This window comes from Agrilus planipennis, unplaced genomic scaffold, assembly GCF_000699045.2.
Source record: "Agrilus planipennis isolate EAB-ADULT unplaced genomic scaffold, Apla_2.0 scaffold5, whole genome shotgun sequence".
Classification (NCBI taxonomy): Eukaryota; Metazoa; Arthropoda; class Insecta; order Coleoptera; family Buprestidae; genus Agrilus; species Agrilus planipennis.
The window spans coordinates 3,006,444-3,075,805 of NW_020442468.1; the positions used below are offsets into that span (position 1 = coordinate 3,006,444).

Genomic DNA, 69,362 nt, shown 5'->3' on the forward strand with positions numbered 1-69,362 from the left:
TCAAAAAGGATTAGCAGATGTACCGAATTCTAAAAAAGCGCTAGTAAATTTTCGACCTGTTGTTGGACTCTACAAAAGTCGAAAAGTATGTAAAAATGTACGTAGAATCGAGTGGTACCAACATTATTTGAGTGCGTTATGAAATAATGACCGTTCAACTGCCATGAGGCAAACATCAGCGAAAATACTGAAAATGAAAAAGCGCTCGTAAATTTTCGACCTGTTAATCTATCATTTTGGACTCTACAAAAGTCGAAAAGTATGTAAAAATGTACCTAGAATCGAGTGGTACCAACATTATTTGAGTGAGTTATGAAATAATGACCGTTCAACTGCCATGAGGCAAACATCAGCGAAAATACTGAATATAAAAAAGCGCTCGTAAATTTTCGACCTGTTAATCTATCATTTTGGACTCTACAAAAGTCGAAAAGCATGTAAAAATGTACGTAGAATCGAGTGGTACCAACATTATTTGAGTGCGTTATGAAATAATGACCGTTCAACTGCCATGAGGCAAACATCAGCGAAAATACTGAAAATAAAAAACCGCTCGTAAAGTTTCGACCTGTTAATCTATCATTTTGGGCTCTACAAAAGTCGAAAAGTATGTAAAAATGTTCGTAGAATAGAGTGGTACAACATTATTTGAGTGCGTTATGAAATAATGACCGTTCAACTTCCATGAGGCAAACATCAGCGAAAATACTGAAAATAAAAAACCGCTCGTAAATTTTCGACCTGTTAATCTATCATTTTGGGCTCTACAAAAGTCGAAAAGTATGTAAAAATGTACGTAGAATAGAGTGGTACCAACATTATTTGAGTGCGTTATGAAATAATGACCGTTCAACTTCCATGAGGCAAACATCAGCGAAAATATTGAAAATAAAAAACCGCTCGTAAATTTTCGACCTGTTAATCTATCATTTTGGACTCTACAAAAGTCGAAAAGTATGTAAAAATGTACGTAGAATCGAGTGGTGTCAACAGTATTTGAGTGCGTTATGAAATAATAACCGTTCAACTGCCATGAGGCAAACATCAGCAAAAATACTAAAAATAAAAAAGCGCTCGTAAATTTTCGACCTTTTAATCTATTATTTTGGGTTCTACAAAAGTCGAAAAGTATGTAAAAATGTACGTAGACTCGAATGGTGCCTACAGTATTTGAGTGCTTTATGAAATAATGACCGTTCAACTGCCATGAGGCAAACATCAGCGAAAATACTGAAAATAAAAAAGCGCTCGTAAATTTTCGACCTTTTAATCTACTATTTTGGGCTCTACAAAAGACAAAAAGTGGATAAAGATGTACGTAGAATCGAGTGATTCTACGATAGCATATTTAGATATTAAAAATTATTAAAAAGAAGTTAGTACAATTAAGGGTCTTGTTAGTTTGTTACAGTACTGACAATATATTATTATATTTGCATAAATTGTACTGTTTGCATCACTTTTTATGACCAATGTTGCTCGTTACATAACACAGTTTTATTTTACATTGGTTTTAATCGCTATAACCTCGACCATTCATAATGTGGCCAATCACTCACTTCTATTGGTGGATAAAATGGTACTTGCAGTTTTTTTTTTATACATATGTAGGCACATACTAACACTCAAATGTAATTGTGTGCATAAGGGTAACAATTACTATTAATTATATCTACGAGATCAAAGTCTGCTTGACTTTGATAAATATACTACAACAGGTCTGTTCAATTGTAAGCGTAACCATTTGTTTGCAAATGCAGAAATTAATAATTAAAAAATCTGCAAGTTAATAAAGAGCAAGATCGCAGTGTGAGCAAAATTGCCTGCACATTAAGAGGAGGATATAAACATGAATTGTTTTCAACTGATAAATTATATAACTAGTCACCATTTTAATTGTAGCCTTGTCAAAACAAACCTATATTTACTTTAATTTGTTGCATTATAACTATTTTAAGTATATCCGAACGTAATTGTTCATTTTACGAATTGTATAGGACCCATAAATGTATCTAAAATATTTTCAATTTGAATTCAAGTCTCCAAAATCGATCATTGTACTACTTCGGCCATATCCGAAAGTTTTAGCTTCGTTAGGCTTAACGGACTGGAAAAAACTGGACTTGTGAATAAATGCAAAACATTTTGATGACTTAGGACTTTCATGTATAACTAATCGACACATTGGTGTTCTACATTCGTCATACATATGTAAGTGCAACAAGTTCCATGCAATGAACAATAAATTTACTCATTTCGCGATTTAACCATCAAAAACTTTACATTGTTCAGTGTGGGAAGCACGTTGGCATTGAGACAAAAACAATAATGCGATATAGTATGAGAAAATAATAACAAAGAAGACACTCACCTCATACCAGTCTCCTTTTGTCAGAATATTTTTCCAGGTGAACAAGTCTATTTGGTTTTCGTTGCTTCTGGAGCAATAATTCGACGACTGGATAAACACCAGGTACCCGAAACTGACTTAAGTCACTTGACTAGCTCGCGTCGCCGTACGGAACAACCGACTGCAACAAAACTGCTGCCTTGTTACTGCTGACTCTGTGACGATCAGTCTGCTGAGACACAAACGAAATGTAGTCCACAGATAATGTAGTTGTAGTCCATCCTTTATTTTATAAGTGATGCATAAACAACATTAAATCGCGTCGACAATGCCAAGTCGTAACCTTTTGCATGTCGTCCAATGATCGGCGAGTCACAAAAGTTGACTTAAGTCGAAGTAAAAGTATCTGCTGTTTTAAATTTCCTCATTGTACAAAAGATAATAATATTACGATATCATAAAAACACGCACGCAGATGGTGACGTAGAATTAATGATTTAGTCCGAGCGATAAAAGAATTGAAACCAGAAATGATTGTCTTGTTGGTTCATTGCTATTTGATGAAAGCTAAAATTGATAACGTTTGACAACACCGTTGTTAAACACAAGTAAAAGGGATTCCGCGCTAGTTTTAATGAGCCATTGACGTAATTATTGTTTTAATCATTCGGGTTCTTGGAACTGACGGACACACCGACGTTCTCGCAGTTTCGCAATAATTAATTTATATGTTTGTTGGCGACACTTTGATAGACGCGGTGGAACCGTTCAAGATCAACCATATGTTTGTACGCATTAGATACGCATTAGATAATAATAATGATACGAATAAGTTTTGTGTGTTTGTTTGATGGAAAAATCCATTGTGTACAACTTTGCGCTTATAAAGAAAATTAATGCGTTTGTTTTCCATTTGAAAATTGCGTCGCTATAATCGCAATGCATAAATTTGTTTTGCGCATGTAGCGTCCAATCCTTTCAAATTCAACAATCATTGTTATTGGTACTTATAATCAGTATAATGCGATTTTGATAGATACGTGAACTGAAGGTCCTTGTTGGATACTTTACCAAATAGTGGAGCACTTATGTATGGGCTAAATGGGCTATCGCCCACGCGGCGCAACTGTGGGTGCGTGAAGTACCTCTTTACTTTAAAGTAAAAAGGTAACGGTGAATATCACAAAGCGAAGCAAAATTTCTGAAGTCGAAAGTAAAGAGTAAACTAAAAAGATTTATATCTATATTTTTGGGGATTCCTAAGCAGTGTACAGAAAATTAACGAAAAAAATGTCAAAGACATGCATACATCCGCATGTCAATGTCACATTGCGAATATTATTACCTGTGCTTACATCTAACTGGACGAAGGGGAAGTTTCCGGTATGTCGGGCATTAAAAAACTACATCCCCAGTTGGTACTGTTACGCAAATGCTACTAAATCTGGTAGCTGTAGTTTAAAATTTTTGTTCTGAGTACCAGCTGTCCCAAAGAAAAGTTCTTTAATAAATTGATGTTTTTTTGCATGAATTATGCTGTTTTTTATAATTAATTAATAATTTATACGGCAAGGATGTATAGAAACGCTGGTAGTAGGGACGGTCAGATTTTTTAAATGAGATTACACAGTACTTATGGCTTAGTTTGTCATCTTTACGGCAGCTAGGGGTCTCATCCCTTGTCCCACCCATTCCACTCTGATCTACTTTTCAATTTCGATCTCCCAGTTAGGATTCCCTTAGCAATAATCAAAAAACTATTTACAAAATCTTTGTGAGTAACCATGGCAATTTAATAAGTCGCTAATAGCTGAGAAAGAAGATTAAAGTTGCCGAGATAATCCACTGTGACATACAGATAGACAGACAGACGTACAGCGAACCCTAAAAAGAATATGTACCCACTTTTAAATACCGTACATAATAAACACGAAGAAAGTAAATATGTTTATCCATTGTACATATTTATTTAGGTCATTCTCGTAACATGTTTGTGTTAGTTTCTTATTAAATTTACAATTAAAAACGATATTTTGTTTTTGTTTAATATTTAGAAATCCTATTTTCAATGTAATACTTTTCAATAATACTGAAATCAAATAACTACCTAGATAGTGAGGTGAAACGATAAATATTTTATCAGTAACAAATTATCCTCTGTTTTTGGTAATAGTAAACAAATTCAAGAGTATAAGTTACAAACAAGATTTCTACTGCTAAGCTTTTAATGCTACAGGTTTAGCATATTGAAGGTTTAGCCTTTTTCCTGTTTTTAAATAAATGTTGGAACTGTTAAAAAGGAACATACAGCGACATCTGAAGAAGTATAGAAACTAAAATATACAAAATGTACAAAATTGAAATTCATGCAACATCTAGTGGTAAATATCTTCACTTATGATATATCCATTTCGTTGTAGAAATCTGTTCTTTACAGAACGTATTTCTTTCTACAACCATCAGATAGCAGCAGCAAGCTCATAGATTTTTAAAATTACCATTTTGGATTTGCTTTTTTTATTGCTTTGTTTTTATAAATTCACTAGACTAACAAATTGACACAAAGAAGTTTTTTCTTGCTCATATTCAATATTTATTAACTTGTTTATAATAAAAAAAAAGAAATCCAATTCCAATCCGGTTTAATTTCATAGACTGGCAAAAAATAATTTTTATTACTAGATGGTAATATGAAAAACACGAAAAATCGGAAATTTTTGACTTTGAGAACTTACTGCAAAACAAGCCACACTCGTCTAAAGACGTGAAGAATCCTAAAATTTTTTATTTTATACAAAATACCTCAATAAAACCTTGCCTTTTCCAAAAGTTTCTCAAATATTTTTTCCCCGTTGTCTGGACTAATGTACTATACTGAGTTTTGCTTTTGAATAAAATGATTCTATAATTTAAAAGAGGCACTTTGTATCCCTCTAGCGATCAGTAGATGAAATAGGACAAGCCAATGTTACGAAATACTACGACAGACTGGCTAATTGAATAGAAACTGTAATAATTGCTGTCTTTTATCTGATTCATCGTAACAGTTTTAACAGTAAATAAAAATTAGCTTGAAGAATGATCAGTGTATTTTGATCATTGACGTACAGCGTGAGATACGTAATTTCAAACATTAATGATAGAATTAAATATTTTAAAAATTCGAAAAATGATTCTGTGTGGGATGCTTTAATAATAGAAATAATATAGAAACTTGAGGGAACCGATTTTACTTTTCTCGAGTTCTCCTATTCCCTTACAAAGGATCCCCCATGTTCGTAAAAAAACCCCTTTTCTCATCACGTTTATTAGTTTTCTGACACGAGCTCTTTGGATTTACTTTCAGTCTTTTGGTAAGACGAAATAAAAAAAAACAAATAAGCAGAGATTTTTGCTTAAAGACACAACTCGTGTGTCTGGATTCCCCGGAGGCGTTTTCTGGTCTGGTTTAATCGATACGGGATTCGTAAATCACAATTGCATGAGACGGGTGACGTCCTTGTTAAACTGAGGGGTAGGTAACTCTGGCGGAGTCGCGCTATCGCATTTCCCTTGCATTTTGAGAATTAATATTTCATCCATTCGCACAAAACGACACCACGCCAGGGAGTTCAGTGGTTAAAACCCGAACACGTCACAATTGCACTCTCGATCACTTAAGGACAAATTCGAAACGTTTGTCGTGAGTTGGTAAGGAAGGGAACGTACGGCAAGGTAGCATGGCGGAAGTTTGACCGGGTTAGGTTAGGTTAGGTTAGGTTAGGTTAGGTTATGTTATGTTAGGTTAGGTTAGGTTAGGTTAGCATAGATTGCGCTGGATTGGGGTCCAGGATTGGATTCTCCTCCTAAAAAGCCCACAATTGGAGTCATTTATCCATCGTTTCGCCAAGTACCAAGTTGGCATTTTCAGGGATAAGGCAGTTTCGGTACAAACCCAGCGAATGATTTTATGCCTTCGAAAAGTTCGCTGAGGATGCTAGCATCTGACGAAACGTCGTATAAATGACTGCATTGTGGGCTCGCCGTAGGGAAATAAGCAATCCTGATGGATCATGGCTATGACTATGATTATCAAACCCGAATACTCAACAGTTTTTCGCAGTTCTGGTTCATTTTGCAATAGAAAAATCTCTAGAGCCTTCATTTTGGAGAATTTGTTAAAAAAAAGCAGAACTTTTTGTAAATATTACAGTTTCGAGCACTACTTAATTTTATAGGGAAATTTCTAGAAGCGCAATCCTCTGATATTATTTAGAACGTTGTTCTAGACAGATTCCGATAATCGACTTCTTGACCTCAACGGTTTTGATAAGAGTAGCGGCAATAACCAATATTCTATTTTAGGAACTAATTTAAAATAAATCATATTCAGGATAAATTCGGGAATAAATATTAGATTTACTCACTAATGTGTTAATTAATTATTTCGAAATAACCTTTACCTCAATACAGAAAAAGAAGAACGTGGAAATCAAATAAATAAAAATAGGGAGACTCACCTTTAACTACCACAATTTGCAACACGTGTGAATGGAAAATGTCCAAATAAGGTTTGGATGAAACACGTGTTTATTGTGGTCAGAGTATCTCTCTTTTTTACATTTAATAACTAACTATGTGTACACATTTTTGGATTCCGACACTCTAAAATGTAGGTACTTCAACTTTTGGACCATTTGCTACCACCAAATTGGGGTCAGCTACTCTTTTTTTTTTACTTTAAGTTTTAACATCATTTAGTTTATCAATTAAGTAAAAGTTGCACCATTTTAAATCAAAAAAAGAAAAAGAGAAACAAAAGCAACGTCGAAATTTATGTGTCCTTTTTGTATCAAGAAAATAGTACCAAAAAATTCAGTTATCCCTATATCTTATTACCTCATTATCTAGCGCATGGAAAACAATTCTTTGATTTTTTACAAATATTTACCAACAGTTTTTTGTTTATTTAATTACCATTAATAGTTTTGAGGACCAAATAAATATTTACTGGATTCCATTAAAAGCATTTGTAAGTGATTTAGTTCAATCTGTCAATAACCCTGAAAGTTTGCTTACGTCAGTACCTACCAAACTTCTGAGTTTAGTGAGTATTTATTTCAAATTCTTTTGTCAACTTAAGCTTTTAATGGCATTGCTGTAGTTATTAGTTCTTTAGTAATTTAGATCATAGCTTTTTTTGGTTTCATTGGATCGTTTAGTGCTAAGGCAAATGTTGGGGCAGTAATATTCTTTAGACAATCTTTCATATCCCTTCTGTCTTCATTTCGCTGGTCTGTTTATCCCCAATCACCACCACCACCCCCACTCCCACGATTCCTCAGAGGAAACTGAAGAGGGCTATAATTATATCCGAAGGACTGCTCGTCCATCAGCATTACCAACTGGTAAAAATGAAACTACCAAAAGGCGCTTTTTGTATAAGAAGTTATAAAGAAAAACAATCTCTTTCCTGACAGAATTGGAATAAGGTAGAACAAATTGTTTTAGGGTCCATAAATAATGCCTAATAATATTCCCCATTTCGAAATATTTATAAATTATTTGTTACTAAAGAATGGTGTAATTTTACGTTACCTTTTTAAAAGAAATTTGACTTTATCGCTGGTGCATTCCGAACATCCATTTTACTCTAACAACGTAGGCTGTAGATCGGCCGTTTCCCTAAACGTAAGGGCGACCCGACGCGTCGCGGCGCAAGATTGCGTCCTGCGCCGTGCCATCCTCCCCCGCCGTCCAGTTTTATATAAAACAGACGCTTGGCGTCAAGCCACCTCGCAACCACCCCGGCACCTATTACGGTCAACAACAAAACAATAAAAAAACAACGTGTTGCTTCTGAAGCAACAGCGTCCAATTCAAAATTGAACGAAGTATCAACGTATCATTAAATAACACTTATCTGGTGATTCAATTAGATTTTAAGTGGCGTTAAAAAATTCATTTTCCATTTTTGACCATGTTTTCGTTGGGCTGCTTGGAATGCTGGTCAATTTTGGTGTTACTGCCTTCTTTGGTAAGTTTAAAAGACATCTATTAATTTTAAGTACAGTTACATTTATAGTTTGTATTTTCTAATGTCATTTTTGATTGAGTTATTATATCAGTAAACAATTGCTATCATCCCTAAATGTTTAAGATAAATTTTATTACGAATTGAAAACGGAACGAAAACGAAAAAGTAAGATCAGATATTAAAATCACCACCACTTTCAGGAACACTGTCGAGTTTGTGACAAATAACATTTAATACCACCCACCCACGCAATTTCCATTGACAATTAGTTTCATGCCAAAGTCAAATAAATGCTTTTGTTTACTTAAAGAACAAATGCCGGTCGGCACGGCTTTGATCTGGAAATAAATAAGAACAGGTGCGCAAAAGTTTCATTTAGAATTAACACTAGAGAATAATTTTCGTCACGCTTCATGTGCAGGTAATTCGCTGTCCGAACTGATAACTGATAACAATACCAAGTACTAAATTTTATTTTTGAAAACGGAATCAATCGATTACCAAACGGGAATTGTATATTATCTTATATTTTTTAAAAAACGAAACGCGTAAAATTGCTTGAAGAATTGGCTGAATGATTGTTATATTGCTGCAAGGCAGCGTTCGTAATGAATAAGTTTCCTCTTTCCAACTCGAATCAATCAACTACGGAAATACGATTGAAAGCTATACCTTTTTTAACAAAACAAACGACTGAAATTACCAAAAGAGGGTTTAGAAAGTGATTGGCTAAACCACCGTTGTAATAATACAACACAGCGCTCGCAACAAACGAAGTTTAAACATTCAAATAGTTAGAAAACAGGAAAAAGAAAAAATGATAGAGGCCAAGGAAGGATTACAAAGAAATTGGCTAAATGACACTTATATTACTGCAAGACAACGGGAATTGTGTATACTATGTTATTTTTTAACAACGAAACGAGTAATATTGCGTAAGGAATTGGCTGAATGAGTCTTACACTGCTGTAAGGTAGCCGTCGTAATGAACAAATTTTTTTTCAACAAAGCAAACGACTGAAATGACCAAAGGGGGGGTTTACTAAGTAATTGGTTGAACAACCGTTGAATTGCTTCAAGGGAAGGCAGCACTGGCTAAATGACCTTTATATTGCTGCAAGGCAATGTGTCTAACGTATTGTTCACGGTGAACGAATATGTTTTATATTAACTTTGTAACAAAAAGCATTTAGTGTTTTACAACTTGAATTTCATTTTCCTTTTATCGTTGTCTTCTTTTTGTTTTGGTCGCCACTTCAAAAACATTTAATTTGAGTAACGAGTTTGGTGGTTAATGTCCTACATTAACAATGTTCCATATTGTTTACCTTTTCAAGCGGGGCCTAATTTAAAAGCGAGGGCATCCTTAGAAACAATTAAGCAAAACAACGCTGTAATTTGTCCAAACGTTGTTCATCAAGTTTTTCAATTCCTTTAGTTTCGTCATCTCCTAAGCTTGTCTAATTGCGAAATTTCCATACTGGGAGAATAAGAGCAACTAAATTCTGGTTCTCTAATTAATTACTTAATTCAGTTTAAAGGAGTTTGTTATTTCGATAGTGAAAATGCCAATGCATAAATCAACTTTTGTTGAACATTTCTCCTTCGTATACAAAAGAAAAAACAATGAAATTGACTTACTATTATAGTAATCGTCAAAAGAAACGGTTTAGTCTTTAACTAAAGAAAGTCATCATTAATCATTTTTAGAATGCAGTAATAATAACGTAACGGGACGAAACATTAAGCGCTATTATGGTTTATAGTATAGTAGAGAGATCAATATAAACCATTAGATGGAATCTTATCACAGTTTTTGCTTCACGTAATTGACCTTAATGTGTATGGATAATAATATCTCTTAAAAACATTTTTGTTTGAAGAAAATGAATGCGAGCAACCCCCTGAGGTACCAATATACTTTATATGTGGACTATTAAATTGAAAATAGAAAGAAGGCAAAAACTGTTTGTTTAGGACAGTTTTCGGAGAAGCAGGAGATACTTTTCGATAGACATACGGTTAAAAAATACATATGTGTATACACTAGGCGTTCACTAAATTACACATTTTGTGTGAAACCTGTAATCTCTATGTTTGGTGAGCTTTTCCCTTATCTGTACTGTGAAAGAATGGGGCGCAGATGATCTAGACATCTAGAGTTAAAAACGAAAAGGTATATATTAGCTCAAATTGAATCTTTAAACCATTAAAAGATTACTCCATAATCATCTTCATTATAAGGTCGTCAGTTCTAAGACTGGTTGGACACGCGCCTCCACTCTTTCCTATCCTGAGCTAATCTTCGCTTTTCCCTAAAACTACGACATCCCACATCTCTAACTATTTCTACAGTGTAATCTAATCTTGGTCTACCTCTATTCCTCTTGCTTCTAATTGTCTCTAACCCTTCATGCTTGAAAAGGTGTCCTCATCATTTACCTATAACACCACATTTCAAACGCTTCTAACCTTTTCTTTTCCATCGCGCCCATTGTCCATGTTTCGAACCCATGCAGCACAGTGTTCCATCAGATGTTTGTTGTGTTGAAAACGCCTCGACCCTGCACTATCCTCTGTTTACTATCTCTACTGCTCCTTATTCCATCCTGAGTTATCTGACTTCCTGGATACCGAACATCGACCGCGTCTTCTAATTTTTCGTCTCCTGCATACTCATATTCATAAGATTTGAAAAAGTTCAGTTTATGAACATTACTGTTATTGAGTAAATTGGAATTTTTGCCCAACTTTCAAATAAACTTTAGTTACGTGTTTATTGTTCGTGTTTTCCGAATTAAATATTTTTAAGAAGCATCCTCTTTTACATTCTATCATTTTTTCTTTTCCTCTTTTACCATCCATAAAACTTGAAAGCGAGCAAAATAACGTACGCACCTGATTACAGATTTTCAATTTTGTTTCTAGAATCCGTCGCCTATTTAATGCTAAATTTGTACCTGATGTTGTTGCTGATGAAGCTTTTATCTATGTATGAATGTCTACTGTACCTGTACACGGTTAGCAAAATTGTCGTTGAAGCTTCCAGAATTCAATTATTCGCATATTCGAGCCAAGGCTTCAATTTAATTTCGTTAACAGCAGAACCTTCCGATCACTGAGCGTAAATTGACGCGGCGCGTCAACTAATAAGGTGTATTTCGCGGAAATGTACTTATACTCCATCTTATTGTTAGCATCGTCGTTTGTATTGCTTTATCTTCGTGTCAGAAAAGGTGGAAGATTGATTTAATTATTGCCAAAGGTATTGGGAATATTGAAGGCAGTTTCTAAAAGGTTTGTCAAATATTGAAAAGCAACGCTTAAATTAATGTCAGAAAATCTTCAGCAAAACTTGATCCATTTTTGCGATTGATTTATTAGAAATACCCGGCATTAGTCATACTACGTACCCGACTAGGTAATATCCGCCATCAGGGATAAAATTACTTCTTACAGTGATGTCACGATGTGCATAGTTTACCCCCTTCCCCTTGCTTGCTATCTAGTAATTGACTATCCGATCTCTTTGTTCTCATAACAATTCTGATTGCAAATTTTCGAAGTCAGATTATGTTTTTTCGAAAATGTATGATTTTGTTATACTTATTATTGGTACTTTATTTGATATGGTTATCCTTACAGTCAGGTACCCGGCTCTGCTATCTGTTACTCCGTTGGGTACCAGATCCAAATAGGGTGCCCGTCCTATCTGTAGTATTTTCATGTACATTCTGAGTTTAATGTAATTATAAAATACTACAAATGGCGCAGTAAACGCCATCTGTAGTATCATGCTACATTTTAGGATTACGTATGCTCCAATAAGGTCCATTTAAATATATGGATATCTACTTGCTGAAACGAATCCCGGCGTAGCTAACCTCAACGTGGTAGGCACGTTACCATAATCGAATAAAATAATTCGAAGTGGTCTGTATTCTGTCGAAACTGCCAGACGCGGATCGCGATTTCGATCTTTTTGGATCTCATTTGGATTAAGACAGCAGGTAAAAGTTGGTCTGTATTCTGTCGGAGCTGCCTGCGACGCGCTGATGAGATCCAAAAAGATCGAAATCGCGATCCGCGTCTGGCAGTTTCGACAGAATACAGACCACTTCGAATTATTTTATTTAATGTCATTATGTTCATCATCGTCATCATCATAAGGATTTCAGCCCAAACGCACAATCATCTTCACTCTAGTCCTATCTTGAGCTAATTTTTGCAAAATAGAACATCCCGCATTCCTAACTAAATGCGTGATCTAATCTAAGTCTTCCTCTGTCTCTCCCTACTCCTTTTTCTGCTTCTAATTATAAGTCTTTAACTGACTCTTCTTGTTTAAAATGGTGTACTACTATACCTATCTCTCCTTACCGCATTTGTTCTCCTACACGTATTGTTACCAGCCCATTTCTAACCTTTTCTTACCATGGTGTTTCCGTTTTCTGAAAAGTGACTACCCTGCGCTATGCTTTGTACTACGTCTCTGACAATTTTTTCATCTGGATTCTTAGATATCTAAAATCGGCGACTACTTCTAGTTTTTCGTCTCCAATGTTTATATTATCTCCTATCTCACGCCCATTTGTCAATTTAAGAATATTTCAAACTCTTGTCTAATTAGTGCATCATCAACATGCTAAGGTTTTTAATAAAATATTACGGCAGCATCTTCGACATAAACATAGATTAAAAAGTTACGGTAACTTTGTGTATCTCAACTCCCTGCAATTTTTTCATGATCGCTCGGGATTTTCCAATGATGGTTGTAATTAGACAATGGTTTCGTGCGATATCCGGTTGATCCATGCCATCTTCTCTGTTACGGACGCTGTAGCAGGTCTTTTATTCCGCGTAACACGGGCAGCATTACCGGTAACAACATGCTGCAAAGGCTTCCATTAAATTTACAAAATACACCGGCATTACTTGGTCATTATGCTAATAACAAGGGATCGCGACACGAAACAACATGCCCCGCGTTCTGTAGGTGCTTCTTCATCGGAATGGCGAAAATATAATTAGCTATATCGCCGCATCGTCCGCAGCGGATGAGATAACGCGGTAGTCGGCGATCGTTGAGTAGGCCATGGCGAAACGGGAGAACACCGCGGATTAGTTGCAGAAAAGGAACGAATTGGAATGGTACTTTTTTGTAGGCGACTGACATTTTCCCCTGGTGGGAATTGGGACCACAACAAACTTTCCAAATAAAAGAAAAGAAAAAGGAAAAGAAAGCGCTCGTCTTTCACTCGAAATAATTATAGAGCTCACTTTTGGATCAATTGGAATGGATTATAACGGAAACAATTGCACAGCAAATGATTGTAGACTGTATTAACGTCACCTTTTGGAGATTACGAGATTGTGACCTCTTCTTAAAACCGTTTTATGTCAATTTTTCCAAAACTTATTCAATTTCCATTATCCAACGATATCCAACTCAAAAAGGGGCGGAAACGCCTTTTTGGAATGGTATCATTAACCAAAAATGATATTTGATGGTTTTAAAGTTAGCCTCCTGACAGAAAAATACTCAGTCAGCTTATTGGACGTATAGGGATTATTTGTTAATGTATAAATCAAGTGATTCGCCGCAAATATTGCTCAATTAGTCAATAAAAGCAAAGGGACACTTGAATTATTCTAGTGTCTTCATATTTTTCTTTCAAATTCTGATTTAGTGACATTAAAACAATGTTAAATTTCGAACTGTATAATAAGGTTTATGTTTGAACGACTATTTTGACATTATATCGAAACATCAATTGTGAATTCAACTGGGTATTGTCTTGTGGTTTTCCAATCTGAATCTCGTTGTTAAAACAAGCATAAAACCAATTTGTTATTCTTTCCTGTCCAATTTCCAGAAGCAGCCAAGCGTTTGTAGGACAAGGATTTATTTTAGGCCAACAGCGAATTCGAAAACCCCTTCACTTCATTTAATCCCCATGTCAATCGAATACTGTATTCCACTTTCGTTTTGCTTATACGTTTTAGTCCACCCTCTAACCTAGCGCACCCCGCCAATATTGCTCACTCCGCGTGTTTGCTCTAGCAGCTTTATTGCTTTTTCCAAGTGCAACTCCGAAGAATTACAACTGACGGTCGTTCCAGTCGTCTCCTAAGCAATTGTTTTCTGTTACGTCAGCTCTGAACGTTTGAAAAAGCACTTTGCCATTCAAATCGAAACTAATAAAACAGTTGGATTGCTGAACAACAACCATTGAATCCAATAAGAGGAATTGATGAAATAGAAATTATGAAATTTCAACTTGTATATGGTCAAAAGCTGGAGGATGTGCAAAAGATGCCAAATCAAAAACAACCCTGTTAATAGTAGTAAAAATCATATTTATTTATTTGTACATTTGACACAAAGTATGGATATAATAAATTAATTTTGTAACTAAATCCTTTATGGTTGATAGTCTATAACAAAGCTCCAAATGTCCAAAACAATTGCAACTTTAGTTACAAAAATGTCCCAAAGCAGACAGACCATCTTTTATATGATGAACCCTTTATAATCCATTAAGCTTACGATTTCGCATAAGTTTAAGACTTCCATTTGCTGGTTTTAATACAGCCATTTTCTTTTAACGATGAGTGGAAGTGGATTAAATTTTTTCCCACTGAAAGTGTTCACTTCTATGGTTTTTAATGGAGTGGTTTTCGATAAAAGCTTTTACGGGGCACTACGTGATGGTATTAAAGAGCTTGATTTATTACTATTTTAGAATTCGCTTGAAACACTTAGAGTTTTCTTGATGGTTTTACCTGCAATGCATCATCGAATATATATTCCCATTTTGACAATTCGTTTAAACGTTTCTTCTGTATTGTTGCAGGTAAAATTAGAAGAAGTTCCTTCGAAACAACCCTTATCGTCGTGTGAACTTGAGAAGCTTCTACATCCTCTTGTATCTCCCACCGAAACTCAGTCTCTTCAAGTCCAGGCTCTTCGTCAACAGCTCGCGCGTCTTCTCGAGCAGCATCTTCACAACCAAGTGGATGATAATAGCAATGATAAGCGCAGTCTTGAGTCATTGGCCCGAGGAGGTTACATCAGAAACATCAAAGATATCAGTTACAATGATGAACCACAGGAGGCATTCAGGTCTGGCATGAGAAGCTTCATGGGTTCCGGTCAGTTTCCTTATTACTCTCAATTAGTCGATTCCTCGAAACGAAGTATCGAGTCACTGGCACGTAATGGGGAATTGATAGTGCCGAATAAAAGCGACGATCAGAACCCGGAAGTCCCAACAAAAAAGGGTATAGGGAGCCTGGAGCGTGATTTCAACTTTCCGACTTACGGAAAGAGATTCGCTCCAGAATTTTACGGAAAGAGAAACGTGGCATCGATTGCTAGAAGCGGGTTGCTTCCAGGTAAGCGAGCACATGTGCGCGATTATTTGTCTGGAATCGACACCGTTCCTGGTTACGACGAACTGGAAGAGAAACGTAACTTAGCGTCAGTTGTTAAAAGCCATTATCCCTATCGATTTAAGAGATCTGTAGAGGACGGATCTAACAACGTGGATAATGATGACAACGATGAGGTAGTACGATTCAAAAGAATGGCCGCTTATTTTGACGATAATGAGCAAAACACAAACCAGAACGAAGATGATAATGTTGTAGATTACGAGGAGTTGATACAGGAACTGAACGACATCTATCCGATTGAAGACAAACGATTTTTAGGTGAGTGTTTTTTAGTTAGTTAGACGTATCTTGTTGATAGCAAAATCAGTTTTTTAAATAAAATGGTCTGATGCTAAACGAAAATCGTTTTCCACGAAACAAACATATAAAAAAAGCTGTTCTCAAAGAGCCACAAATATACCACGAGCATAAAGCTTCTTTAGTAGCTGAAAGGAGCTTTTAAGAAATTTTCTCGGTGAATTCTTCAGAAATACTTATTACTTATTGTAAGTGCTTCGAATGAGACGAAACGATGTGGGCAAAAGAAATCGAAGGTTGTCATGCCAAGGATTAAGCTATTGATTTGACAATTTAATGCTTAACTTTTTTGCTGTGTATATTTGAAGGAAAATGGTTAAAAATAAGAACAACACGGTTGATAAATGACATAAAAGAAACAAAATCACTTATCTATATTAATTTTTCAACTGATTTTATTTATTAATATGAGGCACTTGATCTAAATTTACAATCGTTTCAAAGACAATTTACTAAATTGTAATTGTTTTATAAAAACTTTTAATATGAAGATTGGAAAAACTTTGGCGGTTGTTGTAAAACAAACAAAATAGCTCAAAACCCCAGCGCCAAAACACGACACTGTAGTTGTCTGAAGTACTTTACGGTAACAAGGTTACCTTCTTCAGGGACTGAAGTGAACTGAAGAAGGTAACCTTTGAGCTATTTTGTTTGTTCTATAAAAATTTTTATTTCAATTTTTGACGTCTTCATATTAATAGCACTGTTATAACGAAAATCGCAATATAACCTAGAATTTGGTTGATGGTTGACCCATTATAACCAAAAGGGTATTTATATGGGGGGATATTAGTGCCTATCATAATAAATTCTTTAAGGGATTCAATTTAAATAGGAATAAATATATTAATACCATCTCTATAACGAAAATCGCAATATAACCTAGAATTTGGTTGATGGTTGACCCATTATAACCAAAAGGGTATTTATATGGGGGGATATCAGTGCCTATCATAATAAACTCCTTAAGGGATTCAATATAAAAAAAAAACTTTTCTTAGTCTCTAGACCTTCGACCATATACAGTAAAAGTTCCTTATTCACGGTTTCCTTATTCGCCTTTTCATTATTCGCGGACGAAAAAATTGCAACCCAGTTCCTGTATTCGCGGTTAAAAATTTAATTTCAAACGGTAAACAGAAAAGGATTCGTCGTCATTTATTAAGGGGATTGACCGCAATAGACCGCTCGTTCCTAGTATGAATTTTTCCGAAAACATGAGTTTCTGTTCTAAACATTGTAATTTAATGCTGCGAGATAAATATCTAATTTTTTGTATAGTAACAGACTAAGGTTCACACTAACTCGATACGTTTTTGGTTTTCGATAATGTGGTCATTAAAAGCTTTTACAAGTGCTTAAAGTTGATGCTTCTTGTAGGACACGTATTTTCAATAGAGATTAAAAAATTAAAAAATGTCCTTCTACAAGATTTAGAACAAAGCTTTTTCTATCTTACTACAAAATTTCAAACCTCTGTTCTAAATATTAAACTCATGATATCTAGAAGCGATAAGCATGTTTTTACTCCATGGCGCGTGTACCACTGAATCTCCTTAATGTATCAGCATCTTTTGAGTACTATTGGCTCGTGCCGAGGCGACTTTTATAATAGATGTAACCGAGTGGATTAATTTCCAAATTCAAAACAAGATAAAATTTATCAATACAATACATTGATTTTATTTTGATACATATTTGTTGTTATTTTGGAACCTTAGAACGTATCCCCTATGATTCCATACTAATTACCATTCCATATCCATGGTTTCTAAAGAGCTTTTACTGTAATATACTAGACACGTTGTTTGTTTCGAATGGTGAAGCCAAAATGCGCTGGTACCAATGACGTCAGTGAAGGGCAAATTATAGTATGGTCGAAGCTCTATACTCATTAGGAGTTTGAGCTGTGCAGTCAATCAGTTTATCTTTATTATATAAATATATTTAAAAGAAAATACTCAACTATTTGAGTTGCGTTATAGACGGTTAGCTCAGTATATGCGTACATACAGAAGAATAAACACTACGCGCGAAATAGAAAGGGAAAGAAAGAGAGAGAGAGATTATTATGTAATTAATCATCAACCTACTGGCTTCCTGATGCAGTGTGTTGATTAGGTTCTATTGTGCGAAACAACTGGCCTTCCACATTGACGAGATATCGTTCGCCAGATAAAAGGCATATTGGATCGTTGGCGCGCTTAGGTTGGTTGCCGGCATTCAGAAACGTCCGAAGATTCAATAGATCCGGACGGTCGGCAACCGACGAATGCCCGCCGTGTCAAAGGTTTGATTCCCAACAGTAGTAGTACGTACTTACTACAGAGTAGTTGAATATCCCGTAGATTGATGTTTCATTGTCTATCGTAGTTACGCTTTTGTTTTAAACGAAGTAAAAATCTGAATAGAAGTTGTTCTAGAAACTATTTGTAGTAGTTTAAGTGTATTTAAATGATCGGTCATCTCATTCATAGGCTCATAGTTTTCATTTAATCGATTAACAGTTTGGTAGCTTCAAGGATATTTTCTGGCAATCTACGATCATACGAAAATGCCTGTTTCCTAACAATTTCTCAATGCTGAATACAAGTCTGAGCCTCAAAATAGATGATCCAATATGTTAGGATTTTAAGATATACTAAGATCATCTTCTGTGACAAATATTTCATGCAATTTTTATAGACTATGGAAAATATCAATGTTTACATATCTACGTTTGGTATCTCTAAATTCCACGTCTTACGTAATCGGATTACATTCGGCATTGGAAAATTCTTAGAAAGCAGGTGTTTGAAGCTTTTTCCAAAATCCATTAGACGTGCCCCATTTAAACGTACTTCGAATGATGTTTTCCAAACTTTCAAACTCGAAAGTTCTATTTTAAGGAATTCATAATTCCATCCACTAATGTTCATCCACTTATCAATATAAAATCAACTAATCACGATTCAGTCTGCCATTCGGGGAATCATTTTAAAATAGATTGGAATAGAAAGACACCTGGTGGTTCCATAATATTGTGAAGTATCATTCTATTCCGATATATCGAGAGTTTTCTAAAATCAGTCGTTAAACCCAAGCTCTTTTGGGTTTTAGTTCGGTGCACCAGCATGACCCGAACATCTTCTACTGACCGTTTCCACGTCACACCTCCCTGAAAGTTTCTAAATTGCCTAGGCAATATTTAAAGATAGGCTTTGGTAAAAGTATCCAATTGAACTGAAACTGTACTGATTCAGGTCTAAAGGTCGTCCTTGGTTGCTGGATGTAGACTGTCCACTCGAGCTAGCAAAACTTTAGGAGGCAACTCCAACCGACTACGGCTTTTAGACCAGAAACACGAGAGCATCAGTTCATCAACTGATGATTGGAAAAGCCTTTACCAGTTTGTCTCCAATTTGGTTTACATGTGGACCTATTTTAATAATTTGTTGATGCATGTGAAGTAGCTATAGTAGGTACAAGTAGAGTAAGTATTAGTCATTGTAGAAATTGTATACTATACCGCGATGTGTTTAAAACGGACAGGCAATGATTCATACCTAAAATACCTATTGAGCGTAAAGACCCCAGCGGGGAAGGAATCTAAAGGATACAGAAGCACATTGTAACTTTTATAATTAGGGATGCATTGACTTACCGGAAATTGGCGGGTAGTTTTTATAAATAAGTGGCTTCATCCCATTTAGGATGCAAATTGTTACGTTTTGTACGTTTCTATATGAATCATTGCCAATTATTTCGACTTTCCGGTGTTAGTAGTACTTAGATTGCTTCATTAAATTTATTTTTTGAATAAGGTCGAGGACTAAAAACCCCGCTTCCTTGACCTTTTAGAACTTTTAGAAGACATTGAAGCAAACGGTAGCAGCAGATAGAATAAATGGGCGATTTCAAGATTTTCAATTCTTCTAGTGAATTTCAGTCCCGTTTTTGGGATGCTACCAATTAAGTCATCAATTGTACATCTTTGTTCTTATTATTTATGGATTGTACCAATCATTGAACTGTCAACACCAATGTTCAATTACCAATTATCAATTATACATGATAGAGAGCGTTATCTTGATTGACTTGATATCAATTATGTGATGTGATTTGTTATTTGAGTTTTAAATCGCCCATTAATTCTACCTATCGCCCCTCTGTTTTCTGTCTATAATATTTGTATTAATAATATATAATATATTTTTTTGATGTTTTATATACAGGAAGACTTCCTCAAATGGGAAAACCGAAGACTACTACTTCTCCAAAAACGCGATTCCGTTAAATGACAAACGGTTCCTTCTCATTCCAGCTGTAGACAACATACTATTAAGGAGGTACTCGTCATCTAGGCCAAAAACTCAATAAAAACCTTCCCTTTTAATAAGTTTTTTGTAATTTCTACACAGAAAAAGTTATTTTTTAACAGACGAAAGAACTATTTAGAACGAACAATAGATAGATACTTAATGAATTCAATAGAACTGAAATAAAACATTGGAATTCCTCGCAAAAAAAGTTCCCTTTTACAATAATAATTAATAAGTATCAAAGCATCATAAAGAGAACCCACCAGTAGAATCGCATCTTTGATAAAAATACAATAACATATTTGTTATCATATCACCTGAAATTTTATGCATATCTTTACATCAATATTGAACCTGATTATTTATTGAGTGATTACCTAAATATATTTTTAAGAGTACCTCCTTGACGCGTAATCTGATTGAAACAATCAAGAATATCAATACAACATTATCATTTAGAGTAAGACTGTAGTTTAGCAAATGATCTAAATGGCCAGCCAGTATATTTGGTATTTCTAAAGATAAGTGTAGGTATCATACGTGTGGTAATGGCAACAATAATATACGACGAAAGGGTCTGTTGCAACTTCAACATATAATAGATGAATACTAAAATAATTATTATCATATATACTTGAAGTTCATGGTAGTCAATATTCTGCCGAAACTGGCAGACGCGGATCGCAGACGGTTTCGACAGAATACAGACCACAGACTGCCTCGAGACAGCAGCGTTTTATGAAGTCCTACAAACGGCGCGGTAAACGCCACCTGTAGTACAATGATACATTTAGTGGAAGATCCATTTACATAGACGGATATCTACTTGTTGAATTGAATTCACTTTTAGCTACGTAGTGGGCTCAATTCAGCAAGTAGATATCCATCTGTGTGACAGACATTGTTGAACATACTGAAATTGAATGTACCATCGTATCACACATGGGTACCATTTACCGGGCTGCTAGTAGGATTTCATCATATTTACTTATTGGGTAAAATCGATTGTCTTTAATGAACGAACACTCTAAAATATTTGAATCATACTAATTGGCAAAAACAGTTGCCATTAATGTAAGCTATTGACTTTCCGACTTTCCTATATCAAGATGTTTATAAACGTAATTTATATTTTCTTGGTATATACAGAATATTCATACTATTATATACTTACACGTATAAATAAGAATCTTTGACTATACAGGTGTTATATTTTTGAATGTAATTTTGAAAAAGGCAAACCCAATTCTTCCAGCTAGACAATACACTGGAATAGACGGTGAATTTTTATTTTTAGCAGTTAAGACCGAAAATGTAATAAAATTATATAATGCTTATCTATTGCGATTGATATTCTACTTTCAAATTAACTGTTGACAATAAAATCAAACGGTAAACTAGAGGCCGCTGTGTAAGACAATATAGCATTTTATCAGCTGCAAAGAATGACAATAATAATTCTTGTAACTTAGACAATAATAATAATTATAAATATTACCTGTACCTAATCGTGTTATTTTACAAATTTGCCTAAAACTTGTTTAAAGTGTCTATTATATACATATATATATTATTAATGTAATTTAATGTTAAATATTTATTCATATACTTAATAAATGGAGTGGTATATTATTTCTTTGTTTTTTTTTGTTCAATACCTATCACTAAATACCAAAGAGAATCCTTCTTTTAAGTTTTAAGTCATGTATCACAGTTCTACAGTCTATAGGAGCGAAGAAGCGGGGACGTAAAGGGGGAAGCATATTGTATAAAAGTAAAGCAACATGGGATTCAGTCCCTATTCCGACGATTCTCACCCCCTATCCACTCACGCTTAACCTTTTTCCTTTCTCAACCCTCTCCCGGGGATGAGTAACCCTCAGGGTTTATCTCCCCACTCGAGAAGGGGTTTTAGTCGGTAAAAATTCGACACTACCTCCCTTCAGGGAGTATCTTTTTGAGATTTCCCCTCCTCCAGAATAATAAAAAACAAAAGATTCATATGCACCCAGCGGCATGGCCTAGAGGTTTAGACCATTGTTCAGCATTCGGGAGGGCGCTAGTTCGATTAGGGGTTCATCTGCCTTGGTGTAAGTTTTTCTGTGGTTTCCTTGGACCACTTAGGCAAATGCTGGGAAGTAATATTCCACAGATAATCTTTCATTCTCTTCTGTCTTCATTTCGTCCGTCTCATCGTTCTCACCCGAACCACCACCCACCCATTGCCACGATTCCTGAAAAGAGGCTAAAGTGGGCCTTCCGCCTTACCTTCCGGCGTAGTCCGCCCACCAGCATTAGTGGCTGATAGGAATGAAAAACCCAAAGTTTTTTTTTAGGATTCATAAGCTTCCTTTCCTACACTGAATTCTCTTTCCCGCTTTCAACCTCTTTCTACAGAACGTTCCCCGGGATGTATAACTACCTGGTTGATCTCTCTACTCGAAGAGGGGTTTTAATCGGTAGGCGCTTCGGCGAATCCGACACAACCCCCCTTCAGGTGGTGTCTTTTGAAAATTTCCTCCTCGAGGAAAAACTAAACGAAAAAACCTTCATATGCGCTTCGAACACAGAATGCGTCAGTAGTGCACAACTGACTCCGAAAGTATGCAAACATCTGAGCATATTTTGATTTCTTTGACCGCCTTTTTTATCACAAAATACGAATTAAAGCAATAGTTTATTTAAAATAAAATACACTTACCTCTTGCGTTTTAAACATATTCTATTACTTAATTCAGTTCAAGAATGCAAATGTGTAAATTTCAAGTAAAAACGACCGGTGGGGAATTGACTGAAGTACTAAAGGACAAGAACCAATTTTTCTGTTAATTACGATTCGAAATTCGAAGGGAGAAAGTTTTCTAATAACTAGAAGGCGACGAAGGGTCTTTATACATCTTGGTGTTTCTCAGAACAAATCAACAACTTTTTACCTTTATTGCATCACAAAAAAAAAATACCACAATGAGTTCCTTAAACAAGCGTTACATCCAATAGTTTTTAGAAGCACTGCTATTGTACTGCGCCTGCCCGAACATTTCGTTTGTACCATACGCGGCCAAATTTTCGACTTGCAAGTTCATAGGGAGATGATTCCAGTCGCCATTTTTGTTCCAAGCTGGCGTCGCACCCGCGGAATGTTGCTGAACGGTATCGGCGTGCGCACCACCCTTGTTATCGTCACTACCCGCTTTAACGTTTACAGTATGCAAATTGACCGGATGCGCGTGGCCACTTTGAGACGCTTGGACCTGGGCCGCATGAGCTGCGTGAACCTGCGCCTGCGCCATGGCGTAGTTAGCATCGAAAATAGCCGAATAATCAGTCTTGCTAATGTCCGAAGAATGATGGTGACCACCGCTACCGAATGACGCCTGTTGCAACATGTTATTGTAATTGGCAAATTGCGAGTTTCTCCAATCGTGTTGGATACCGTCCGAGGTCGTGTACTGACATGCGACATTGCCAAACGATATCGAAGGAAAATTGAGAGCTGCACCACCTCCGCTACTCGTGTGTTTGCGAAGACGAGCCCTTCTGTTCGAAAACCAAACCTGAAAGACAACAAAACCTGGCGATCTTGAGAAATACCTGAGAATGATGACTACCATGGGATCAGCGTTTGAGTGGATAACAAGAGACAGGGAAGCCAAGGAAGAGCCTGGGGTAACAATGAAGACAAAAGCACAATGATTTTTGGATTCAGGGGGAATTACTATAGTCGACCAACTCCTTTTGGCAACTTTGCCGTTCAAATACACTATTCTCATACTACAGATACCAATTGTAATGTAGGTACTGTAAATTCCAATTCTCATATGAGTTTTTATTTTTTTATGTAAAGAGGCCTTTGGTCACGGAATGTCAAACTTTCCATTATGATGGCAAAAGCTGATTGATTAATATTCAATGAAACAATAAAGTAATTATTATTATTGCAGTCGTTATCATTGGTTTGTTAATGAAAACGGCAAATAATATTGCCAATTTTAATTTAACGCGTTGTTATCAGGTTTTTCTCGTTTTTAAAAGGTGCTAAAATAAACTAAACCTTTTGTATGCCGTAATTAAATTATTTTGTTACGATAAACGAACGAATCTAGGCGAAACGAATGACGTAAATTGCAAGGGGACCAGAACTGGATTTTTTTGTGTACAGTGCGATCCAAAAGTATCGAGTTTTTTGTTCCCGAATACCAACATAAAACAAGAGAGAGAGAGAGACAATCGCACATCAGTGCGTCAAATTTTGACGGGTAGAAGGAACAATGTTGATGGATATTTTGTCAGGTTTTTATCATTGAAGGAATAGTGGTAAAGATTAATTAATTACCTGGATTCTGGCTTCTGTTAATCCAGTTTGTTGTGCTAGTTCTTCACGCGTATAAACATCTGGGTACTGAGTTCTGCTGAATGCTCTTTCAAGTGCTTCAAGCTGTTCTCCAGTGAACGTGGTTCGAGATCGACGCTGTTTTCTTTTTAGCGGAATCCCAGGTTCTGATTCGGTATCGCTCTCATCCTCACGACCTGGAAATAATTACAGTTAGTCCAGTACGAGAGAAGAACGGTTGAAATTCTAAATTACAATATTAATCTAAAAGCATTTGTCATGAAAAACACAGAAAACCTTGGACTATGGTAGACGAAGCCGAAGTCGGCCGAATGCCAAGCAATGTTCTAAACCTCCAGGTCATGGCGCTCAGTGAAAAGAGAAAAGGCACTATGGAAGTCAAGGAAGAAAAGAGCAGAGATAGGATGGTATGCCGTCTTCTGAGACACGACCGGATAGTTAAAAACAAACATATTAGAAGCCGAAGCAGGAAGACGGAGGAAGATCTACATGTTCTAGTTTCTGGAAAATGTGAAGGATGGGTCAAGTCTGGACGACAGTTCGTGCGTGAACAAACAATCTTCGGAATGGCGCCTATGATTCATAATAAATAAGATCAATTCCAAACAACACTACCAGCAATACTGGTGGGCGGGCAGATTCTCCGAAACACGCAGAAGGATAGTGCAGAAGACCGTCTTCAGCCTCCTTTTATGAATTGTGGGAATGAGTAGGTTAGGTTGGAGTGAGAAAGATTAGATGGACCAAACGAGGACCGTACAAAGTGAAAAAATATCTGTGGAATATTACTCCCCGGCATTTGCCCATGTGATCCAAGGAAACCACGAAAAAACTTGAACCAGGTTAGAGGTACGTGGAATCGATCCGGTGTCCTTCGTATGCTAAAGGGTATTATAAACCTCCAGGTCATGCCGCTCAGTGAAAAGAGAAGGCACTATGGAACTCAAGGAGGAAAACAGAGACGATGGTATGCCGTCTCCTGAGACACGACCGGATAGTTAGAAACAAACACATTAGAAGCCAAAGCAGGAGGACAGAAGAAGACCTTGATGTTCTAATATCTGGAAAATGCGAAGGGTGGGTCAACACTGGACGAAGTCTAAGTTCGTGAACAATCAGTCCTCAGAATGGGGCACAATTAGTAATAAATAAGCCAAAGTCTTAACAACACTCATAGCGTCTAATAATGACATTGATGACGTTTAAAAAGCTTATGGGAGTTTGAGCTACTAATGCTGATGGATGAGCAATCCCTCCGGAATACGCAGGAGCATAGTGCAGAAGACCCTTTTCAGCCTCCTTTTATGAATCGTGGGAATGGGTAAGTGATGGTTGGAGAAAGAAAGATTAGACGGACCAAATGATGACCGTAGAGAGTGAAAATTTGTGTGGAATATTACATTCCAGCATTTGCCCAAGTGATCCAGGGAAGCCACAGAAAAACTTGGACCAGAAGAAGTACGTGTAATATTCGGTGTGCTCCCGAATGCTAAGCAGTGTTCTAAGCCTTTAGGTCATGCCGCTCAGTGAAAGGAGGAGTCGCTGTGAAAGTCAACGAGGGAAAGCAGCGATAGGATGGTATGCCGTCTTCTGAAACACGACCGGATATAAATAAAGATAGAAGCTGAAGCAGGAGGACGGTGAAGACCTAGATGTCCTAGTTTTTGGAAAATGTAAAAGGGTGGGTCAAGTCTGGACGAAGTGTAAGTGCGTGAACAATCAGTCTTCGGAATGGCGCCAATGATTAATAATAAATAACACTGCTACTAATGCGACCGGATAGTTAGAAATAAACATATTAGAAGCCGAAGCAGAAGGATTAGATGTTCCAGTTTCTTATAAATGGGAAGAGAAGGATCATGACAAGGAGAAATGGAGGTGCGTGAACGGTCAGTTTTCAGAATGGCTCCTGTCAGTAAAATAATAAGTTAAGTTCTTAACAACGCTGTTAACTCCATGGGCACAAACACTCTTAACATCTAGTATTGAAAATTGGTGATGTTTACGTTTAAAAACCTTTTGGGTGTTTCATTCGCACTAGCTACTAATGCTGGTGGTTGGGCAGTCCCTTCAAATCCGCCGAAGGGTAAAGGCAGAAGACCCCGTTCAGCTTCCTTTTAGGAATCGTGGAAATGGATAGGTGATGGTCGAAGTGAGAAAGATCAGACAGACGAAATGAAGATCATAGAAAGTGAAAAATTATTCCCCAGCATTTGCCTATGTGATCCAAGGAAACCATAAAAAAACTTGGACCAGGTCAGAGGTACGTGGAATCGAACCGGTGTCCTCCCGAATGCTAGGCAGTGTTCTAACCTTCTAGGTCATGTCGCTCGGTGAAAACAGGAGGCGCTATGGAAGTCAACAGTAATTGTAGGGGAAGGATTGTATGCCACCTCCCTAGACACAGAAGCAGGAGCACCTAGGTGTTCCAGGTTCTGGGAAATCCGACCCCCCCCCCCAAAACAAGTAGAAATGGAGGTGCGTGGACGATCAGTTTTCAGACTGGCGCCTGTCAGTGAAATAATAAGTAATAAGTTCTTAACAATGCTGTTAACTCCATGGGCTCCACTCAGAATCTACTATTAACATTGATATTTACGTAGTCTTCAATGTCTGTGCCCGGCGCCTTCACCATTTTTGTCAAGTCACAAAAAGAAAACTTTTGGGTGTTTCATTTCCACCAGCCGCTAACGCTGGTGAGCGGGCAGCAGTCCCTCCGGCCTACGCCGGGAGGTAAGGCGGAAGGGCCTCTTCAGCCTGCTTTCAGGAATCGTGGGAATGGGTGGGTGGTGGTTCGGGTGAGAAAGATGAGACGGACGAAATGAAGACAGAAAAGAATGAAAGATTATCTGTGGAATATTACTGCCTCAGCATTTGCCTAAGTGATCCAAGGAAACCACAGAAAAACTTGGACCAAGGCAGACGGACCCGGAATCGAACCGGCGTCCTCCCGAATGCTAAGCAATGGTCTAAACCTCTAGGCCATGCCGCTCGGTCTCCAGTCCTAAAAAAAAAAAAAAACTTTTGGGTGTTTCATTCCCACCAGCCAGTAATGCTGGTGGGCGGGCAGTCCCTCCGGACTATGCCGGAAGGTAGGGCGGAAGGCCCTCTTCAGCCTGCTTTCAGGAATCGTGGGAATGGGTGGGTGGTGGTTCGGGTGAGAAAGATGAGACGGACGAAATGAAGACAGAAGAGAATGAAAGATTATCTATGGAATATTACTACCCCAGCATTTGCGTAAGTTTTCCAAGGAAACTACAGAAAAACTTGGGCCAAGGCAGACGGACCCGGAATCGAATCGGCGCCCTCACGAATGCTAAGGAATGGTCTAAACTTCTGGGCCATGCCGCTCGGTTCAAGCCGCACATAGCTAGGTATAGTAGAATGAAGATTCGGGCTATAGGGCCGTGATCTAGAGACCGAATCTTCATTCTACTGTGGATTCCGGCCGTGAAAGCCTTTGTTCTTATATCGCATATAATTTCTTACTTGTGATCTACAACTCCTGTGGACTTATCGCCCTTATATTTAATAACATCAGAACAAATTGAATTAGTATTAGATGGATTTGAAGCCATATCGCAATGATCAACAAGTGAGGGTCTACACGTGATATAAAATCGTGTGTAGGAATAGTGTAGGCAATGTACGTACACTTACGTATACCTATATCTACCTTATACCTAACGCGATAGTTGTTTTCTGTCGCGTTTGTTGATATGCGTCGTCCTCTGTGTCCTAATGAAACGGATCACGTGCGTGTAACGTGTAGAATATCGACTCATAACAAATTAATGGCGCGCCTTTGTCGGCAGCCGCGGCCGACAAAATCGAATCGCGTCGCCATCTTGAAAAAGACTCTAACTCGATTTCACGTCGCGACCGTTCTATTGTTGATATTGTTTATTTTCTTGAAATTAAGATGTGATTGAACGGCACCTGTGCCACTCGACTGATTGGCGTGTATTTCAATTAAATATAAACCACTTAATCGCGTAGGCCATTGGCAGATTCGCGACGGACTGAACGAAAACAGGGCCGATTCCTTCTTCGTTGCCACCGACGCGACGCTACCGCACTCATAGGTGGCTCCGTACCATCCAGTTGAACGCTCTGATGATGACGGTAGTACACCTTGCGATGAGTAAAAGTATGACCGTCGTCATCATTACCTAAGGTCGTCATTACTTTGGTTTTAAGACTATTTGTCGTACTATTAATATCACGACTCGAACGCCCAATACAAAAGGGTTCAATTCTCTTATCGTTTCTATTGTTACCACGTGTCCGATCGAGAAAGTTTTCGCCATCTTCGATCATCATAAATCACCTTACAAAGGCGAACTTTTTTGAAAATACTATCCAAACTAACATCTATTAAGTATTTAGAACTATGGCCTCCAGTAGTTACTTTATTCTCAATAGAATCATTAAAACCATCTGGTAATCTCTTTTATAATTAAATAGCAAAAGTTATGAGTTCTGTTTTCTATATATTTGAAGACAATACATTTGCAACTAGCCTTTAATTCATATCTTTAAGTGGCAACATCAAAGAGACAACGAGACAATCGTCCAAACAGGAATTAACAATGGTATATTTGATGCAGAGTAGAGGGCCGCGTATAGTTCCTTGTGGAACACCAACATCAATATTATTCAAATTTGTATGCCAGTGAAAAGAGCTGCAGTCACTGAGATCGAATATGCCTTACCGAGCACCCATATGCTCAAATAATTAACAAATGTGTAGACAAAATCACCGCGTACCATCGCAAGCGGCGGAATCGCCTTATTGAAACCGATTATGCATAAACATTTCGCGATTTTATAATCGTATTACCCGTGTATAGGTTCGTACGTACGGGTCGATGTTACATGGGTAGTTGTCCAATTAAACAGCAAGCGACTCGGCGGGGTACTATGATTTATTCCCACTCGACAGAGATAAATGTAAAGGTATTTGTTACGAGCAGAGAAAGAGAAGTTGAGGACGACCGCGTGAGCTTGAGCATCGGCTTCAGCTTCAAGTGTTGAGAGTCGTTTTACTTATTCATGCGTACGCCAGTATTTTGTAACGTTGTCTTGTGTGTAAGGAATATGGGTTCGCTTATTGAAATTCCAGACCGAGTAGGCACTTGCCAGCAACAAACAAGGCGCCCAATGTCGCCAAAACTACCCATAATTTACCTAATGACACGGCAAGTTTTACTTCATCATCATAAGGTCGTCAGTCCTAAGACTGGTTGCACAAAAAAAAACTTTTGGTTGTTTCATTACCACCAGCCAGTAATGCTAGTGTGCGGGCAGTCCCTCCGGACTATGCCGCAAGGTAGGGCGGAAGGCCCTCTTCATTCTGCTTTCAGGAATCGTGGGAATGGGTGGGTGGTGGTTCGGGTGAGAAAGATGAGACGGACGAAATGAAGACAGAAGAGAGTGAAAGATTATCTGTGGAATATTACTGCCTCAGCATTTGCCTAGGTGATCCAAGGAAACCACAGAAAAGCTTGGACAAAGGCAGACGGACCCGGAATCGAACCGGCGTCCTCCCGAGTGCTAAGCAATGGTCAAGACCTCTAGGCCATGCCGCTCGGTCTGGTTGGACATGCATCTCCACCCTTTCCTATCCTGCGCTAATCTTCGCATTTCCCTACAACTAGAACATCCCAAATCCTCATCTACAATATTTGCAAACAGTAATCTAATCAAGATCTACCTCTATCCCTCCTAACTTCCGTTTCTACCTCTAATATGTCTCTGACTAGACCTTCATACCTGAGAAGGTGCCTTATCAACCTATCTTGCCTATTTCTTATTGACTTTCATAGAGTCCTCTGTTCTCCTATTCTTTCTAATACCTCTTCATTTCTAACCTTAACTATCCATGGTATCCTCATCACTGTCCATGTTTCGCACCAGTACAGCGCCTTGCTCTAAACACTCCTTTAACAATCTTCTTCGAATTTCTAAAGAAGCATAGAAGTGACTTCTTCTTATGGAAGGCACCTCGACCATGCGCTATCCTCTGCTTTATATCCCTACTACTCCTTCCGTCCTGACTTATCTGGCTTCCTAGATACCTAAAATCAGCCACTTCTTCTAATTTTTCGTCTCCTAACTTTATATTCGCTCTTTCCCTACTTTTTCTTCCCTTGCGTACCAGTATTTTTGTTTTAAATTTATTTATTTTCATACAATACTGTTTTGTCAATACCGCTCCTTTCAAGATGCTGCTTTATCATCTGCAAATATAAGCATACTAATCTTTTGTCCCTGTATATCTATCCCTACAGTTGTACTGTCTTTAATGATGTTGATCGCGTCTTCGATGTATATATATATATATATAAAGTAGCGGTGACAGTGTGTATCCTTGTCTGACTCCCTTCCCAATATTTACTTTTCTACGTTGCTCCCCCAGCTCTATAACTGCCTGTTGCTCTTTATACAAACTAAGTATCACTCTTCTATCTGTGTAACTCATCCCTACATTTTTAAGTATATTTAACATCTTGTCCCATTTAACATTATCAAAAGCTTTTTCTAAATCTGCAAATCCTATGTACGCGCTCTTTTCTTTTCTATCGTTTTTTCTATTGTTACCCGTAAAGCTAGAATGACCTCCCGCGTTCCTCTATTTCTTCTAAACCCAAATTGATCTTCCCCTAATATTTCTTCCGCCCTTTTTAAGAATTTATTAAATATCTGTACCAATCGTACTTAGTATGACCGTGTCTAGAAGAAACGATAAATATTTTCTCTTGTTATCTATTATGTTATTATTTAATTGAAAAGTTTATTTTTCATGTTGGTCATTCGTTTATTATCTATTATTTAGAACGTGGACGAGGCAGTTATTAATTATTGAAATTAGTAATCTTTGAAAGCGATTCATTAGGTATTCACATGGGCAGGGGGTCCTGCCATAGAACACCTCCCATGGCTCTGTCTTTTAAATTCTATATTTATCATTTAATACTTGATGCCCCATATATTTCGTTTGTCATCTCATCCTTCTTGTCTCTAACTAATGACTTTTATCAATTATCAAAATTAATCAGCAAACCGTTTTCGAGTTGGATTGTCTTCATACTGGATACGTATTTACTACTTTAGTGTCTTTTGGTGGATAATTTATATGAGTACCAAGAAAACACTAATAATAACGGATAACAGTTTATAACAATAACAACGAAAACACAAATAACAAAAAGCACAAGGAGTGAAACAAACAAACGAGAACAAGGTAACAGAAAGAACAAGATAATACGACAATAACAATAACAATAACAAAGACAACAAAAATGAAAACAATGTAGCAAATAGCAATAGAATAAAAGCACTTACGAAAGGTGGTAGTAGCGGTAGACGAGAGACTGTCTTGAGATAAGAAATTTTAGAGTATTTATAGGATAGGGTTGTTAGTAATTTTGATAGAATGTTCTAGAAGGAAAAGTAGTGAGAGAGAGGGTGAAGACACTAGTTTCTAGGAATACACAGAATTAGATAGTACAGAATTCAAGAGAAAGCAATTAAGGGTAAAACCAGATATTAGTATGGGAGTGCATGCAGGTATGGTTGAAGTTGGATTTCCAGGTAAAAGTGATTGAAAGAACAATAGAGTTTAGATTGAAAGGAAATATTACTTGAAATGAAATATTAATTGAAATGAAATAAAATTAGAAAAAATATTTACACACAGAAAAAACAATAAGAGTTATTTCGCCACACTACTACTATACTACCACACTCTATTTTTCTCTTTCATCACATATAAGTAGGTACACAATAAACCCAGAGTAATAACAGGGTCCCAAATATTTCATTTTCTTCAGCAGTATGGATTTTTTAAAATATTTCTCACTAGTCGTGGTTCAAACTCAAGACCACCCGATTAGAAATTGTGATCATGGACCTGATAGGGACAACCTTTATCTTACTAAAGTCCTAACAATGTCTGCGTTATGTAAATATGATTAGGACTTTTCAGAAAATATTACAAACGGCACAGTGAACGCCATCTGTAGCATTCAAAAATACTTAATCCTAAAATGTAGCATCGTGCTACAGATGGCGTTCACTGTGCCGTTTGTAGTATTTTCTGAAACGCACTGTTAAGACAGCAGGCAAAAGTTGGTCTGTGTTCTGTCGGAGCTGCCTGCGACGCGCTGATGAGATCCAAAAAGATCGAAATCGCGATCCGCGTCTGGCAGTTTCGACAGAATACAGACCACTTCGAATTATTTTATTATGATTAGGACTGTCACGTTTTTCTGTATGAAAGACCTTTCAAAAATGATTACCTTTTAGATTCTAGCAATTATTGTTTACACTTGCCTCAATTCTTATAAGTCTAACAAGTATTTCATCATCCATTTATTAGAGCGGAAGCAATAAATATTCCATTTGATGAGTAATAATTACAATACGAATTTTCACGTTAACAAAGCGCTGTTTGTGTTTGGGAAGCCTTTGTGGGAACGGGACAAGACAGATCAAAGCCGCTGCCCTTGTTCACAGTCTACAAATGATTGTTGTCACACAAAGGGCCGAAACGGTAAGTGATATAAGAGAAGGCAGTTTCGGCAACCAATTGACTGCTTTCTCTGGATGGCATTCAAACTATTTCATGATCTTGGCAACACACAACAACAACACTTGGCGGCATTGGACTATTTCACTTTGAAGACTTACCGCCACTTGTTCCGCTGTGCCCCCCCCCCCATCTTTGTTACATATAATCATATATAAAGTACTTTACCTTAACGATATTTTGTCCATCAAAAGAGTAAAGGGAAAATGTAAAAAAGGAATAAATCGATATAGTTTAAATATTAGTTGTGGCAAAACGGCCAAATAAATGTCAATATTCTAGCTACCCTTTCCATTCTTCCTTTCAAGTTTAATATCATGACAAGAAAAAAACTTGGCAGTACATATTAATATGATTATTTTGAAATATAACTAATCCATCATGTTATAATACAGCAACGAATTTCATATATGTATTTATAAATGGTCTAAATCTACTTTAATCTAATATTGAAAGCGGACCATACAATTTAGAGTGACTAGTCAACAATTTAACTGCAGTTAATTGATAACCCAATAGTATAATAATAATTTTAGCCCCCCTTATTGGATAATAGGTGAACGAAGAAATGGCAAGATAAGTGAAGACGGTAAGCTGTCTCACCACTGCACCTTCCTGATCTTCAATTCGACTCTCGACCCTTGACTCTCTTTGATTATTAATTCCGCTATTTAAAAGATTGCTAATTGGCCTACTAACTCAATAGATAAGTAGGTATTAACTTGCAGTTCAAATAAATAATTTAGATGTACGAACTTTGTACCAGTGTCTTACGTAAACATGAATTTATGTATACTATCCAACTATGTTTGAAGTGAATTTGTAGATTTGCAAAAGTACCTGTGTTTTGGTAATGGTTCGGTGTGAGTTGTTCGCAAGGTCTTGTGTCCAAACGAGAACACCACCGCGTAACCTATAAACGGGGCAAAATGCCTATAAATCTCCGGATCACAGAGGGTGGCCTTGGCAAAGCAGCGCCGCCAAAGGTGCCGTAGTCGACGTTCTACAATGGGCCTCATTGTGCGGGGCTCAGGCCTAGGGGGTCCACAAAGGGGCCGACCTGTTTCGTAGTGTGAAACCACACCGTTAATATATATGATGTTGTGCTCTTTGACGGCGGCTTCTCTTCGAAAAAGGTGTCCGCTATTATATGGTTGTATAACACGTCCTCATATGGACGATTCTGTCGCAATTCAATCGTGGCTCCTTCTTCCGGATTAGTCATCTCATACATATGCATCTATACGTTATAGTAATGTATCACCTCTTATATGTATATGCGTTTGTGTGAATAAAATGTAGGAGCCAACCTGTAAAATTAGGCAACTAAGAAAATGCCGACTAAACGTTCAAATATCTCATTTGACACCATTTAGCTGTAGGTTTTGAGGTTTAATTTCTTTGATTAGCAGACCATATTTAATTTTTGCTGGAAGGGAGTTGTTCATGTAAGTTTAGTGTCTTTTGATGGGTATTACTTAAATACCAAAAAAACACTAATAATAACAGATAACAGTTTATAACAATAACAACGAAACACAAGTAACAAAAGGCACAAAGAGTGAAACAAACAAACGAGAACAAGGTAACAGAACAGTAACCATAACAAAGATAACAACAATACAACAGAGTAGATAAAGGCACTTACGAATGGTGGTGATAGCGGTAGACGAGAGACTGTGTTGAGATAAGAAATTTTCGAGTATTTATAGGATAGGGTGGTTAGTAATTTTGATAGAATGTTCTAGAAGGAAAAGTAGTGAGAGAGAGGGTGAAGACACTAGTTTCTAGGAATACACAGAATTAGATAGTACAGAATTCAAGAGAAAGCAATTAAGGGTAAAACCAGATATTAGTATGGGAGTGCATGCAGGTATGGTTGAAGTTGGATTTCCAGGTAAAAGTGATTGAAAGAACAATAGAGTTTAGACTGAAAGGAAATATTACTTGAAATGAAATATTAATTGAAATGAAATAAAATTAGAAAAAATATTTACACACAGAAAAAACAAAAAGAGTTATTTCGCCACATAAGGATTCCATGGGGGAATGCACTTTAAAGACGTTTTTATATGTTACTTAACGTATCTTCTTTGATGCGCCTCTCTATTACAAGCTATTTTTTAAATATTAGATTTTCTTACGTTAATGACTGAAAGGGGTTAATGGTCTTTCGAAGACAACACCTTTATATGAAAAAATAACCCTTATGTAGTATATAAACGACCCCTAAGTTATTTTCTTTGTTTCTTAGCTGAATATGCTCAATCTACCAAATATCTGACAATCTCAGACAAACCTGAACTTATTTGACTGACAGATTTTGAAGGAAAATTAACAGCGAAAAAAAAAAAAGACGAAATTGCAAACAAGGAATGAGTCGATATTATTAAAAATAAAAACAACAGAAAATTGGTTTCAAAATTAATGGCGCAAGAAAGCAAGGAAGCTACTAAAAGGAATTTTAATAAAAATAAGGAATCTGAAGTGTCTGGGCGCCTTAAGAATGAAATAAAAAAACTAAACGTTTCTCTCTATTACTTTTTTAAGGGCAATTAAAAATAACCGCCTTTTGACCTTTAAATAGACATTTGCAATTTTCTCCACAATTACCCTGCCCTTAATTGAGAAAAGTGATCATTTTTTTAAATGTTTTCTGTTCTCATTATACTCTATCTATGTTTCATAACCGGTCGGTCACCTTGTGGGTAGGTATTACCAAAGATCAGGAGCTCCCATGGGTGTCCTTTAAATACTATTAATAAACTTACAAGATACCTGAGAAACAACCCCGAAACACGTGAGATAAATCAATGTGAAACCGGCAAAGTGGTTGTTGATGATAGTCAACGGTTCGGCAGCCAAAACCAGGGTGGCCCTGTCTCGTACCTCTATGCATGTATTCGTAAGTGATAGTGGCAGTTACAAGGTGCCGCCGAGTGTGTTAATGTCGTCACCGGGTCTACCACAGTGTCTAGCTGGTTGAGAGGCGTTCCCTCGGTCACTCTTCCTCCATACTTCCTTCGACGATCATCAACATCATCATCATTATTATTATTATTGCTATTAATAAAAGGGACCTCCGGAAAAATGCGAAGAATGTAGCCCTCATAAATTATTCGGTCCTTTATTAACTCACTCCAATAGCACACATTCCCCGCTCTCTCTGTCTTTCGCGCGCTGCGAGACCATCAATTAGGATTGGTCTGACAAAAATGGAGACATTAAATTGCGGTATTTGGTAAATTATTAACTTTAAACTGTTAATAAAAGTGCCCCGCGAGAGGCTTCGTTATCGCCTCTGCCATTGATTTAGTGCGATTTATTGTTGCTTAATCTTAACACACAGCGAAGCATCGCCATAGGAACCTGATGAATTGCTACATCGGTAATGAGAGGTCGATCGTCTTAAATACTGCATTTGTTTGTGAGAAACACCCTTACGAAAAAGATTAATCCAATTAAAGAACATTTAAAGCGTTTCTTTTGATCTTACGATATCATTATGTGAAAAACTTATTGCTTTTTAAATACTGGATTATCGCACGTCTTCCAATCAGTGTTTGACGATTTCAAACTTTTATAGCAACATATGGGTTACGTACATTCAAACTGAATTCAATTTTGGCGTCAACACTTTGCCCTACCCACTGACATGCATTAGATTATGCTTCCCCAAAAAATCAATCTGGTTTAAAAGCAGGTACACTTCATCTAACAATGATCAAATTCCCAAAGCTTTATGGCAAGATACAACTTTAATGTCTTTTGATGGGTATTATTTGAATATCAAAAAAAACACTAATAACAACAGATAACAGTTTATAACAATAACAACGAAAACACAAGTAACAAAAAGGCACAAAGAGTGAAACAAACAAACGAGAACAAGGTAACAGAACAGTAACAATAACAAAGATAACAACAGAAAATAAAGACAATGTAGAGAATAATAATAGAATGATAGAAGCACTTACGAATGGTGGTAGCGGTAGGCAAGAGACTATCTTGAGATATTAAAAAAAAAAACTTTTGGGTGTTTCATTCCCACCAGCCAGTAATGCTGGTGGGCGGGCAGTCCCTCCGGACTATGCCGGAAGGTAGGGCGGAAGGCCCTCTTCAGCCTGCTTTCAGGAATCGTGGGAATGGGTGGGTGGTGGTTCGGGTGAGTAAGATGAGACGGACGAAATGAAGACAGAAGAGAGTGAAAGATTATATGTGGAATATTACTGCCTCAGCATTTGCCTAAGTGATCCAAGGAAACCACAGAAAAACTTGGACCAAGGCAGACGACGGACCCGGAATCGAACCGGCGTCCTCCCGAATGCTAAGCAATGGTCTAGACCTCTAGGCCATGCCGCTCGGTTCTTGAGATATGAAATTTGGGAGTATTTATAGGATAGGGTTGTTAGTAGATTTGATAGAATGTTCTAGAAGGAAAAGTAGTGAGAGAGAGGGTGAAGACACTAGTTTCTAGGAATACACAGAATTAGATAGTACAGAATTCAAGAGAAAGCAATTAAGGGTAAAACCAGATATTAGTATAGGAGTGCATGCAGGTATGGTTGAAGTTGGATTTCCAGGTAAAAGTGATTGAAAGAACAATAGAGTTTAGATTGAAAGGAAATATTACTTGAAATGAAATATTACTTGAAATGAAATGAAATAAAATTAGAAAAAATATTTACAGATAGAAAAAACCAAAAAGAGTTATTTCGCCACACAACAAATAGTTTTCATCCATATACCTAAACTAGATACTAGACGATTCCTCCATAGTTTTTATGTATTGCTAACTGCTCCTTCCTCAATATTGATTCATTGATTGAAAATACGACCGAACGAAGTAAAATGTGGCAACGATAGGAAACATTTGTGGTTATAAGTAGTCGTAGGAACGAAATCAATAATAATGACCCAAGTCATAAAGCATTTCGCCTTATTGGTTCTGGAAAGGAAGGTCTGCAGGTGCCATTCAGATCACTAAATATAACCCGGGGCCACGAACCGATAATGTAAAATTCTTAAATGGTCGGCTTCTTTGTGCCACCCGATCCGCACATCGATTTCCACATGAAGCGAGACGGATGGGCGCCAAATTTCCATTTGAAAGGAGACAGAAACACACTAAGTCGCGCGGAAATCACCAACGATTCGAAGAAGGTGTAAGAATGACGTACAGCCACGGAGGTTTCAGGAAAAGAAACGGAAAATAAACTGTGAAGTATAATATAAGAATTACAGTGTGTTCGACAAAGAGAGGGAGATACATTGGTGTGGTTGCGGTTGTAAAACGTGAACTGGACCAAGACGTTGCAAACGGAAAGAAAGAGAAGAAGAGAGAAAACGATGGCACACGTGTTTCGTTCCACACTGTCTCATTAACATACTAAGACTTGGCTTTCTGCTTTTTGTGAACCGACCGACTGACTCGTTTTTCTCCAGTGATTCAAACGCGTATGCATCGGGTGGCAGATATTTCAACTTTTACCTATAGAAAACGTTATAAGCCAATGACAACGTATTAGGGTAGCAAATCCGAAAGATTTGGCCTTAAATCTTTCTCCTGATGTACAAAAAATCTAAAGTGGTCAACTTCTATCGATGGCCAAATTTCAATTGATCCTGTAATTTCGAATCTTCTCCATATCAACTTTCGTGGTTGAAGTTTCGCTCAAATCAAACAGGTTTTCAGGATTTGTCACGTTAACAGTACACCCTCTGGGTTATTTTGTATTTTTGTTTTTTTCTTGTAGTGGGATCTCAGATTAGAATAGTAATTCTGACATAATGAAGTCGCAAACCACGTCGAAAATGATATCTCTGGGCTAATTTTTCCATAATCTATCTCAACCATTGAATCTTTAATCGTATATTGCATTTAATCTTTAGAATTTCTAAAGATTACGTGCTAAGGATTCCCACATCCTTCCTTATTTATATGAATTATAAAAAATAACCTAATGAACGCGTAGATGTAAGAAATAAATTCTTTTAGAAGTAGAACATTTTCATAACTGATTACGGTTTAACACCAGCGGATCTAAATGTGTTACAAAGTCTTTGCAAATGAAGGATCCGAGATGGAGAATAATTGTTTCCAAGATGACGCGGAAGGGTAGACTCTGCTTTGTATGCGGAAAGGCAAAGTGAACTGAGTGAGGACAATCAAATTACATAAATCTACGTCCCAGAAACAGATCCACTTTGAATCCTTCTTCATACTCCATTCGGATGACGTATATAAAGCTTAGAATTTAAAATACTTTCAACTCAAAAGTTGCTTCTAAAATTATGAGTCGTCATCTGAATCCATGAGTACTTTCTATGCTGAAATGTTTGAGGAAAGCCAGGCAGAAATTAAAGAATTACAGGATACTCTTCCATCCGTATAATACAAAAATGAATGGAGTTAAGTCAAAACTTTAAGCTATAAACGTACATGTTCAATTTACTAGCTTCTGAAGTCAATTCAATTCAGGTTTCCGTGCATAAGGCAAGCGCCAGCATGACCCAGTTTAAGGGATGATGTTTATGAAAGAAGTTTAAAAAATAATACATGGAAAGGGACGGGCTCGAGTAGCATGTAGGTGTAATAATTAATTAATAATTTTGCCGTCTACTTGACAACTTTTAATTAAATGCAAAGCGATCGCCACAAAGGAAAAATTCCATTGCATTTCCCGATTACCGATATTGATCAAATCGGTACAAGTTTGCCAGGTGTTTTTTTTTTACAATTACTGCTAATGGATTCGAAGATTTCAGTGAAGAGATAAATCTCTCTTTAATCACCTGCTTCTCTCAGCTTAATGTTTTCTGTTTTTTTTTTTATATAGATTAAGTAAATTGAGCTCAAAACAGGAGCTATTAGAAAGCAATATTGACAGCAGTTTCATCTTCGAATTTATTTCAAAACTTTGGGTAATTCATCATTCTGGCACAGGCTGATTTGAACAGATACCATTCAGTTTTTATTTTTAGATTAATTAGGTATACTTAAAATATCTTCGCAAAGTTGCCGAGAACGTTGCGTTACTTTAACTAATACCTATTGATACCATTTTACTTAGATTAATTAGTTTCCAAATCGTGTAAATTAGGACGTTTGCGTTACGTTACAGCCATCGATGCAGAATCCTAACCTAGCTTTCACAAACAATCGATTGACAGCTGTCAATTGCAAACGCAGTAATGTATTACCAACTTAATAATAAAAATTACATTTAAGGGTTAGGATTGTTGAAATAAATTAGGTTGGTCACAACAACTATTGATATGGCGTACCTTATAACTGTTATCTATTTTAGAGAAGCATCAAACTGCATATACCTACCACAGATTTTATTTTTTTTAACGTGTCAGTTTCAATATGATTCAAAATTTTTTAACTGTGAGCCATGGTCGTCACTATTGTACGAAGAAGTCACTGATACAAAGGTGGTTGGATTTAATTTTTTTTTTTGTTACTTTTATCCACCGAGAGAGCGGTAATAGAATAAGTCAGTTTTTAAAAGTCTCTGTCTGTCGGACAAGTGTGACATAATCGCATGCGAGAAGATTAACAGGGGATTTGCCCAAAATTCTTTTGATGAGTTTAATGGCGCGTCACGTATAGCATAGCGTTCAAAGGGCACCGACTCCGATCGGAGGAGGCTTTGGACAGATGTGATTGATATCACGGAATTTCGGTCAGTCGACATACAATCACGAAAATATTTACAGATATGTATTCCAAATGGTATACAATTAATTATTTGTGTATATACCGAATTAAAATTCAATATTCATAGTACCATAGTCTCCAAAACATTCAATTTACTATAGCAGCATTATCCACAAATTTCGTACGAAGCAATTGTTCATGTATTACCAATTCTACAATCTGGAACGTATATTATATGACATACAAACTTAGTTCATCCTATCTTCAGTAGTTGTGAAGCTCATAATAGATAGACTGCTTCTAATTGGGGATGTAGGTAATTGTAATTAGTTCTCATTTCTCTAATATTAACTAAACAAACAGTTGACACCAGTGGTCTCCAAAATATGCTCACATATCACTCGCAAATAATGGTCTAAATTCAGAAGACTTAATGTTGTCTATCATAAAGAGACTTACCACCAAGGATGCCATCTATGGTGTAGTCCTTTTTTCCTTCTGGATCGTCTTTCCGACTACCACCTCTCAATAGTCGACTTATCGATGAAACACTTGGGGGATCACCGACTCCCTCCTGTAAAAGCAAAAAGAAAAAGTGTTTTCATTCTGGGATTACCAAAACTGTTGTTATTGTGGTTCAGTTTTTCAGAACGGGACCACATTATCCTTACAAAGTGTTTGGAAAGTATCGTATGTTAGCCTAACAACTACAGTTTACCCCTTTTTGCGAACAGAGGGCATTTTTTCATAATAAAAACTGTAGCATGTCTCCAGTGCCAAAAATGTTATTAAGAAGAACCTATACCCATTGGTGTCCCAAAGATCGATGAGTCAATCAGATAAGTTTTAAAGTGCTACAGCTTCTTCAGATGGAAGAAATTATTGTGAAAAATAATAAAAGGTCACAGTTTTAGTGTTATTTATATTTATAAAAAGGATTATCCATTTGGTCATTCATACCATCATGTATAATATTGATTTTTCTGTATTTATTTAAAAAGATACGTTGGGATATTATTAACAATAAATTCTGAACCTACATTTAGTGTGTTCCAAATTTTAAAATTGTTTATTGAATTGTCAATTCCTATCGTCTAAAAGCTTTTATTCAAAATCGCATGCCGACATGATCCGCTTGGATGGAAATAGTAAAGTCAATTCACGATTGCGTGGGACGATAAATACATAATCCTGTGTATACCTAGTAAATACATCCCCTACACGCGTGTACCATAACATACGTGTATGTATGTGAGAAATTGACAGAGGGTGTATATTGAATGAAGCGGGGATTTGATAGAAAAACGATAATCCTGCACACCGGCGGCCTGCGGCACAGATTTCAATTATCCATTCGAATTCGATTGAAATTTATATGATGCAATAGACGTGATTGCGTTTTCGGGAAACAGAAAATGCTTTTTTGAGATTTACCTAATTTTTGACGATACGTTTCCTCATAACGCGTTGGCATCTTTTTATAATTGAAACCACAAAATGTAATCAGAAAGGTCATAACTATGGGACCCTTTTTCTGCACTTCCAACATGTTATAAAAGGGGCAGTGATTAAAGGGACTTTCACAATTGTAGTAAGTTCAATGTACAGTATCCCTGACAATTGTGTCCCTACTGCAACTCCTACCCTATAATATTTGGATAGATATTATCATTTCGCCTTGGCCTGAATTTAACGAAACTGAGAGAATTATAACAAATTTTGAGATAAGTGCGGGGAATCACCTTCTTATTGTACAGATAATGTGCCAAAATGAATACAGTAAAAGTTCCTTATTCACAGTTTCCTTATTCGAAAAGGATTCGGTGTCATTTATTAAAGAGATTGACCGTAATGGACCGCTCGTGCCCAGCGTGATTTTTTCCAAAAACATGAGTTTCTATTCTAAACATTGTGATTTAACGCTGCGAGATAAATATCTAATTTTTTGTATGGTAACAGACAAAGGTTCACACTAACTCGGTACGTTTTTGGTTTTCAATAATATGGTCATTAAAAGCTTTTACAAGTGTTTAAAGTTGATGCTTCTTGTAGGACACGTATTTTCAATAGAAATTAAAAAAATGCCCTTCGACAAGCTTTAGAACAAAGCTTTACCCATCTTACTACAAAATTTCAAACTTCAATAGAAGTTTATGAATGCACGTGTGCAATTGAATCAATTAGAACATGTTTATTATTCCACTTGGAATTGGCTAAAAATTTTGATTCAGTTGAAGCAATTGAGTGTATTTTAAGCAAATGGTTCTAATTAAAACTATCATAATTCTTATTTAAAAAAAGACTAAGCTTTTAATGGTGACCGTAATGTTATTGGGTTTACGACCAAAAATATAAGAACAGTCGTCGCTTATGGGCCGTATAACATTCTCAAAAATACCATTAATACTTTAGAAACATAATAATGCCGAATAAAATTTTAACAGCTTCCGTTTCATTCTTTTCGGACATGCTCAAAGTACAAATGGACGTTCTAAAAATAGTGCGTGTAGCGGTCACGGTTCGATCCGTGCTTTACGAACATCATTATTTACGGAATAAGCTCCTTCACGTTCTGGACTTTATTAAAACAACATTATGCGAATTAGTTATTTCCAATACATAATTAACACGTGCCAAAGTGTGCAAACGTCACAGTCAGGTAGTATTTTTAGACGAAACACACGGAATCAGTCCTCAAACGCATGCTGTAAAGTGTAAAGGTATGCCATGTCCGGCTCGATGGACCATCGCTGATACGAAATCTAATCGTACCTTGGTGGTGCTACCACAACAAGCGCGAGCTGCGAGAGATACAAGATCGACAGCGCGCTAATGTTTTCTCGTTCTTGATGCGGCGCATTTCAAAGAGACCGCGTGCCACAGGACACACGAGGTAATAACAACGGCGGTAACGCGGTGGTGCGCTGACACGGCGAGCGTGCCGCCAAACCGTACCGCCCTCAAATTACCGGCTGGACATCTGTCGATAGCATCGACTGTGCGCTACGACAATGGCAACGACGGCCGCTCGCCTAATGTGCCCTCACGGCTCAAATGAGCCTTACGTGGTGGCGTAGGTAGATTGAAGTGTACGCCCTCCTTTCTTCGACTCAGTTTTTTTTTACCGAAGGCCGACGCGCGGGATATGCACGTGTACTAGAGCAAAATGCAAATTGCCTGATGCCTATGGATCGAAGGAACATTCAGACACACCACTACAACGATTGAATAACGTCTATACCGATAGAACATGCCTTCACGTAAAACTTTATTATTGTTGTCACTGACTACGTAAGAGTACGACATACTTCGCCGTTGACCACGATCTCTTGCAGGACCTTTTTCTATAAACAGCGTACTTCCTTTATCTGGAACTTTTATTCTAAGACTTTCTCCTCCAGACCTTTGGATTTGACCGTGGTCATTAAGAGATGCTAATGATAATAGTGTGCTATATAAGATTTCTGAACAGATGTTGAATTTCTCTGATTAATAATATCGCGGTTAAACCCAAAATCCTGGAGTAGAAGCTGGAACACTATCAGCTGTAAATGCTTATAGTTTCTTGTACAAATAATAACCACAAAATTTGGAATTCGTTTAGATACAAAGGTGTAAAGATAGAGATAGTATGTAGAATTCAATGGGCTTGAGTGGTAAACAATAAATCTTTTTAATAAATTATCATCATATCTTATAGCTCTCGTTGATAATGATATTGAAACATATCTTGCAACCATCCAGAGATATTGCTCTAAACATTGGTCAGCTGCTTTTGAGTTACATTGCATCAAAATCAATCACTTGCTTTTGATTTATATTAGGTACATCAAAATCAATCAGTTGGTTTCGAGTTATATTGCATCAAAATCAAAATCAATCGGTTGCTTTTGAGTTATATTGCATCAAAATCAAAATCAATCAGTTGCTTTTGAGTTATATTGCATCAAAATCAAAATCAATCAGTTGCTTTTGAGTTTCTTTAAAAATGACTGACAGCACTTAATACGGTATATTGACAATTGTTTCAACGTAAAATGATATCCAACAATTATCAGAAAATCCCATTTAGTTTTGGATGATGCCTCACAATCAGAATAATTGCCAGTTACATTTGGAATGAGCTGAATTATCTCTTTTCACCATTCTGCTAAATAGGTAATTACCCATGATAATTGGATGGCAAATATTAAGTAAAAGTAGTTCAACAAAGAAACGAAGAAAGCGGATCACCTAATATACTTTTCGTAAGTATATAATTTTCAGTGTATGTGAGGGTAAATACCTTAATTAGTTTTTCTCGTATTTCCCAAGAGAATATACCGGGATTTTGTCGTTTCATTTGTTCAATGAGTGCCTCAACTTCTGGAGTAGCAACTCGAGGTTTGGAACCTCCAATCACTCCCGGTCTGATGCTTCCAGTTTCTTGATACCGGTTCAATATCTTCGAGACGCATCCATGCGACACCCTCAGCTGTCGCGATATCACACAAGGACGTACACCGGCTGCAGCCATTTCGACAATTTTCAAACGAATATGATTCGGTAACGGACGACCATTTATAAACACACCACCCAATTGATTTACACGACCTTGTCCTGAAACAATAGAAAAATAACGTAAAATGATTATCCTGAAAGACTCTTCCATTTGCGAGTAGTTTGGATTTAGTTAGATAAAGTGTTGCAAGACCATTTGAGCTTTCACAACCCATCGTCATCGACATCGTCATTGTCATAGTCTTAGTCAAACTCATAGTCATAATCAATGTAATAGTCGTGGTCATCGTCATGGTTATCGTCATAGTCATTTAGTCATCAGTAAAAACTTTTGGGTGTTTCATTCCCACCAGCCACTAATACTAGTGAGCGGGCAGTCCTTCTGGACTACACCGGAAGGTAGGGCAGAAGACCCTCTTCAGCCTCCTTTCAGGAATCGTGAGAACGGGTGGGTGGTGGTTCGGCTGAGAAAGAAGAGACGGACGAAATGAAGATAGAAGACATTGAAAGATTATCTGTGGAATATTACTACCCCAGCATTTACCTAAGTGATGCAAGGAAACCAAAGAAAAACTTGGACCAATGCAGATGGACCCGGAGCCGAACCGGCGTCCTCCCGATTGCTAAACAATGGTCTAAACCTGTAGACCATGCCGCTCGGTCAGTCCTCAGTCTTGAGACTGGTTGGACATGCACCTCCACTCTTTCCAATCGTGGGCTAATCTTATCATTTCCTTAAAACTAGAACATCCCACATCCTTAACTATTTCTGAACAGTAACCCAATCTAGATCTATTCGTTTGACTGTTTTTAACTTCTGTTTCTGTTTCTAATATGTCTCTAACTAGCCCTTCATGCCTAAGAAGGTGTCCTACCAACCTACCTCGCCTATTTCTTATTGACTTCCATACCCACTGTTCTCCCACTCTTTCGAATTCCTCCTAATTTCTGATCGTCTCTATCCTCAGTATACTAATCATTCGCTTGTTCATTTCGAAAGCTTATAACACTAATGAAAAGAAATCTCCTTTCAAGTTTTAAGTAACTCAGTCAATATAAACCATCACTAATAAATAAGTATTTCTCTTACTGTGCTTTCTACTTAAAATTTAAGAAAGCACATAGGCATACTTATAGAACGCTTTCAAAAGATTTTTACGAATGTGCCTTTTCGTTTTTAAATCAGTTCTTAAACGTTCATAAATAATTTAATACCTTTTTATATTGACTGTGTTTGGGGTAGATTTTTTCGAGCAGTTTAAAATGTGACCTCTAGCACGTGGATATTATGTATTCGGGAAACATTTTTATTAAAATCGCTTCAACTTTATAATCTCTCCTAATACATACTTCAGCACCTTTCTGAGACTTAAAGGGTCGATATTTTAAATACAATTTGCCTTGAATATAAAACGACCTCAGAATACAAGGATTTACATAATTCATCAGAAATAATAACTCTTTCGAGACGATACACAGTGATCTTGTAAAAAGTTGTTGTTTTTCCAGTAAGGTATTGCAGTTAGAAACATATTAGAAGCAAAGTTGGATAAAATATCTACTGTTACAGATGTTCTAATTTTAAGAAAATGCGTCTCGGCTTAGAAAAGCTAAAATGTAACGAAGCGCGTGATAGGCTAGGTAAAAGAACAGACGAAATATTAAAGGCGGTTAGAGAAACGAATGACGGGGACATAGAGACAGAATGGAACTGCATTAAAACGTGCCTAAAGTCAGCAGCTACAGATTTATTAGTATGCTTAGATTTGCAGATGATATAGCAGTATTAGCATCTAGCAAGGAGGACCTAGAGATAGCTTTAAATAACATGGAAGCGGTACTGACAGATCAATACTGTATGAAAATAAATAAAAGTAAAACTAAAATACTGGTATGCAAGGGTAGAAAAAGTAGGGAAAGAGCGAATATAAAGATAGGAGACGAAAAATTAGAAGAAGGTGCTGATTTTAGATACCTAGGAAGTCAGATAAGTCAGGATGGAAGGAGTAGTAGGGATATAAAGCAGATGATAGAGCAGGGTCGTGTCGCCTTTAACAAAAAGAAGTCACTTCTATGCTCGCGAACGGTAAATTTAGAAATTCGAAAAAGGTTGTTAAAGGTGTATGTTTGGAACACGGCGTTGTACGGGTGCGAAACATGGACAGTGGGCGCGGTGGAAACGAAAAGGTTAGAAGCGTTCGAAATGTGGTGTTATAGGCGGATGATGAGGATATCGTGGGTAGAAAAGGTAAGAAATGAAGAGGTATTAGAAAGAATAGGAGAACAGAGGACTCTATGGAAGTCAATAAAAAATAGACGAGATAGGTTGGTAGGACACCTTCTCAGGCATGAAGGTCTAGTCAGAGACATATTAGAGGCAGAAACAGGAGTTAGGATAGGTAGAGGTAGACCTAGATCAGATTAATGTTCGCAAATAGTTAAGGATGTGGGCTGTTCTAGTTTTAGGGAAATGCGAAGTTTAGCTCAGGATAGGAAAGAGTGGAGGTACGTGTCCAACCAGTCTTAGGATTGACGACCTTATGATGATGATGCGAAGATTAGCTCAGAATAGACAAGAGTAGAAGTGCGTGTCCAACCAGTTCTAGAATTGATAGTCCTATATATGTAACCATATATTCGACGCCTACGGCCTACAATAGTTAGTAACAACTGCAGTGGAATTTATTAAATGTGTCCCTGTAATAGTTTTTACAATAGGTATCCAAACGATCCTGCAATTTCGTGTACAAGCCATAAGACAAATTTTACAGCTTTACAGCTTCAGTGTGACGCCATTATCGGCAATTAACTATAATAAACTGTTTGTTTGGTATTTGTCCAACTTTATTACCACAACGTACACCACAAACCACTTGCTGCATGCTACCTACTACATCATACAATAAACATGCGTCGACTAATAAAAGAGGAGAGACAGTGTTGGCGGGTGGTAAAATTATATTTGTTGATATAATAAAACCTTCTAATGTTAAACACAACAATAACAAATTTACACAGAGCCGTTAGGCGCTATTTCGACAATTACATCAAACGGCGGCATCGTGCAATCAATAAGCGAGAAGCTCTTTCCTAAAATTGTTGTAAGATTTTATGAGCAATTGTATTGTTAAATTATTGAAAGATTTCGTTTTTGCGTTATTGGCGACATGGTCTGTGCCAACCATCACAAATTATTAGTGTTCCAAAAGTTACTAACAAATCACGTAGTTCTTTGGCATGTTCGAGACCTTGGTCAAAATCCAATATATAAGACTCAGCGTAGAAGGTTAAAACCAAGACCAGTATATTTTCAACAAAACTGCGACCAAGACCAAACACTAGCTAATGTCCCAATAATCCCAATAAGGAAATATCAAAGTCTCTGTGGTCTTAGTTTTGGTTTCATCATAACTGTAGTGAACAGGTTCAAATCTTCTCTCTAGTTATGCGAACATTTACACCATAAGTAGCTTGTCAGATGTAACTCACTCAAAAATACTTGCTTTCTCAAATTTTATCTCTATCTTGGCTCTACTACTTAAGGTTTTATTCAAATATTAGCTCAGGAGAGTATCAAAGTTATAATACCACTGCCTGGCTCTTGCTGATTCCTGTGAGTATCTGACATCTCAAAAGCTTGGCGATGTATTCAAGCATGATTTCGACCTTCCTGGTAGCAGCAAGTGTGTGTAAGATCAAAGAACATTAGGTTCCAAGTCACAAGTTTATCAAAACCACCAGATGAGGACTATAACTTTGAACCTACTGGTCTTCACACCAAACTAAACCGAAGTTGTTCAGCGTAAGCAAATGGATCAAAATCAAATACTTAAGGGTATGCTTGACACTATTAGAAATAGCATTGTAAGCAGTAAGACGATATACTTGCACACTAGGTCATCTGCGGTCGCCCTTGGAAGCAGCCACATGCTGAGGCACAGTATAGAGTATACTCATCCAGTCCATGCAGTGGCTATTGTAGCAGTTCGTTCTCGTCACTTAAATCTGGTGGAATCATTTATTTAACTTAAGCCCTTAAAGGTCCAGATTAATTGATTACACAAGTTCTGGTTATTGCTCAGGTCATTTCAAGAACTTGAAAACTTCGCAAATCTTATCATATTTAATCTTAACTATCAACTGTGATTTGAGCTTGCCGATTGATATTTGAGCAGTTTCTTTAATTCGGATATTGGATCCATGTGTAGTAACGACGATGTCTTTGTAATTCGCGTTGCCCACATCGTCTTCCAAGTCGAAATTTATAAAAGGGTTGAAGACCGTAGGGATCACATGTTCCTAGAAGTAACTTTCCGTGCGCTTACCTCTGGTTCCTTTTTTGTTTAGATTATTCTCGAGGAGGAAAAATCTTCAAAAGACCTCTGAAGGGAGGTAGAGTCGGATTTTACCGACTAAAACCCCTCCTCGAGCGGGGAGGTAAACCCTGAGGGTTTCTTACCTCGGGGAACAACTTAGTGATCGATATAAGCCACTCGTAGCCGCTTCCTGTGCTGTTCACGGGTGGCATAGTCTGCAAGAGGTCTTACGTAATATTAATCAACTTCGATTTTGTAGGTTTACCTATAGTGTGCTGATGGGAACTAGTAAACTCGAAATTGCTATTCATTAATGCCTAGTAGATTCAGTTTATCAAATAGGTAGTATTAGTAGATAGTAGTATCGTTGTAGGGTAAGAGATAAACTATATCTAAGTATGTTCTTTTTGGCATATGATGTAAGATGAGCCAATATGGGATGCTAAAGGTTCTTAAGTGCCTAATTTACAGTTTACAGTATCCATCTTGTAAAGGTAATAAATTTTTGATTTTGCCGTGTATCGAGGGTAACCCATGGCGATAAATTAAGAACGAGAACACAAAAATGATAAAACCGTATGTGGCCAGTTTACTAAATTACATAATTAATAACTCGTGACGCGGCGATCCATCAAGGAGTCGAAGCCTGAGGCGACCTTGGCAATCTTTCAAATTATGGTAGTTGGCATTCGTTATGGGCTTCCAAATTACTCGACCAACCCTTACAAATACGATTAAATTATCATTACCGCTCCTTTTGAACATATCTTCGGGTGTGCTTACTGTCAATGAAACGGAACGTATTTGCAATTTCCTCTTTTTACCATTCACAAATTCTCATCACAATTATACTTCACCGCAGCGTTCGGATCTTTTGGTCATCAATTTGAAGGATTTTATATTGACTCCCGGCGCTTTGCTAATAATACAAAGGGATACCATCTTCATGGTCTCTCCGTTTGTAGAACTGGAAGATATTTGTCAATCTTTTGTACGACCCCTTTAAAAATGACAAAGAAAATTGAAAACTTCTTACACGCGAAACTCAGATGTAAGTAGATTTTCAACTCCTGGATAAATTTACTGCACCGAAAGAAATATAAAATGCGGAGAGGAATTTTTTAATTAATCCTCTACTTAAAAGGACAATAAAATTCTAGAACAGTCGAACAATTATTATTAATTGAATTTGTGTACCTAGGCGTTCATTCCGATAATGCACAAGCATGCGATTAAATTTTCATTCATACTTTTATATATCGAAAATTGATTATGCACCTAATGCAAGAGTAGATGTACGTATGAATATTAAACAATTTAATTAATGACCTGAGTAGATCGTAGCAATTAATTTAAATAAATAGCAGCCGATTTATTACGTCTTATCCGGAGTATTAACTTTTGGAATCTGTGTCACACATTCCTTGACGTTTAACGGCTCAGCGCATGCACTCTGATAAGGCGTGAATGAAGTTAATTAAATTTTACTATCCACCCTCTATTGTAAAATGAAAATTGATTCTTACTCGTTCAGAACGTTCTCAACGTTACCTATCGGTCATAATTTGATATTTTAGAGTCCGATCCATACACAAAAGTACCAAAAACTGTTTTAGATGAACTAACTTGAAACGATGGAAAAGCGTAAGTAGATATCAAAGTACCTTGGTTCTTGCTTAGTCTAGAGATTCTTTTTCTGTTTGTTTTTGTAAAGTTTATCATACCTTGAAAAGGGTATCCCCCAAAAATGGGTCTTATGTCCATTTCTTGTGAATTGGCCACGTTCGAAAGCCTCTCAGCCACTGATCCGACGAACATAAATAGCGAACATTGCAATGTTTTCGTTTTGTGTTTGATTACAAAACGTTAAAGAAGTTTGTCATGATCGCGCCCAGCCAAAAAAGTTAAAATCTGGGTAAATTTTGCGTCGCGCGGCGATACGTCAACACAATCCTTTAGGTTGGTAACGTACACCATGACAACATCATGTTAACTGAATTATGGAGCATTACAATTGCAATAGTTCTAGAACAACACAAAAAAATGTATACATGTATGTATACATTTTACGAACGCTATAAACCGGGGGCCTTACTCCATTGGTCGTCAAGATTCATATTTATTCTATTGTATTAACGGAAGTAAGTTTTGATGGGACTTTTTAGCACCTGGCTACCTCACTTGGCTACCAGTCGAGTCGATATTTTCTTCTGTTTGGCAGCCACACTTCCTCGAGTACGACAAATAATGCATGTTACATGGGAGGGACTTTACACAATAAACATTAACGCGAGATGCCTAGTGGTATCGATGGGAGGTACCACCGGTACTGCCTTTCAGAAACCTAGAATTATCTCATCAACTCAGCCTTTACTAGGGGTTAGTGCATGATATCGATATTTGCTCAAGAGCTGGGCCTAAATCGATATTTTTCAATAATCAACATCCAAACTCAAAAAATCTTTTCGACACCAAAAGAAAAAACGGGTTCAAAAATTAATCATCATCACAAGGTCGTCAGTCCCAAGATCGATTGGACAAGCACCTCCATTCATTCCTAACCTGCACTAATCTTGAAATTTCCCTACAACTAGAACACTGTTGTTTTTTGCTTCCAGTATGTCTCTAACTAAGCCTTCTTGCCTGAGAAGGTGTCCACACATCTCGCCTATTTCCTATTGACTTCCTCAGATAATTTACAATATATCTGTTTCATGGTATAGTTTTGTACTTAACCCCGGTTTTTCAGGTCTAATTGTTCAGAAAGTCTTGAGTCAACTGAAGCAGTGAGAAGATGTTTTTGGTACATATCTACAGAAGTGACTTCTGTTCTAGAATTGAATATCATCTGATATTTTTAGATAATCAATGTCTAAATGTTACTGGACGACACTCCGGACTCAGCCTGCTGGAGATCGTTGAAAACCAGGTGAAGAAATGATTTAAAAACTGGTAGATGGTAAATTCACTTCGTGGTCAATTCTGTAGGTACTTAATCTGGGATAAGAGACTGACGCATTGTATGGTATAATTTTGATGCTGGGCCAATTGAAGATTAAACTCAATTTCTTAGTTTGATGCAGTAAATGCTTTGATAGTTGATGATCTTATTTGTCATAGAAGTGGATCTTGGTAGACATTTTTGGATGATCGATTAACAAAACTCAATCTTTTGGAAATCTTTGAAAATTAATTGAAGAAGTTGTTCAAAGATTCGCAACATAGGTAAATATAATGTGATTTACTAACTACAATCCTATACCTATTGAGGAAACTGGATTTCGTGATTCTAACCGCGTCTTATTAATGAAATTATTAAATCAACTTCCAAAACAAGCATTTTTTGCAGAACTGCATTGACAAGATTCAAAATTCAAAAGTAATAAGTATATTGATCAATACCCCACTAAAGAAAAGGCCTCAAACAACTTATTGCCAGAAATTCTTCGCTTCCGATCTTTTCTATCAATGATTAAGATTACTATTCTCATCTTACAGGCACAATCATGCATTTCCTCCTTTATTTAAAGCTGACTACATCACTTTTTCTTTGGGTCTTCATCCTCCACATCACTATTGCAAATTCGTTTCTTTACTTTTTTTGCTCTTTTTTCATATAAATACCTACTGTGGGCTCATAAAAATTAGTTTCTCTTTATCTTCTCAATAGGTTATAAAATGCGACCATAAAATTTCTTCAGCGTTTCATAATAATGCACGTGGTATCACATCTTAATTACGCCAAGACAAATAAAAGGAACGGAAAATTGCAACGGTTATTAAATTTTATTCTTAAATAAAAACAAAAAAGGAACCAATTGATAGGCGACAAGGGAAAGCATTGTCTTTGGTATCCTTTATCAGTTGACCGGCGCTGCTATATTAAAAACAGTGCACATTGTTTTCGTGTTAAGCGGGTGATAGGCGAGAGACGTGTTCTTATACGCGTGTATCTTTTACGGCACGGTAGGCCAAAGAAAAGGCGAACAATTTAGATGGAAAGGTAGCAAGCAGCGACAGCGTCAACTATGCCTACATATACGTATAATACTTACACAAAAACTGAACTGACGGTCAGACCGTTGCTAATCTAATATGGTTACTTTATGCTGCTTTTGTGTGTAAAATAAAACTTGAATCGACTCTTTGTAGACCACCTGGTAGAGCACTGCCAAGCGCTCCCTGATGCTCAGGCTCTTCATGAAAGAAATACCTAACAACACACAACACAGAAATCCTGGGAACATATCGCGAATCCGTAGACAAGCAAATAGCAATACTATTTGCATATCTATTTAATAAAAAATAAATACTTTACCCTCTCAAATAAAGATCCATTGTCCATTTTGTAGGTACCTGATAAAAGATCAATTTTCCAAATAGATTAAATTTTGGATAAGTATCAACTCAGGTGGGCGCTGCGGAAAATAAAAGGTTAGAAGCGTTCCAAATATGGTGTTACAGGCGAATGATGAGGATATCGTGGATAGAGAAGGTTAGAAATGAANGAATAACCATGTACCTACTTTTATAAAATGAAAATAATTGATAAATAAATTAATTAAAAAGGCAACATTAGGCATGAATCCATCTAAATATTATCAGCATGCGAATTTGGATTAGTTAACCTATAACCTCGTCTTCTTTAGACCACTATTTTAAATGTATTTTCTGCTATGTTATTTCTTATGACAGTTTCAACCCATCTGTTGAATTTTGATAACGAGTGACGGAGGAAGAAGAGGGGTGGGTTTCCCTAAAACTGGAACATCCCACATCCTTTCGGGAAATGCAAAGAATGGTTCAAGGTAGAAGACGAGGAGATCTTTGTCCAGCCAGCCTTCTTTGGACGCCTAAGATAAAATGACATTTTATCTATTTTCATATACTCCAAGCTCTAAGTGGTGGTAACATTATCTGTTCATCATCATGATCATTATCTGCTCTTTCTAATCCTAAGCCAATCTATGCATTTCCATAAAATTGGAACATCTCACATCCTTAACTATTTCATAATCATCATAAGGACGACTAAGATAAGATGACATTTTATCTATTTGCATATCCTCCAAGCCCTAAGTGGTGGTAACATTATCAGTTCATCATCATCATACTCTTTCTAATCCTAAGTCAATCTGCATTTCCATAAAACTTTAACATCCCACATCCCTAACAGTAATCTAATCAAGGTCTACCTCTAACTCTTTTTTTGCCTCTAATATGTCTCTGAGTAGACCTTCATGCCTGAGAAGGTGTCCTACCAAGCTATCTCGTCTATTTCTTATCGACGTCCACAGGATAATCTATTCTCCTATTCTTTCTAATACCTCTTCATTTCTAACCTAACAAATTTAAATGCAGATTATTGTCAATAAGTTGCTACATTTACAAATGAACCTATTATTCGTTTCGAGTAGGTAGTTCTACGAAATTTCGACGTTGTAGGTCCAAGATTTAGAAACTAAAGTAAACATTTTGCTGTTCCATATAGGTACTATAAGTATGAAGCATTCCATCAACGCTTTTATGCGTTACATGCACACGTATTCCGCTAGCGGGTAAAGAGCTGTGATCGATTGAGATTGATAATGTTCGCCTCGAAGACCCACTAAAGCCACACATACAGGTACAGTTCATTAGTAAACAATCCGTGGCCTCAAGTGAGAATGGCTTGCTTGTATCGTGGGGTCCACCTGTGTTCTCGCGCTCTTGCTATTATATATTATAACCGTCATTGTCCGATGTGAATGAAGACCAAATAAGGTCTTTCAAGGTTGTCGGATCTGCCCAGTGCCCACCGATATCCCGAAGGAAAAATGTCAATCCCTAGGGTACCAGGGAAAGATACACCCACATTTGTTCCACAACATGTTATATAGCACCATCTCATCGTATAAAAGAGTCCAAATTACAGTCGGGAAATGTTGTTGAGTTGAACGTAAACACGTAATTATAACACCTGCTGGTGTCTATGTGGTGAATAATTTATCAAGTAATTAGCAGTATATTATATATCGTTATCCACAAATACATAAGTACTGCAACCTGTACTATTTGACAAGACCTTACCTAGTTAACAAACTGAATCTACTAATACCTATACCTATCACTAATACTGCGTTGCAGTATACATTTGTTATAGTAAGTAGATACCTTCATACAGTCAGGTTTCTAGCAGAGAAACATTGTTACTGTTGCCGAAAATGTTTTGCAAAGTTCCTAATATAAAGGCTTCTTCTTCAGTACATCCTACTTGTCGCCGGTTTCCATTGTAAGCGATAAAGTTCTGAAAGCTTTGCTTAATAAAGTACTTGTATTCTCCTTTTCACTATATACTGATGGCAATTTTAGTTGCTTCAAGAAACAAGACGTTTACGTACATTGCCCAAAAGTTTCTTCTCATTGCAATAAGGTGAAGTATTAGACAATAAAAAATTTCTCAAAGTTTCTCCATTGCAAATCAAGCTTCAGGCCATTATCAAATCTATGAAACTCACCGTCAGTTTTTGATGTTACTCAATCGCAAAACTCATCTAATGGTTCCAATATAATGCAGTTCAAGAATTCCGTATTGAATAATTAATAATTTCATATATCATATATTCTAATGAAGATAACCATCTTTATACCCTTATAGAAGTATACCTATATATGTATATCCTAGCAAAATCCATACTTGTTCAGAAATGATAGAAACGTTTTGATGAAAGCCGTAGGGAATCGCGATACCACTCGAGTGTAGAAGTTCTCAAAGGACTAATACGTCTACAGAAAAGTGATTTGTAAACACCCTCTAGAGATCGGTGACTATTTACAGAGTAGCAGCAGATTCATCATAGTGATGTTTTCTTTCATATGTTTTTGAAGTTTCACTTGGGACAATAAAGCTGAAGGGGATTACGTTTGGTATTGACAATAAGAAAACGTTTTTAAAATTATTAAAGTCTAAGAATATTGACATGTATATATGTATATCAAGAAGATGGATAAGAGATCTTAGATAATATCTTTCGTTTTACGAAAATTTAAATGTTTTAGGTTACAGTTTAGCATCTGTGTGATATGTATAATGGACAAAGCAGTAACCTCATCAAATCAAAGATTGAAGAGCATATCTACTGTGTAAATAATGGAGAAAATTAAAATTTTAGAATTGGAATGCTTTGCAAGTAATACAATCATTGTTAATGAACAAAAACTATGTTACCAATTGTTGTTATTTACTTACTCGTATTTATCAAAGAGCTTTGATGTCAATTTTAAACCGTTTCAAGCAGCATCTTCCTGTCATAGATCCTTGCTCCAACCATTTTATTTTCACCAGTGTGTGTTATTGTAAATAATAAGGTGTATATACTTAACTAATCGTAATGATAAATATAAATATTTAAGTACGCGAACGGCGCGGTTGAGAAAGATGAGATGAAAGCCATTGCATTCTTTGACCTAAACCATAAAAACTGACCGTTCTCACGCCATCTGTTACAGCAATCAGCAAAATAAAAAGGTACGGACGCTATTATCCTTTATAAGTGTATGTATGGGTTCATATATTACGTGAATATGCGCTGCTGCCGCCATTTTAAGGCGCCAATAAAAAACGGCAGTAAACGCTATTTACAATTAAAGAAGTCGTTGTTCATCATACGAGGATCAATACAGAAATTAATAACATATTTCACACCCAAAAAAAGCGGGACATTGAAATTTTGTTAACTGCAAACTTTTAGTAGGAATCTAAACTAGGAACCTAATACTGTCAAAAAGATATGTAGGTCATACGATTCCCTCAATGAATAAGTTATAGATATATATTATACCTAAAATTAGCAACGAGGAACTGATGTTTGTGTAGATCGCAGTTACATGTACCTCATCATTATCATAAGGTCGTTAGTACCAAAGCTGGTTGGGAACGCACCTCCACTCCTTCCTCCTATCTCGCCTATTTCTCATTCACTTCCAGAGTCCTCTGTGTTCTCCTATTCTTTCTAATACCTCTTCATTTATAACCTTCTCTATCCATAGTATCCTCATCATTCGCCTGTAACACCACATTTCGAACGCTTCTAACCTTTTCTTTTCCGCAGCGCCCACTGTCCCACTCGAAACATATACCTGTAACAATCTTTTTCGAATTTCTAAATTAACTCCTTCCTCTTGACTTATTTGACTTCCCAAGTACCGAACGTCAGTCACTTCCTCAATCTGTTCTTCATGCGGCTTCTTTCTAATCGCAGGTTTTCCCTAGAGTCTTCATAACGCCGATATGTCCTTCGGCATTGATTGGTGCCATCATTAAGACATCTGAAACTCTGTTCTTTGGGAGTATCACTTGAAGCTTGTTTTCGGTTCCATCCGGACTCTCCAGCATTATTTTCAAATGCCATAATCCAAGGTGAGGGAATTCCACAGGGTTCAATAAGTTTTCCTTGTCTGTCTTAAGTGGCTCACATCTGGCCATCATGGTCTTGAGATTCCGGATTCTTTCCATTTCATTATTGAGCCAATATCTCCATCCCTCTTCTGGTCTTCGAATAATTCATTGCTGTCCAGGGATTCCTCAGGCAGGTGAAAGATGTTGTTTGCGTGGACAATGCTCGATATCGAAATCGTATTGCTGTAATTGTAGATAACCATCGTGCACCTTGTCGTTCTCGGATTCTTGAAATGCAGTAACCCCTTCAGCAAGACCTGATCAGTTTTAAAGAGGAAGCTCCGTGTACATAGGTACTTTTGGGAATGTTCAAGGTTTTCAACTACAGCCATAGCTCTCAAAGAGTAAGACAATAGAAGCAGAATTTCCGGATTCTAACTGCGTCTTCTTGATGAAATCCCCAAGACGGATCATGGTGGCGTCAAAAGTAAACAGTTCAGCACCAACGTTAAAAATTCTACATCGACAACGTGAAGTTCCTGAAGATACCCCTTGTGATAGGAGGAGAAACATCGAACATTTTGACGCCACCAAGATCCGTCATGGGACCTTCATTGAGAAGACCAGATAGGAATCCAAAAATCCAGTGAAGGGCTAAATCGACTTTAGAGATGCTTTTACTAAAGTATACCCGATGACTTCTGTATTCCTTCCTGCACCTGGGATAACACATTTCCAAGTCCCATTTTACTAGCGTCGGCATCAATGATGAAGGGCTCACTGAACAGAACGGATTTATCAAGATTGGGGCTCTATAGAGTGTAATCTCACAATATTCCCTTTAAACTAATATCTCCACAAATTCTTTCAACAATTAAAAAAACTTGTGGCATTTGGACATTCCTTTAAATCTCCCCAGACCTCTTATCAATTCAGTTCATTTCTCTTTATTATCAATACACTTGTATTTGAAGAAAGTAAGGGATGTGTACAAGTATCTTCTTCTAAAGATGAATGACCATGTACCTATACTGATTAAAGGAATTAGCAAGATGAGGTAATGTAATCAGATAAAATTCATTATCGCTTTTCAAGTCGTTTCTTCTGGGCCCGTTCATTAACGATAATGGGAATATTCACAAATCGCTGTCTCAAAAGAAGAAAAATAAATCACTAATGAGGTCGCAACCCGAGTAATTTTTGCCCCTCAAGTTTCACCCCCGCAGCTGGTCCCCGGTCGTGTTATTTTAATGTCCCCCCGGAGGCACCGGTACTTTTGGTCCCTAATATCGGCCCGTATAAGTCTTTACGGTCGTCCACTCGTTTTCGAATGGCAGCAAACACTTCCCTTCGTTTCATACGCCGCGCCGCGCACGCCGTCATCAACAAAAGACCGTACCGCCAAAGACCGTCGCGGTAAAAAAGAAACGAACCAATTTTGCAGCTGGTTAGACTCGAAAAACAAAACATTTTTCTGTATTAAACGCGAACACCTTCTACACAATCACCGGAGCCTCGAGAAGAAAATGACAATTTAAGTATCCACATTAAGAGAGCCTAGTGTTATTGTTCTACTATTGGAAATTTTGAAATGAATCGTTGGTATTGTAGTTATTTTTCTTCATTTAATCATCATTTTTAATTAAAACTTAATGAGGATTAAGAATCGACATTGTTATTCTTCTTTCGGAACGATCATTTCAATTGAATGAAATTTTGCAAATAAAAATCAATTTTTACAGGTCACAATCATGTAAAAACGTCTTTAGTTTGTAATCCGCAACAATATCCAGATGTTTATTCTCTATTGTTGTAAAAGTTTAAATCCCACACGAAGAATCCCAATAACGGTTCCTGACCCAGAAGAACAAATGACTGTTCCAATAAATATTCACTGAATGTTAAAGAGTGACCAAATCATTGAAATTTGAAGTTCCAAATGTTTGTATTGAACCACATTTGAAAGCATTAAAGATAAATAAAAAGATAGATTAGAATAACCATGTACCTACTTTTATAAAATGAAAATAATTGATAAATAAATTAATTAAAAAGGCAACATTAGGCATGAATCCATCTAAATATTATCAGCATGCGAATTTGGATTAGTTAACCTATAACCTCGTCTTCTTTAGACCACTATTTTAAATGTATTTTCTGCTATGTTATTTCTTATGACAGTTTCAACCCATCTGTTGAATTTTGATAACGAGTNTTTCCAAATAGATTAAATTTTGGATAAGTATCAACTCAGGTGGGCGCTGCGGAAAATAAAAGGTTAGAAGCGTTCCAAATATGGTGTTACAGGCGAATGATGAGGATATCGTGGATAGAGAAGGTTAGAAATGAAGAGATATTAGAAAGAATAGGAGAACAGAGGACTCTATGGAAGTCAATAAGAAATAGGCGAGATAGGTTGGTGGGACACCTTCTCAGACATGAAGGTCTAGTCAGAGATATATTAAAGGCAGAAACGTTAGTTAGGGGGGTAGAGGTAAACGTAGATTAGATTAGTGTTCGCAAATAGTTAAGGAAGTGGGTTGTTCTAGTTTTGGGGAAATGTGAAGATTAGCTCATGATAGGAAAGAGTGGAGGTGCGTGCCCAACCAACCATGGGATTGACGACCTTATGATGATGATGATGATGATGATGATGATGATGATGAAGTGTCAACTTCATGTATTTAAAACACTTCATTAACAAAATTAATCGTAATAGGCGAGATAGGTTAGCAGGACACCTTCTCAGGTATGAAAGGCTAGTTCGGAGGAGTAGGTAGAGGTAGACCTACAATAGAATACTGTTCACAAACACTTAAGGATACCTGTAGATAGACCTACATCTAAATTTAAATATAACTTACAAATGTTTAGACTATTGAACAATTAAACAATCCATTTTCCAAAAATCCCCCCCGAGACATAAAGGGAAGGTAATTGAAAAAGATATTAAAAAACCATAGTGGAGATATCTATAAATGACCTGCATCTCTGCCAATAACTATATAGATAGATAACTGTTATATCTCAAGATTGAACAAATCTTTATGGTTTCTTATATTGCTGAACCAAGGATGCGGTATGTTAATGTTGTAACGGTTTTAGTTTTCGATTCCCTTCACCGACAGTTATACTTACTTACTGACATCCTGCTTTCATTAGATTACCTACCTATACCCAAGTTGCAATTTGCATATGATAGCACAACGAAACAATAGAAATCCATGAGATGATGATTCAAGGTACTTGGCAACAATTTTTATTACTATTTGTAAATCGAACATTGTGGAGTAGTCAAAATACCTGCTGTAAGAAGACTTTAGGATGAATCATCATCATAAGATCGTCAGTCCTAAAGACTGGTTGAACACGCACCTCCACTTGTCCAATATATCTCTATCTAGCCCTTCAGGAAGAATGTGGATATAAAAATATTAAAAACAGAGTTAAGAAAGAAATGAGGAAAAAATAAGTAAATTGGCTGGAAGACAAGATACCCCTTGTAATAGGCGGAGAATCATAGAACACATTGACGCCACCATGATCCATCATAGGGACTTCATCAAGAAGACCAGGTTAGAATCCGGAAATCCAGTGAACGCTCAAATCAACATTCGAGAATTTTTTAGTAAAGTATACCCGATGACCACTATTTCCTTCTTGTTCTGGGGTTAACATATTACCAAGTTCCACTTTACTAGTGTTGGCATCAATGATGAAGGTCTCGCGGAATAGAGCGGATTTATCAAGATTGGGACTCCAGAGAGTGTAATGTCACAATATTCCCTTTAAATTAAGCCACTATCTCCATCCCTCTTCTGGTCTACGATTAATTCATTGCCGTCCAGGGATTCCTCAGGCAGATGAAAGTTGTTGTTTGCGTGGACAATGCTCGATATCGAAATCGTATTGCTGTAATTGTAGATAACCATCGTGCACCTTGTCGTTCTCGGATTCTTGAAATGCAGTAACCCCTTCAGCAAGACCTGATCAGTTTTAAAGAGGAAGCTCCGTGTACATAGGTACTTTTGGGAATGTTCAAGGTTTTCAACTACAGCCATAGCTCTCAAAGAGTAAGACAATAGAAGCAGAATTTCCGGATTCTAACTGCGTCTTCTTGATGAAATCCCCAAGACGGATCATGGTGGCGTCAAAAGTAAACAGTTCAGCACCAACGTTAAAAATTCTACATCGACAACGTGAAGTTCCTGAAGATACCCCTTGTGATAGGAGGAGAAACATCGAACATTTTGACGCCACCAAGATCCGTCATGGGACCTTCATTGAGAAGACCAGATAGGAATCCAAAAATCCAGTGAAGGGCTAAATCGACTTTAGAGATGCTTTTACTAAAGTATACCCGATGACTTCTGTATTCCTTCCTGCACCTGGGATAACACATTTCCAAGTCCCATTTTACTAGCGTCGGCATCAATGATGAAGGGCTCACTGAACAGAACGGATTTATCAAGATTGGGGCTCTATAGAGTGTAATCTCACAATATTCCCTTTAAACTAATATCTCCACAAATTCTTTCAACAATTAAAAAAACTTGTGGCATTTGGACATTCCTTTAAATCTCCCCAGACCTCTTATCAATTCAGTTCATTTCTCTTTATTATCAATACACTTGTATTTGAAGAAAGTAAGGGATGTGTACAAGTATCTTCTTCTAAAGATGAATGACCATGTACCTATACTGATTAAAGGAATTAGCAAGATGAGGTAATGTAATCAGATAAAATTCATTATCGCTTTTCAAGTCGTTTCTTCTGGGCCCGTTCATTAACGATAATGGGAATATTCACAAATCGCTGTCTCAAAAGAAGAAAAATAAATCACTAATGAGGTCGCAACCCGAGTAATTTTTGCCCCTCAAGTTTCACCCCCGCAGCTGGTCCCCGGTCGTGTTATTTTAATGTCCCCCCGGAGGCACCGGTACTTTTGGTCCCTAATATCGGCCCGTATAAGTCTTTACGGTCGTCCACTCGTTTTCGAATGGCAGCAAACACTTCCCTTCGTTTCATACGCCGCGCCGCGCACGCCGTCATCAACAAAAGACCGTACCGCCAAAGACCGTCGCGGTAAAAAAGAAACGAACCAATTTTGCAGCTGGTTAGACTCGAAAAACAAAACATTTTTCTGTATTAAACGCGAACACCTTCTACACAATCACCGGAGCCTCGAGAAGAAAATGACAATTTAAGTATCCACATTAAGAGAGCCTAGTGTTATTGTTCTACTATTGGAAATTTTGAAATGAATCGTTGGTATTGTAGTTATTTTTCTTCATTTAATCATCATTTTTAATTAAAACTTAATGAGGATTAAGAATCGACATTGTTATTCTTCTTTCGGAACGATCATTTCAATTGAATGAAATTTTGCAAATAAAAATCAATTTTTACAGGTCACAATCATGTAAAAACGTCTTTAGTTTGTAATCCGCAACAATATCCAGATGTTTATTCTCTATTGTTGTAAAAGTTTAAATCCCACACGAAGAATCCCAATAACGGTTCCTGACCCAGAAGAACAAATGACTGTTCCAATAAATATTCACTGAATGTTAAAGAGTGACCAAATCATTGAAATTTGAAGTTCCAAATGTTTGTATTGAACCACATTTGAAAGCATTAAAGATAAATAAAAAGATAGATTAGAATAACCATGTACCTACTTTTATAAAATGAAAATAATTGATAAATAAATTAATTAAAAAGGCAACATTAGGCATGAATCCATCTAAATATTATCAGCATGCGAATTTGGATTAGTTAACCTATAACCTCGTCTTCTTTAGACCACTATTTTAAATGTATTTTCTGCTATGTTATTTCTTATGACAGTTTCAACCCATCTGTTGAATTTTGATAACGAGTGACGGAGGAAGAAGAGGGGTGGGTTTCCCTAAAACTGGAACATCCCACATCCTTTCGGGAAATGCAAAGAATGGTTCAAGGTAGAAGACGAGGAGATCTTTGTCCAGCCAGCCTTCTTTGGACGCCTAAGATAAAATGACATTTTATCTATTTTCATATACTCCAAGCTCTAAGTGGTGGTAACATTATCTGTTCATCATCATGATCATTATCTGCTCTTTCTAATCCTAAGCCAATCTATGCATTTCCATAAAATTGGAACATCTCACATCCTTAACTATTTCATAATCATCATAAGGACGACTAAGATAAGATGACATTTTATCTATTTGCATATCCTCCAAGCCCTAAGTGGTGGTAACATTATCAGTTCATCATCATCATACTCTTTCTAATCCTAAGTCAATCTGCATTTCCATAAAACTTTAACATCCCACATCCCTAACAGTAATCTAATCAAGGTCTACCTCTAACTCTTTTTTTGCCTCTAATATGTCTCTGAGTAGACCTTCATGCCTGAGAAGGTGTCCTACCAAGCTATCTCGTCTATTTCTTATCGACGTCCACAGGATAATCTATTCTCCTATTCTTTCTAATACCTCTTCATTTCTAACCTAACAAATTTAAATGCAGATTATTGTCAATAAGTTGCTACATTTACAAATGAACCTATTATTCGTTTCGAGTAGGTAGTTCTACGAAATTTCGACGTTGTAGGTCCAAGATTTAGAAACTAAAGTAAACATTTTGCTGTTCCATATAGGTACTATAAGTATGAAGCATTCCATCAACGCTTTTATGCGTTACATGCACACGTATTCCGCTAGCGGGTAAAGAGCTGTGATCGATTGAGATTGATAATGTTCGCCTCGAAGACCCACTAAAGCCACACATACAGGTACAGTTCATTAGTAAACAATCCGTGGCCTCAAGTGAGAATGGCTTGCTTGTATCGTGGGGTCCACCTGTGTTCTCGCGCTCTTGCTATTATATATTATAACCGTCATTGTCCGATGTGAATGAAGACCAAATAAGGTCTTTCAAGGTTGTCGGATCTGCCCAGTGCCCACCGATATCCCGAAGGAAAAATGTCAATCCCTAGGGTACCAGGGAAAGATACACCCACATTTGTTCCACAACATGTTATATAGCACCATCTCATCGTATAAAAGAGTCCAAATTACAGTCGGGAAATGTTGTTGAGTTGAACGTAAACACGTAATTATAACACCTGCTGGTGTCTATGTGGTGAATAATTTATCAAGTAATTAGCAGTATATTATATATCGTTATCCACAAATACATAAGTACTGCAACCTGTACTATTTGACAAGACCTTACCTAGTTAACAAACTGAATCTACTAATACCTATACCTATCACTAATACTGCGTTGCAGTATACATTTGTTATAGTAAGTAGATACCTTCATACAGTCAGGTTTCTAGCAGAGAAACATTGTTACTGTTGCCGAAAATGTTTTGCAAAGTTCCTAATATAAAGGCTTCTTCTTCAGTACATCCTACTTGTCGCCGGTTTCCATTGTAAGCGATAAAGTTCTGAAAGCTTTGCTTAATAAAGTACTTGTATTCTCCTTTTCACTATATACTGATGGCAATTTTAGTTGCTTCAAGAAACAAGACGTTTACGTACATTGCCCAAAAGTTTCTTCTCATTGCAATAAGGTGAAGTATTAGACAATAAAAAATTTCTCAAAGTTTCTCCATTGCAAATCAAGCTTCAGGCCATTATCAAATCTATGAAACTCACCGTCAGTTTTTGATGTTACTCAATCGCAAAACTCATCTAATGGTTCCAATATAATGCAGTTCAAGAATTCCGTATTGAATAATTAATAATTTCATATATCATATATTCTAATGAAGATAACCATCTTTATACCCTTATAGAAGTATACCTATATATGTATATCCTAGCAAAATCCATACTTGTTCAGAAATGATAGAAACGTTTTGATGAAAGCCGTAGGGAATCGCGATACCACTCGAGTGTAGAAGTTCTCAAAGGACTAATACGTCTACAGAAAAGTGATTTGTAAACACCCTCTAGAGATCGGTGACTATTTACAGAGTAGCAGCAGATTCATCATAGTGATGTTTTCTTTCATATGTTTTTGAAGTTTCACTTGGGACAATAAAGCTGAAGGGGATTACGTTTGGTATTGACAATAAGAAAACGTTTTTAAAATTATTAAAGTCTAAGAATATTGACATGTATATATGTATATCAAGAAGATGGATAAGAGATCTTAGATAATATCTTTCGTTTTACGAAAATTTAAATGTTTTAGGTTACAGTTTAGCATCTGTGTGATATGTATAATGGACAAAGCAGTAACCTCATCAAATCAAAGATTGAAGAGCATATCTACTGTGTAAATAATGGAGAAAATTAAAATTTTAGAATTGGAATGCTTTGCAAGTAATACAATCATTGTTAATGAACAAAAACTATGTTACCAATTGTTGTTATTTACTTACTCGTATTTATCAAAGAGCTTTGATGTCAATTTTAAACCGTTTCAAGCAGCATCTTCCTGTCATAGATCCTTGCTCCAACCATTTTATTTTCACCAGTGTGTGTTATTGTAAATAATAAGGTGTATATACTTAACTAATCGTAATGATAAATATAAATATTTAAGTACGCGAACGGCGCGGTTGAGAAAGATGAGATGAAAGCCATTGCATTCTTTGACCTAAACCATAAAAACTGACCGTTCTCACGCCATCTGTTACAGCAATCAGCAAAATAAAAAGGTACGGACGCTATTATCCTTTATAAGTGTATGTATGGGTTCATATATTACGTGAATATGCGCTGCTGCCGCCATTTTAAGGCGCCAATAAAAAACGGCAGTAAACGCTATTTACAATTAAAGAAGTCGTTGTTCATCATACGAGGATCAATACAGAAATTAATAACATATTTCACACCCAAAAAAAGCGGGACATTGAAATTTTGTTAACTGCAAACTTTTAGTAGGAATCTAAACTAGGAACCTAATACTGTCAAAAAGATATGTAGGTCATACGATTCCCTCAATGAATAAGTTATAGATATATATTATACCTAAAATTAGCAACGAGGAACTGATGTTTGTGTAGATCGCAGTTACATGTACCTCATCATTATCATAAGGTCGTTAGTACCAAAGCTGGTTGGGAACGCACCTCCACTCCTTCCTCCTATCTCGCCTATTTCTCATTCACTTCCAGAGTCCTCTGTGTTCTCCTATTCTTTCTAATACCTCTTCATTTATAACCTTCTCTATCCATAGTATCCTCATCATTCGCCTGTAACACCACATTTCGAACGCTTCTAACCTTTTCTTTTCCGCAGCGCCCACTGTCCCACTCGAAACATATACCTGTAACAATCTTTTTCGAATTTCTAAATTAACTCCTTCCTCTTGACTTATTTGACTTCCCAAGTACCGAACGTCAGTCACTTCCTCAATCTGTTCTTCATGCGGCTTCTTTCTAATCGCAGGTTTTCCCTAGAGTCTTCATAACGCCGATATGTCCTTCGGCATTGATTGGTGCCATCATTAAGACATCTGAAACTCTGTTCTTTGGGAGTATCACTTGAAGCTTGTTTTCGGTTCCATCCGGACTCTCCAGCATTATTTTCAAATGCCATAATCCAAGGTGAGGGAATTCCACAGGGTTCAATAAGTTTTCCTTGTCTGTCTTAAGTGGCTCACATCTGGCCATCATGGTCTTGAGATTCCGGATTCTTTCCATTTCATTATTGAGCCAATATCTCCATCCCTCTTCTGGTCTTCGAATAATTCATTGCTGTCCAGGGATTCCTCAGGCAGGTGAAAGATGTTGTTTGCGTGGACAATGCTCGATATCGAAATCGTATTGCTGTAATTGTAGATAACCATCGTGCACCTTGTCGTTCTCGGATTCTTGAAATGCAATAACCCCTTCAGCGAGACCTGCTCAGTTTTAAAGAGGAAGCTCCGTTTACATAGGTACTTATGGGAACGTTCGAGGTTTTCAGCTACAGCCAATAGCTCTCAAAGAGTAAGACAATAGAAGCAGAATTTCCGGATTCTAACTGCGTCTTCTTGATGAAATCCCCAAGACGGATCGGGGTGGCGTCAAAAGTAAACAGCTCAGCACCAACATTAAAGATTCTACATCGGCAACGTGAAGTTCTTGAAGATAGGAGGAGAACCATCGAACGTTTTGACGTCACCATGATCCATCATGGGGCCTTCATTGAGAAGACCAGATAAGGATCCAAAAATCCAGTGAAGTGCTAAATCGACTTTCGAGAAGCTTTTACTAAAGTATACCCGATGACCTCTTTACTCCTTCTTGTACTTGGGGTAACACATCACCAAGTCCCACTTTACTAGCGTCGGTATCAATGATGAAGGGCTCACTGAGCAGAGCGGATTTATCAAGATTGGAGTTCCACAGAGTGTAATCTCACAATATTCCCTTTAGACTAAAATCCCCACAAATTCTTTAAACAATTAAAAAAACTTGTGGCATTTGGACATTCCTTTAGATCCTCCCACACGCTACCTCTTATCAATTCAGCTCATTTCTCATTACTATCAAAATAGAATTAGTCAGTGTTCCGTGGATGTTTATGATTAGATATTTTGTTATCTTCGGTTTTAAGTATCACGCCTCGTATTTATGAAACTGAGTGCGGCAATATGTTGTTTAACGTAATGCTGCTTCCGCGTATCGAAGTTAATAATAATGTACTAGGGACCGCGATCCGTTCGGCTTTAATCATGATGTACGCGAGAAAGTCGGACACGAAAATGTCAAACGACCCCAAAGAAAAATCGTTCCATTCATAAACTGTAAAGATGATATCAACGCTAAAGATCTGCTGCACTATAATTTAGGAATACTGGTGCTATATACTGGAAAATACATTCACTCCATCTCCTCATTCCTTATAGTAGTTAGCATGATGTTTCCAACGTTTATAGTAATGTCAGTTTCCATAATTTTCATGTATCTGCTTATCAAAATCGATTTTGAGTCTGATGTAGATAACGTCTTCTGTATCATATCCAATATTCCATTCAGAAGTAGGAATCTATTTTATAAAAAATTGTAGTTTATAGTTCTCGCTCTAATTGTAAGTAGATTATCATATTAGAGTTCCATAAATGTAACATCAAGTGTGAATCATCACCTTGACTATGTCGCTTTGCGCTCAAATTCAAATCCGTATTGCCCATTGAATCTAACCTC

At 36.9% G+C, this 69,362-nt stretch overlaps 3 protein-coding genes across 5 annotated transcripts in view; 1 reads left to right on the plus strand and 2 right to left on the minus strand.

Annotated features, from left to right (window-relative positions):
• Positions 1-2,741, minus strand: part of LOC108736559 (TD and POZ domain-containing protein 5) — a 24,308-nt gene extending 21,567 nt beyond the window's left edge. The window contains exon 1 of the mRNA XM_025981266.1: positions 2,372-2,741. Coding sequence (XP_025837051.1) covers positions 2,372-2,376 — 5 coding nt within the window. The 5' untranslated portion in view covers positions 2,377-2,741. The remainder of the gene's footprint in view (positions 1-2,371) is intronic.
• Positions 2,742-8,120: 5,379 nt separating this feature from the next.
• On the plus strand, positions 8,121-21,967 carry LOC108736791 (neuropeptide-like 1). 2 transcript variants are annotated; one of them, XM_018469368.1, is made up of 4 exons: positions 8,121-8,366; positions 15,224-16,082; positions 18,243-18,411; positions 20,336-21,967. In XM_018469368.1, the coding sequence occupies exons 1-4, from the start codon at positions 8,310-8,312 to the stop codon at positions 20,478-20,480; spliced, it is 1,230 nt and encodes a 409-aa protein (XP_018324870.1). In that variant the 5' UTR covers positions 8,121-8,309; the 3' UTR covers positions 20,481-21,967. The 2 variants fall into 2 exon arrangements, with proteins under 2 accessions (XP_018324870.1, XP_018324875.1); XM_018469373.1 differs by lacking the exon at positions 18,243-18,411 and having other exon boundaries at positions 20,336-20,478.
• Positions 21,968-23,345: 1,378 nt separating this feature from the next.
• On the minus strand, positions 23,346-51,815 carry LOC108736782 (protein gooseberry-neuro). Of its 2 annotated transcripts, none has more exons than XM_018469358.1 (5): positions 51,573-51,815; positions 45,390-45,631; positions 41,492-41,606; positions 24,756-24,949; positions 23,346-23,976 (listed from the first exon to the last, which is right to left on the minus strand). In XM_018469358.1, the coding sequence occupies exons 1-5, from the start codon at positions 51,664-51,666 to the stop codon at positions 23,407-23,409; spliced, it is 1,215 nt and encodes a 404-aa protein (XP_018324860.1). In that variant the 5' UTR covers positions 51,667-51,815; the 3' UTR covers positions 23,346-23,406. The 2 variants fall into 2 exon arrangements, with proteins under 2 accessions (XP_018324860.1, XP_018324849.1); XM_018469347.1 differs by having other exon boundaries at positions 45,318-45,631.
• Between the last annotated feature and the right edge of the window lie 17,547 nt (positions 51,816-69,362).

What these genes read in the sequence shown, in the direction of transcription:
- LOC108736791 (XM_018469368.1), top strand. Translation starts at nt 8,310, where the DNA reads ATGTTTTCGTTGGGCTGCTTGGAATGCTGGTCAATTTTGGTGTTACTG. An exon ending in TGAAGACAAACGATTTTTAG is followed by an intron (nt 16,083 to 18,242) that starts GTGAGTGTTTTT and finishes TGTGTTGATTAG; the next exon opens with GTTCTATTGTGCGAAACAAC. An exon ending in GAATGCCCGCCGTGTCAAAG is followed by an intron (nt 18,412 to 20,335) that starts GTTTGATTCCCA and finishes TTTTATATACAG; the next exon opens with GAAGACTTCCTCAAATGGGA.
- LOC108736782 (XM_018469347.1), bottom strand. Translation starts at nt 51,666, where the DNA reads ATGTTCGTCGGATCAGTGGCTGAGAGGCTTTCGAACGTGGCCAATTCA. An exon ending in CATAGATGGCATCCTTGGTG is followed by an intron (nt 24,950 to 41,491) that starts GTAAGTCTCTTT and finishes AATTATTTCCAG; the next exon opens with GTCGTGAGGATGAGAGCGAT. An exon ending in TAACAGAAGCCAGAATCCAG is followed by an intron (nt 23,977 to 24,755) that starts GTAATTAATTAA and finishes GTTGTCTTTCAG; the next exon opens with GTTTGGTTTTCGAACAGAAG.